The 72089-nt window shown below is 38.8% G+C and overlaps 2 protein-coding genes and 1 long non-coding RNA gene across 7 annotated transcripts in view; 2 read left to right on the top strand and 1 right to left on the bottom strand.

Moving 5' to 3' along the window:
• LOC123038106 overlaps nt 1–703 on the bottom strand; it is a 1288-nt gene extending 585 nt beyond the window's left edge. The window contains exons 1-2 of one of the 3 annotated variants that reach the window (XR_006417773.1): nt 442–703; nt 1–9 (exon numbers count right to left, since the gene is read on the bottom strand). The exon at nt 1–9 is cut by the window's left edge and continues 111 nt beyond it. This is a non-coding gene — a long non-coding RNA (uncharacterized LOC123038106). The remainder of the gene's footprint in view (nt 10–441) is intronic. The other 2 variants (XR_006417771.1, XR_006417772.1) reach the window with 2 other exon arrangements.
• Nucleotides 704–20807: 20104 nt separating this feature from the next.
• LOC108041705 (serine/threonine-protein kinase GA29083) lies at nt 20808–66888 on the top strand. 3 transcript variants are annotated; one of them, XM_044461801.1, is made up of 6 exons: nt 20808–20960; nt 64053–64710; nt 64770–65793; nt 65861–66006; nt 66076–66225; nt 66290–66888. In XM_044461801.1, the coding sequence occupies exons 2-6, from the start codon at nt 64054–64056 to the stop codon at nt 66569–66571; spliced, it is 2259 nt and encodes a 752-aa protein (XP_044317736.1). In that variant the 5' UTR covers nt 20808–20960; nt 64053; the 3' UTR covers nt 66572–66888. The 3 variants fall into 3 exon arrangements, with proteins under 3 accessions (XP_044317736.1, XP_044317737.1, XP_016975191.1); XM_044461802.1 differs by having other exon boundaries at nt 20808–20991; XM_017119702.2 differs by lacking the exon at nt 20808–20960 and adding an exon at nt 41314–41385.
• A 2712-nt stretch (nt 66889–69600) lies between these two features.
• On the top strand, nt 69601–70483 carry LOC123038112 (serine/threonine-protein kinase GA29083-like). Its single transcript, XM_044461804.1, has 4 exons — nt 69601–69620; nt 69688–69833; nt 69903–70052; nt 70117–70483. The coding sequence occupies exons 2-4, from the start codon at nt 69750–69752 to the stop codon at nt 70396–70398; spliced, it is 516 nt and encodes a 171-aa protein (XP_044317739.1). The 5' UTR covers nt 69601–69620; nt 69688–69749; the 3' UTR covers nt 70399–70483.
• The last annotated feature ends 1606 nt before the right edge of the window (nt 70484–72089 follow it).

Below are 72089 nucleotides of genomic sequence, written 5' to 3'. Positions count from 1 at the left end.
ATGAACCCCCTAAGTTTGTTGAAGATTTTTTAAATTAAGTCAAATTATTTAAAAATATGGGCTTAATTGCACGGCATGCATAAATGTATGCAGAGTTTTACGTGTATTAATGTATTTATGGAACCCCCTTGTACATATTTCGGCGCGCAAAAATTCAGTATGTAGAAACTTTTGACTATATATTGTTCATTTGTATATGCTGTATTCATACGGCATTTTTGCGCGCCAAATACACTTTTTTCTTAAGATGAACATGAGGAAATGTGTATTTCGCGCGCAAAAATTCCGTACATATGTAGAAACTTTTGACTATACATGCATGTTAACGTACATACGGCCTTGTTGAGCGCCAAATGCACTTGGGTTTCATAAATAAATTGATGTGGTGATACGTACATACATTAGTGCACAATATAATATACAATAAAACTGCGATTTTACCCTTAGTCATATTTTCTTTCTCAAATATGTACATGTCTTACACATAAAAACAGCGCATAAGCTCACCTAAAGGTGTTTGTGCAGATTTATCATCGAATTTGATTGTCCGGCTTAAAAAATGTGCCATTTAATATTACTTTATACATTTATATATTCTTTTTCGGCCATGTCTGTCGCGCGGAGTCAAATTGTTTTGTGCATATTGCAATGCAAAGGTTACTTCACAAATGGCTTAGTTCCACTGACTTTTAATTCTGCGTTCCGACTATTACAATTTCGAAACGAAACGTACGTGTACCATGACGTGTAGATGTGGTGGACTTAGCTAATTCTGTGTCGCAGTCAGATTTGGCTATTTTAAATCAGAGCATTGTTCAATACCTATGTAAGTACATTAATAATTCTGAAGGTGTATAAAAATCTGGTTAGGTAAAAAATACCCAATTATTTTTATACCTAGGTAAGGTGAAAGGTACCACTAAACTAAGCCATTCTCATGTCTGTTTTGGGAAGTAACCTTTGCATTGCAATATGCACAAAATAATTTGACTCCGCGCGACAGACATGGCCGAAAAAGAAAATATAAATTTATAAAGTGTTGCCAGTAATATTAAATGGCACATTTTTTAAGCCGGACTGCAAGTGCGTGTTGTGTCTCAATAAAACAATCAAATTCGATGATAAATCTGCACAAACACCTTAAGGTAAGCCTATGCGCTTATTTTATGTTTAAGATATGTACAAGTTAACAAGTCAACATAAACCAGCAAAAGTCAATGGACCAGCCGCTGACTTTTGTTGTTATTTGGCTTCGGCCGAAACTGCTGATCCAGCATTTAGCCCGGATGCTCGTGCACAGACGGCAAGCACTGCATATTTGCGTGGCCGCTGTGAGTCTTTTGTTAGCTTTAAGTTTCTTTTCAATTCAGTTTATATCAAAGCCTTGAATAAAGAGCACCAGCTCTAATAATATTTAACTCCAGCAACCGCCGTTAAAGATCTTATTATTTCACACTGACTGAGTCTCTAGGCCAGCAGGTAAAGAAGGGCAGTCACCCTTCCACCCTATTCTTCCTAATTTATCGACGGATGACAACAGCCAACCGGCTACCTTCACGGAGACGGCTGCGAGGGAACCTCTACGGAGTAAAATACTAATTGGCGCCCAGCTCGCGGAAAACCCACCCGCATAAATTCGGACCTAAGAGGGAAACTAGGATAGGAAAACCATTTCACAAAAAATGTAAGTGGACTCCTCCGGCTATTTAACTTTTAGTCTGCAAAAATTCCCAGTCTTTTACGTGTCCCAAGTTTTTATCTGCAAATATTTTATGCGACAAATACGAAAAATATTAATCGCCGTGTTTAAAAAATAAAAAGTAATAAATAAAAAATACACTGCAAGTATAACGTACTAACCAACAAATAGAAAATCAAACACAATTAGTGGAAATCAGCCTTTTAACTTTAAATTTGATTTATTGTGGTTGTTTTTTTTTTCTGTGTCTTTCTGTTCGGGCCACGCAGTAATACGAAACGGCCGCCTGACTTTGTCTTTGTTTTTGCTGCATTCTTTTCTTTTGGGAACTGCTTATGCAAACGTTTAGTTGTAAGAGTGCTCTCAGTCGCTCTCATGAACGACGCCTTCCGTCAGTATAGGAACAAAAAAGTTTTTTCTAGCGACTCCGAATCCGAGAGCGAAGAGAGCGGTCACAGTCACAGCCTTACAGTAAAACGCAAGCCCCTCTACCCCCAGTACAAATGGATCCCGACCAGCTTAGGGGCTTGATTGACGCTGCCGTCGGCAGAGCGCTGGCAGAGCAGGCCTCGCAAAATCACCAAAGAGAGCTGGAGCTGCGGCAGATGATCGAGCTGCTCGCTGCTCAAGTGGCTGAAGTTAGGGTACAACCGAAGCCAGCCCAAACATATTACAACATATGAAGCTATAGAGATTAATGACAATGTTCGATGTGACGAGCCATTGGATGCCGTCAAGTGCCTGCCAGAATTTTCAGGGGCACAAGATTCATACGTTTCATGGAGACAAGCGGCCGTCGCCGCTTATCATATTTTTAGACGATATAATGGTAGCTCACGCCACTACCAGGCAGTTATCATTATCAGAAGCAAGGTCAGGGGCCCTGCCGATGCGGTGTTGTCCTCGTTTGGCACAGTTCTGAATTTTGACGCGATAATAAGTCGCCTTGATTTCACGTACAGTGACTAACGACCGATGCACGTCATCGAACAGGAGTTAGGAACTTTAAGGCAAGGGGGCCTAACTCTGCTAAACTATTATGACGAAGTAGAGAAAAAACTCACTTTGTTAACAAATAAGGTGCATTATGTCACATGATTCGGGTATGGCAAAAGCTCTGAGAGTATTCATATCAGGACTTAGGCGAAATCTCACAGACGTGCTCTTTGCGGCAAAACCTAAAGATTTGCCGACGGCCCTGGCCCTAGCACAGGAGGTTGAGTCCAACCATGAAAGGTACAACTTCGCGGCAACCTTTGCAAAAAGCCAAGAAGATCGCAAAATAAGCGAAAAAACACAAAATCGGCAACAGGTAAAAAACCATCAGCCGGCGGACTCTCAAATAGATGGCGGCAAAAACCCGCACTTTTCTAGACAGACTAAGGCGCAAATCCATTCCGATCAGCGCAATAATAACTTCCAAAACAGAAGTTACAGTTCAGAACCTATGGACATTGATCCTTCACTTTCAAAAATAATTCCACCCGTTCAAACGCAAGCCTACCAAAAGCGGAGACCTGCCACGTCCGACCGAACCAAAGCAAAGCAACAGCAAAGGTTAAATCACGTCACCCAGGGTGTAGGAAATAAACGCCAGCACAGCTTCTGATGTCATTAATTTTTTAGGGGAAGATCCCTGCTGCCCGTCATCAGACGAAGAGTAGCGGGGACCGATATGAGGTTTCTTATCGACACGGGCGCGTCAAAAAATTTCATCCGACCTCACAAAGGGTTGAAAGGCGTTCGCCCCGTAGAATCCCCATTCCCAATACATTCAATCCATGGCACTACCAAAGTTATGAAGAAATGCTTCGTATCAATGTTTAATTTAAAGGCTACGTTCTTTATACTACCCGACTTGTCTTCCTTCGACGGAATAATCGGCCTTGACCTGTTAAAACAGGCGGGGGCATCACTCTGCCTATCCTCCGGTCACCTAAAATGGGGCACCGAGGTAGAGCAGATCGATTTCCACAAGTGCACTGACGTCAATTTCACCAGCGTGGATTGTTCAGATGCACCGCCTTTGGCAAAGAATGCGTTTTTAGAGATGCTAAGGACCCGGAGAAAGGCCTTTGCAGACCCTAACGAGGCTTTACCTTACAACACTTCGGTGGTAGCTACCATCAGAACAGTTAACGAGGAGCCCATATACGCAAAATTGTACCCGTACCCCATGGGAGCAGCGGATTTTGTCAACAACGAAATTCAGGATCTGCTAAGAAATGGAATAATTCAAAAGTCGGCATCCCCCTACAACAACCCAATATGGGTGATAGACAAAAAAGGGACCGACGAAACCGGAAATAAGAAAATGCGGCTAGTCATCGACTTTCGCAAATTAAATGAAAGGACCGTGTCCGATAAGTACCCCATGCCAAATATTTCAATGATATTGGGAAATCTCGGCAAAGCGAGGTATTTCTCAACGCTGGACCTTAAGTCTGGCTATCACCAGATTACGCTCGCGGAACGAGACAGAGAAAAAACCTCGTTCTCAGTAAATGGGGGTAAATATGAGTTTAAAAGGTCCGTTTGGTCTCAAAAATGCAGCCAGCATTTTTCAGAGGACCTTAGATGACATCCTACGAGAGCAAATAGGTAAATTTTGCTATGCTTACGTTGACGACGTAATAATATTCTCGGAGGACGAAAACTCTCACGTTAAACACGTAGATTGGGTTCTAAAGAGCCTGTACGAGTCAAACATGAGAGTGTCGGTAGAAAAGTCGAGCTTTTTTAAGAAAAGTGTCAGTTTTCTTGGGTTTATAGTCCATTGTAATGGTGCTACCACTGACCCAGAGAAAGTAAAGGCCATCAAGGAATTTCCGGAGTCCAAGAATGTATTCGAGGTACGGTTATTTCTGGGCCTGGCTAGCTACTACCGATTTAGGGATTTTGCGGCAATAGCAAGACCTATCTCGGAAATCTTAAAAGGGGAAAACGGAACAGTTAGTAGACACAGGTCACGAAACATTCCGGTACAGTTCTCTGAAGCGCAAAAACAATCGTTTCAGAAGCTTCGAAATATCTTGGCGTCTGACGATTTCATGCTGAGATACCCCGATTATAAAAAGGCATTCGATCTAACGACAGATGCCTCGGCCTATGGCATTGGTGCAGTGCTGTCCCAAGAGGGACGTCCGATTACAATGATCTCAAGGACATTGAAGGACAGAGAGGTTAACTATGCTACCAACGAAAGGGAGCTATTAGCCATAATTTGGGCACTGGCCAAACTAAGGCACTATTTATACGCGGTCAAAGATATAAACATCTTCACCGACCATCAGCCATTAACCTTTGCAGTATCGGAATCCAATCCGAATGCAAAGATTAAAAGATGGAAAGCGCGCATTGACGAATCCGGAGCGCGAATATTTTACAAACCCGGTAAGGAAAATCTAGTTGCCGACGCACTCTCGCGACAACAACTTAATGTCATGGAGGAGCAAGAAGCTGAATCGTGCGCGGCCACTATACACAGCGAACTCTCCCTGAACCACACAATCGAGACGACGGAAAAGCCATTAAATTGCTTCCAAAACCAAATAATCTTGGAGGAGGCACGCTTCCCGTCAAAACGCAGCTTCGTCCTTTTTGGTAACAAGAGACGGCATGCGATTAATTTTTCCTGCATAGAGAGTTTACTTGATGAGCTCGCAGATGTAATCGTTCCTAAACGCTATCTATTGCGACTTGCACACGTTGGCAATGGTACAGGACGAACTGGTTCGGCAGTTTCCGGCCACAAAATTTTCGTGTAACAGACATTTTTGCAGTCAGCGAAAGACGGGAAATCCTCACCGTCGAACGCAACAGGGCCCACAGGTCATCCCAGCAGGTACTCTCCGAGTACTACTTTCCAAAAATGGCCAAATTAGCTACCGAAATCGTAGCGAATTGCAGGACTTGCGAGAGAGCCAAGTACGACAGGCACCCAAAGAAACAGGAGCTCGGCGAGACACGTATCCCCTCTCATGTAGGAGAAATGTTAGATATTGACATTTTCTCTACAGATAAAAAATACTTCCTTACTTGCATCGACAAGTTTTCGAAGTTTGCCGTCGTGCAACATGTCCACTCAAGGACAATTAAAGACCTCAAACCGGCTCTACTACAAATTATGAATTTCTTCCCAAGAGCTAGGGTAGTCCACTGTGATAATGAACCATCATTAAATTCACACACTATCTCAGCCATGCTCGACAGCCATTTTGGCGTTAGCATTGCAAATGCACCGCCCCTCCACAGCGTCTCAAACGGGCAAGTAGAGCGCTTTCATAGTACCCTTGTGGAACTTGCGCGATGCCTCAAAATCGACAAGGGAATGACGGACACTGTGGAGATAATTTTATTGGCCACCGCCAAATACAATAAGTCGATACACTCGGTTGTTAACAAACGACCAGCCGACATTGTGCAAACACACCCAGACGACCCGCAGATGGAAGTCCAAAATAAAATAATACAAGCCCAAAACACTCTCAGGACTAGGAAAAATGCCTCCCGGCAAAACAGAGTATTCGAGGTCGGCGAAAAAGTCTTGGTCAAAACAAACCGAAGACTTGGCAATAAACTCACACCGCTGTGTGAGGAGAAAGCCGTTGAAGCGGACCTGGGGACCACGGTCCTCATTAAGGGGAGGGTGGTCCACAAAGATAATCTAAAATAGGATTAATTTTTTACATCTTTAGCCACTTGGCAACCGTTTACTTATTTTTTTTTGTTAAGTTAGAATAACATTCCTGGAAAAAATTATTACATCAAGGATCATTCCACAGGTGCGGACTTATCATCCTACTATCCCTGTCTATGGTGTCGGCACACATTGTCGACTATTCGCGAGCTAAATACATTCCCATCATTGATGGTGAGGTATTAGTATGGGAAGAATTTGCATACGCGACTCACACTGCAAACCTTTCGGAGTACACACGAATACTAGACGAAACAACAAACATGTGTGACAAGTTTCCCCAATCGCACATGAGAAAGTTGCTGGAAGTAGATACCGCGCATATGCGAGACCTACTGGAATCGTTAGGCGTGCACCATAGGGTCGCCAGGAGCTTCGATTTTTTGGGATCAATATTAAAGGTAGTAGCAGGAAAGTCTCGACTTATGTGTCAGGCTAACCGGTTGTGTTTATTTCAGAGCTCCCGTATTAAAAAAAAAAAAAAAAAGTAAAGTTTTATACAAAATTCTGTTTTCCTCTGTCTTTACGATTTTTCTTTTGACTTTCTTAACAAAACATTTGCCGGCCTTGCCTTCGGTTGGCAGGCCGGCTGCTGCGGTTTACTTTCTTTTTCTTTGTTTTCTTAGTTCATTACGCAAGTACAATGTCAGATGCTGGTGCAGTTCCCAAAAAAGATGTCTTCTAATTTCAAGCCATCTCGACGAAAGTTTGTCGGGAAACCAATTTTGACTCTCATGTGGCTAAGCACTCGGTCTTTGCTAAGGACCAAGTTACGCGACCACCAGTCAATACAGATGAAGTTGCTAAAGTAGCTGTTATGAATGCCTCTAGGAATGCCAAGGCGACTGCCTTTGATGCCAATAGGTGCCTCTCTGATACTTCTGATGAATTTGATGACTCCAATTATTCAGACACCTCATCTGTCCCGACTATGACCATTTTTACCCCCAAGTGTATTAGTAAAAATGCTGCCGATGATGAACGCTTTACTCAGGTAAATAACCTAAGGAAAAGACGAAATCTTGACATACTCGGAGGTAGTAATATCAACAAATCATCGCTGCCAAACCCTGTTGGCGACCATAGCTGCAGTCTCTGGCATGACCATACAATCACATTCTTCAAGTCAAGAAGGCTCTACCTACTTAGGAAAGAACAAAAGCTTTGCTATTTTGTCTGACGATGATGATGATGATACAATGACTTCCACTCATAATAATGAATCAATCAGCACCTCTAAACTTGGTCATGGATTGTCTGAGCCTGTTGAAGCTAACTTGCATTCGGTGTCCCCACGCAATGCCTCTTCTCAAGCTAAAACCAAGAAACGTGATCCCCGTCCGCCACCCTTCCTTTTGAGGGGAATCACTGATTTTAGGCAACTAATTTCATTACTATCTTCTGTGACCAATGGTTTTCGCCTCAAGACAACTGGTAAATCTTCCTGTAGGGTTACTGTGGATGACGGCAATGTTTACCGTGTAGTCCAGAAGCTTTTCAAGGATAATGGAATTCCTGTCAGCACTTTTCAGTTTAAAAATGAACGAGCCTTTCGAGTCGTCATCAAGGGACTTCACGCTTGCACTGAAATAGCCGAAATCACTGCAAAACTGAAAGCTCTGGGACACAACCCTCGGAATGTATTCAACCCCCCTGGTGAAAATGGGAAGGCGAACCGGGATATATTCTTTGTGGAGCTGGAACCAGCTAGAAACAACAAAAATGTCTATGATATCCAGACAATTTACTACCAGGTGGTTAAAGTAGAACCGCAGCTTCAGAGAAAGGGTCCTTTGAGGTGTTTCAGATGTCAAGAATTTGGACATTCTAAAAATTTTTGTTCACTCTTGCCAAAGTGTGCCAGATGCGCTGGTGACCATGAAACAAAAGACAAGGAGCGGTGCTTGGCCATAAATGAGGAACAACTCAAGTGCATTAACTGTGGTTCTAATCATAGTGCGTCTTCCCGTCGATGTCCTGCCTATTTAGAGGCTATTGAAAGACGTAAGCCCACTGGTTCTGTAGGGCGTAGACCCACTGAAAAACGTACTTTTAAGCCTGCCATGCCCCCGGCTCAAAATGCTTGGTTTTCTACGCGTCTTCCTGCATCCTTAAGTCGGACTTCGCCAACGGCAAATTCACATCCAAGTGAAAAGACCTTCTTGATTGAACAACCTTCTCAGGACAGGCTTCTGGAATTTATTAATGGATTAAGGAAGCAACAAGAGGCTGCTGCGATAGCCCAAGCGGCTGCAATTGATAAGTTGTTGTTACGCTTTGATCAAATGATGTCAGTAATGACGACCACTCTACAAATGTTACAGAGCGTGATTTCTAAGCACGCCAATCTATCAGGGTCAACGCAATGCGATGACTAATTACGGTATAAATATCGTTATTTGGAACGCCAACAACTTAGTTGGCAAATCACTCGAGATTGAGCATCTCCTCCAGGAACGCAACATTGACATTTTATTGATCTCAGAGACACATTTTACCAGCCGTTCATTCTTCCACATTAATGGATATGCTGTTCACTCTGCCAACCACCCTGATGATCGACATCGTGGTGGTGCTGCTGTCATCATCAAATCCTGTTTAGATTATCACCTAAGTGCCACAATATCGGAGCCTCACCTGCAAGCAGTTGCCATAAGTTTGGTCACTGGGTTTGGCAGAATTTCATTTGGTGCTGTCTACTGTCCACCTGGTCACCGCCTTTCTTGGACGACTGAGGAATATCTGCGTCTGTTTGGCTCTGTAGGTAGCCGCTTTCTCATTGGAGGGGATTGGAATGCGCACCACAGTTTCTGGGGGTGCAGGCGATCATGCCCTCGGGGAAACACCCTGATGTCAGTTATTGCTGACTCAAATATGCAGATTTTGGCTACTGGCGGACCCACTCATTTTCCTTGGATCAATGACCACCTCCCGACGGCCATTGATTTTGCTGTGTACAAAGGCATCCCGTGCAACCACCTTACAATCTCAGAGTGCCCGGGACTTTCCTCTGATCATATTCCGCTCCTGATATATTTTTGCGTGGCTGCCTATACGATCGTCACCAAATCCAGGCTTCTTCCCCGGTGCTCGGATCTTAAAAGATTCAGTGCGCAACTTACTGCTCTGACTCAGGAGCAACCTTCTCTTCTTTCTGTGGACGACGTAGATTCCTTTGCTGAGGTCTTAGTTGAACAGATCCATCAAGCTGCCCCTCCTCCTAGAAGTATACCTATTCCTCCTCCATCTTGGGCTTATTCAAAGCCAGAAATTGCTGCCTTGGCCAGAAAAGGTCATGCACTTCGCCGTGTCTGGATGAGGACGAGGCATACCATCGATATGGCAAGGTGGAAGGCTACTGTATCAGAGCTAAGGAAAGTCCTCCGTTCGGCCAAGTCAGAATTTTTTATAGACAAGCTCAGTGCAATTGATCCTAACCAGAATCACGGATTTGCGCTCTGGAAATGCACCCGCAACCTTAAAAGACAGCCGCTTCAGAGGTTTTCCCTTAAACGTGGTGATGGGACTTGGGCCCACAGTGATTCCGAGATTGCTGAAGTATTTGCTGATGATCTTGAAAATCGCTTTACTCCATTTGAATTTGCAACAAGCGATGAAGTCCAGACAACAATCTCTAGGCTAGGACTTTCATTTGGTCCTCCTGTTACTGTCCGTCCAAAAAGACGTAGATGAAGTACGTGGTCATATAAAGCGACTGGTTACTACTAAAGCTCCTGGCATGGACGCGATTGATGGAAAAGTAGCAAAGGCTCTGCCTAGCTCTGTCATTGCACAGCTCTGTCTCCTCTTTAATGCTTGCCTGGACCTTGGTTATTTTCCATCACCTTGGAAACGAGCATTAGTTACAATGGTGGCAAAAAAAGGAAAAGACCCATGTTGCCAAGAATCTTATAGGCCGATTAGTTTGCTGTCCACTTTCTCCAAGATTTTTGAGCGGATCATGCTTGGTAGACTTCTAGCTATTGACGCCTTTGAAGACGCACTTCCGAACCACCAGTTTGGTTTCCGTAGTCGCCATAGTGCTATCGAACAAGTGCACAGAGTAATTAACCATGTCCTGGGGGCTTTCGAAGACCACAAATACTGCTCAGCCGTTTTTCTCGATGTTCGACAGGCCTTTGACAGGGTTTGGCACGAAGGACTGTTCTACAAGCTAATGCCGCTTTTGCCTGAAAGGCTCTGGAATCTCGTTGTATCGTTTTTAGATAAAAGGGAGTTTGCTGTAGACATTCGTGGACACCGTTCTGGACTTCGCCCAATTCGTGCTGGTGTCCCGCAGGGAAGCGTCCTTGGCCCGGTCCTGTATACAATTTACACTTCGGATCTTCCAAACCCAGTTGCTCGTGGTACACTCCCGGCCACATATGCAGATGACACTGCATTTCTTGCAGCTGGTAGCACCACTACGTCTGCGTCCCGACGTGTCCAGACATTCTTAGACGAATTTGAGTGCTGGGCCTCTCGATGGAACATTGCGCTTAATGTTGACAAAACGCAACATGCCACTTTTGCTCTCCGCCCTGGCCGATCGCGTAGCCTTTACATTGATGGGAATAGGCTCAAGCACGAAGATAAGGTGACGTACCTCGGAGTTACCTTAGACCGTTGCCTTTGTTGGAAGGGACAAATTGATCGAGTTTGTGGATCAGCAAGAACAAAACTTGACAAAATGGACTGGCTCCTTCGTCCAGGCAGCGGCCTATCCCTTGAAGCTAAGGTGGGGCTTTTTAAGGCCATTGTCCTCCCAACCTTAAACTGGGGAATCACTTGCTGGGGCACGGCCTGTGATTCGTCACTAAAAAGGGTGCAAACATGCATTACAAAGGCTCTCAGGAGGAAAGCTAGGGGTGAAGTGGCACCATTATGTAGAAAACCGAGTTATGTTCCAGGACACGGGAGTGCCGACGGTAACAGAGACGATTTGCAAATCCTCAAGTCGATACCGGGAGCGTTTGCTCACACATGCAAACTGTCTGGCAAGACATCTTGCAACACCACTGGGTCGACGGCGTCTCCGCAGACGACACCCGGCAGACTTATGGATTCTCGGCCGTGACAGACACGGTCGCCTTCTGTAATAACACATCTTGATTAACTTTTGACCGGCTATGACCACACCTGATTTGCTCAAGAATGGAGCACCCGTTACCCGCTTTTTTTTGGGATCTTTAGAAATAATTCGTCAATACACGAAAACAAGGTCCATCCTTGTGTGGCGTGTTCAATAAACCATAAAAAAAAAAAAAAAGTAGCAGGAACACCGGATGCCGGTGATATGGAAAAGACAAGATTTACGGAAATGCAGCTAATAAACGCAAACAAAAGACAGGTGGAAATTAACACTAAAGTTAAAAGTAAAATCAATCAATTGACCGCCACAGTAAATCAAATCCTCACGGTTACAAAAAATAAACAAATTGACACAGGCCATTTATATGAAACCTCCTTGCTAGAAATAGAATGCTAATGATGGAACTACAGAACCTTATGCTTGCAATTACATTAGCTAAAATTAATATTGTCAGCCCAAATATATTTGACCACGCAGACCTAAAGTCAATTTGGCTTGAGGAACCCACTAATACCCCCATAAGGGATCTCTTGTCCGTAGCGTCCGTTAAAATATTACAATCTGCCAATTCCTTGCATTTCATAGTTAAGTTTGCAAAGGTAAAGTTCGCCTGTAAGAAAGTCACAATATTACCCGTCACTCACCATAATATCATGCTGCGGATACCAAACAATGTTGTGGCAACATGTGGTGGAGAAGTCCACACCGTTAAGGATTATACCGTGTCGCCAGGAGCTACGTTCTGCCAAATATCATCAGGCAGCTCTTGCGCTAGAGAACTCTATGCAGGTGTTTTGGCGCACTGCGAGACCCAACCAACCGACTTACAACCCATAACTCGAGTCGATGAAGGAATAATCATTGTCAACGACCAAACAGCTAAAGTCCGGGTAGACAATGGTACTGAGGTCTGGCTGCACGGTACTCACCTTGTCGCATTTGAAGATTGCGTCTCCATCAACGAAACCCTCTACGTAAATCATGACAAGATCCAAAGAAGAACTCCAAAAGTTGCAAGCTCACCATTGCTTAACATTACCATCAATCACGACGTATTGAGCCTCCCTTACCTTCATCGATTAAACGAACGTAATGTGGAGCTCATTCGAGAGTTCGACAAGGATATTGGGACTAATCTAAAATATCGCGCAATGCTCATAGTAGGAATTCTATGTTGTGCGATGATTGCCATTGTCATGATCTATCTCCATTTCTTCAAGGCAAGAAGATCTGCGGCACAGCTGAAGGAAGTCATCACCGAGATAGCGGCGGCCGAGGGCGGCCTTAATTCAAAGGGGGGAGTTGTTAACAAGTCAACATAAACCAGCAAAAGTCAATGGACCAGCCGCTGACTTTTGTTGTTATTTAGCTTCGGCCTAAACTGCTGATCCAGCATTTAGCCCGGATGCTCGTGCACAGACGGCAGCACTGCATATTTGCGTGGCCGCTGTGAGTCTTTTGTTAGCTTTAAGTTTCTTTTCAATTCAGTTTATATCAAAGCCTTGAATAAAGAGCACCAGCTCTGATAATATTTAACTCCGGCAACCGCCGTTAAAGATCTTATTATTTCACACTGACTGAGTCTCTCGGCCAGCAGGTAAAGAAGGGCAGTCACCCTTCCACCCTATTCTTCCTAATTTATCGACGGATGACAACAGCCAACCGGCTACCTTCACGGAGACGGCTGCGAGGGAACCTCTACGAAGTAAAATACTAATTTACATATTTGAGAAAGAAAATATGACTAAGGGTAAAATCGCAGTTTTATTGTATATTATATTGTGCACTAATGTATGTACGTATCACCACATCAATTTATTTATGAAACCCAAGTGCATTTGGCGCTCAACAAGGCCGTATGTACGTTAACATGCATGTATAGTCAAAAGTTTCTACATATGTACGGAATTTTGTGCGCGCCAAATACACATTTCCTCATGTTCATCTTAAGAAAAAAGTGTATTTGGCGCGCAAAAATGCCGTATGAATACAGCATATACAAATGAACAATGTATAGTCAAAAGTTTCTACATACTGAATTTTTGCGCGCCGAAATATGTACAAGGGGGTTCCATAAATACATTAATGCGCGTAAAACTCTGCATACATTTATGCATGCCGTGTGTTTTAAAAATGTATACACACAATTAAGCCCATATTTTTAAATAATTTGACTTAATTTAAAAAATCTTCAACAAACTTAGGGGGTTCATCCAAGCAGTTACACGGAGTAAGAGGCCATGAAAGCTAAGAAAACTAAAACTAATATGGAACTTTCTAAGGAAAATTCAAAATCGTTTTTCGGTTCCCTGGGAATAGGGGAATAGGCTCAAGCACGAAGATAAGGTGACGTACCTCGGAGTTACCTTAGACCGTTGCCTTTGTTGGAAGGGACAAATTGATCGAGTTTGTGGATCAGCAAGAACAAAACTTGACAAAATGGACTGGCTCCTTCGTCCAGGCAGCGGCCTATCCCTTGAAGCTAAGGTGGGGCTTTTTAAGGCCATTGTCCTCCCAACCTTAAACTGGGGAATCACTTGCTGGGGCACGGCCTGTGATTCGTCACTAAAAAGGGTGCAAACATGCATTACAAAGGCTCTCAGGAGGAAAGCTAGGGGTGAAGTGGCACCATTATGTAGAAAACCGAGTTATGTTCCAGGACACGGGAGTGCCGACGGTAACAGAGACGATTTGCAAATCCTCAAGTCGATACCGGGAGCGTTTGCTCACACATGCAAACTGTCTGGCAAGACATCTTGCAACACCACTGGGTCGACGGCGTCTCCGCAGACGACACCCGGCAGACTTATGGATTCTCGGCCGTGACAGACACGGTCGCCTTCTGTAATAACACATCTTGATTAACTTTTGACCGGCTATGACCACACCTGATTTGCTCAAGAATGGAGCACCCGTTACCCGCTTTTTTTTGGGATCTTTAGAAATAATTCGTCAATACACGAAAACAAGGTCCATCCTTGTGTGGCGTGTTCAATAAACCATAAAAAAAAAAAAAAAGTAGCAGGAACACCGGATGCCGGTGATATGGAAAAGACAAGATTTACGGAAATGCAGCTAATAAACGCAAACAAAAGACAGGTGGAAATTAACACTAAAGTTAAAAGTAAAATCAATCAATTGACCGCCACAGTAAATCAAATCCTCACGGTTACAAAAAATAAACAAATTGACACAGGCCATTTATATGAAACCTCCTTGCTAGAAATAGAATGCTAATGATGGAACTACAGAACCTTATGCTTGCAATTACATTAGCTAAAATTAATATTGTCAGCCCAAATATATTTGACCACGCAGACCTAAAGTCAATTTGGCTTGAGGAACCCACTAATACCCCCATAAGGGATCTCTTGTCCGTAGCGTCCGTTAAAATATTACAATCTGCCAATTCCTTGCATTTCATAGTTAAGTTTGCAAAGGTAAAGTTCGCCTGTAAGAAAGTCACAATATTACCCGTCACTCACCATAATATCATGCTGCGGATACCAAACAATGTTGTGGCAACATGTGGTGGAGAAGTCCACACCGTTAAGGATTATACCGTGTCGCCAGGAGCTACGTTCTGCCAAATATCATCAGGCAGCTCTTGCGCTAGAGAACTCTATGCAGGTGTTTTGGCGCACTGCGAGACCCAACCAACCGACTTACAACCCATAACTCGAGTCGATGAAGGAATAATCATTGTCAACGACCAAACAGCTAAAGTCCGGGTAGACAATGGTACTGAGGTCTGGCTGCACGGTACTCACCTTGTCGCATTTGAAGATTGCGTCTCCATCAACGAAACCCTCTACGTAAATCATGACAAGATCCAAAGAAGAACTCCAAAAGTTGCAAGCTCACCATTGCTTAACATTACCATCAATCACGACGTATTGAGCCTCCCTTACCTTCATCGATTAAACGAACGTAATGTGGAGCTCATTCGAGAGTTCGACAAGGATATTGGGACTAATCTAAAATATCGCGCAATGCTCATAGTAGGAATTCTATGTTGTGCGATGATTGCCATTGTCATGATCTATCTCCATTTCTTCAAGGCAAGAAGATCTGCGGCACAGCTGAAGGAAGTCATCACCGAGATAGCGGCGGCCGAGGGCGGCCTTAATTCAAAGGGGGAGTTGTTAACAAGTCAACATAAACCAGCAAAAGTCAATGGACCAGCCGCTGACTTTTGTTGTTATTTAGCTTCGGCCTAAACTGCTGATCCAGCATTTAGCCCGGATGCTCGTGCACAGACGGCAGCACTGCATATTTGCGTGGCCGCTGTGAGTCTTTTGTTAGCTTTAAGTTTCTTTTCAATTCAGTTTATATCAAAGCCTTGAATAAAGAGCACCAGCTCTGATAATATTTAACTCCGGCAACCGCCGTTAAAGATCTTATTATTTCACACTGACTGAGTCTCTCGGCCAGCAGGTAAAGAAGGGCAGTCACCCTTCCACCCTATTCTTCCTAATTTATCGACGGATGACAACAGCCAACCGGCTACCTTCACGGAGACGGCTGCGAGGGAACCTCTACGAAGTAAAATACTAATTTACATATTTGAGAAAGAAAATATGACTAAGGGTAAAATCGCAGTTTTATTGTATATTATATTGTGCACTAATGTATGTACGTATCACCACATCAATTTATTTATGAAACCCAAGTGCATTTGGCGCTCAACAAGGCCGTATGTACGTTAACATGCATGTATAGTCAAAAGTTTCTACATATGTACGGAATTTTTGCGCGCCAAATACACATTTCCTCATGTTCATCTTAAGAAAAAAGTGTATTTGGCGCGCAAAAATGCCGTATGAATACAGCATATACAAATGAACAATGTATAGTCAAAAGTTTCTACATACTGAATTTTTGCGCGCCGAAATATGTACAAGGGGGTTCCATAAATACATTAATGCGCGTAAAACTCTGCATACATTTATGCATGCCGTGTGTTTTAAAAATGTATACACACAATTAAGCCCATATTTTTAAATAATTTGACTTAATTTAAAAAATCTTCAACAAACTTAGGGGGTTCATCCAAGCAGTTACACGGAGTAAGAGGCCATGAAAGCTAAGAAAACTAAAACTAATATGGAACTTTCTAAGGAAAATTCAAAATCGTTTTTCGGTTCCCTGAGTTCAGCCCAGGTATTTACATTAATGACAAAATTTAATAACTCAATATATAATATAATAATGTGTGTTTATTTAAATATTTGCAGATCAATCAGAAAGTGTGCCACTACATCGTGGGGGAGATTTTACCAAAATCTCACGTTGAGCATTACACAAATTTAACAGCTTAACATAAATATAAACGCATTAAATAAAGTTCTGCCCAGCTCTGCGCCAGTTGAAATATTTTTTAGTTGTGAACCCCAATACGAAACAAGCTCGTCCCCCAGCTTTTTCGAAAAATTAGTTATGTTAAAAAATGAAAACATTTAAATTTTGATTGTTATATGAAAATGAAAAGATAATGTTATTTTTAAGAGGACTAAAACCTGAAACCTAGTCTTATTTTAAGTTGAATTGATTTGCCAATGTAATAAATCAAACAAACAAATAAATAAAACAAAAAAATCATAAAAATTAAAAAAAAACAATATTTGTATCATTTACATTTACCTAGGTACTGGGAAAATGAAGTACCTTTACCGTACCAAGGTATTTATTTTTGCCAAAGAGCTTTTACCTTACCTAGGTAAAAACAAGAGAGAACGCTATAGTCGGGTGCCCCGACTATCAGATACCCGTTACTCAGGTAAAGGGAGTGCGAGGGAGATGGAGATATAAACTTTGATCACGCATAACTTTTTAACGAATGGTCCGATTTGAAAAATTTCTTCAACATTTCGATAGGTATTGATAAACACAATAAAACTGCATTTTTACTTTTCCGAAATATTTAAATTTTTAAAATCGTATATAAGCGATTGTGGGCGTTAAAGGGGGCGTGGCACCTTTTTGAAACAAACTTGCGCTGCGTAGGAACTCCTAGAATCTGCATGCAAAATGCCAATCTTCTAGCTTTTATAGTTTCCGAGATCTCAGCGTTCATACGGACGGACAGACGGACAGACAGACAGACGGACAGACGGACATGGCTATATCGACTCGGCTAGTGACCCTGATCAAGAATATATATACTTTATAGGGTCGGAAACGCTTCCTTCTAGCTGTTACATACTTTTGCATGAATACAATATACCCTTTTACTCTACGAGTAACGGGTATAAAAACAGTACCTTTCCCAACACTGGTTATACGTAGCCTGTTCGCGAGTGGGAAAGCCGTCATCATTATTTATTTTTGCACCGGATAACAAAAAAAACAAGAGAGAACGCTATAGTCGAGTGCCCCGACTATCAGATACCCGTTACTCAGGTAAAGGGAGTGCGAGGGAGATGGAGATAGAAACTTTGATCACGCATAACTTTTTAACGAATGGTCCGATTTGAAAAATTTCTTTTACATTTCGATAGGTATTGATAAACACAATAAAACTGCATTTTTACTTTTCCGAAATATTTAAATTTTTAAAATCGTATATAAGCGATTGTGGGCGTTAAAGGGGGCGTGGCACCATTTTAAACAAACTTGCGCTGCGTAGGAACTTCTAAAATCTACATGCAAAATGCCAATCGTCTAGCTTTTATAGTTTCCGAGATTTCGGCGTTCATACGGACAGACAGACAGACAGACAGACAGACGGACATGGCTATATCGACTCGGCTAGTGATCCTGATCAAGAAAATATATACTTTATAGGGTCGGAAACGCTTCCTTCTAGCTGTTACATACTTTTGCACGAATACAATATACCCTTTTACTCTACGAGTAACGGGTATAAAAATATTGTTTATCACATCGCTCTCCACTGATTTCGAGTCATATAAATTTTTTTTGAAATTTGAATTACCAGTGTTTTATTATTACTCCGGGGATATATGAAGTCGTGAAATTGGGGCGAGACAAAGTTCGCCGGGTGCTCTAGAATACATATATTTTTTAGGGAAGTATGGTTGTTTCATTGTTTGATTCTAATAAGTTTAATTTTTCCTAATAATGTAATTCTTCAGTTTCCCGTTATATTTTATTATACATTGCTTATGTCAATAACTGCTCCTATCTTTCTTAGTAAAGAAAGTATTAAGAAATACTCTGGAGCCTGACGAAAAGCCTCTACCAAAATTTACCCGCAACTATTTTTTAAATTTTCGTAGTGATTTTCACTGTTAAAAAGAAGAACTGAGTTGGACCGAAAAAACATCGCCTAACTATCGCATAAAAAGTCCGTCAAATTTGGATGGGGAACTAACTGGGAATTTTCGGAACGGCAAAACCTTATGGACCATCCGTTCAACGAAATTAAGTTAAGGCCGCCAGTTTTCAAAAATAATAATAAACGTTTAAATTATACATCTTATCATTGCCGAGGTTACAAGCCGTACAGAGTTGCCAGGTAAGGATACATATACGAATGTAAATGCATTAGTATTGAGTTCTTAAAAAAAACTCCTTTGCCGTGAGGTTTGATTCCACGTCAAATAAGACTCCACCTCCCCGTCTGGAGGGACAGTCAAACTTATACATATGTATATTGTCTATTTACCTGGAATAACTTGTAGTTTTTAGTATAGACAGTATAGATTATTTTCGAAAACTGGCGGCCTTAACTTTATAAAATATACGGACCTTCTTTTTTTCTATGGAAAAAGTCACTGACTGGCCTAAGCTTAGTAAAACTTTCTGGCATAAATCTTGAATACCTGTGTACCGTGCATATTGGTAACATCTCTGTATAATAAAACATTCACATTCCACCATTTCAAATTCATTTTGTACCAATTCAGCTGCTTAAAAGACATTTGGTTGAATTTGAATAAAAAAGGAAATAATGGATCAGTTGACAAGCAGTTAAAATCCAAAAATCTTATTTGCGGGAAAGAGCCCTTAAACGATATTCTCAACCTTGTCAAAACAAGTCTTAAATTTAACAGATGATTGCTTTGCAAAACCTCAAAAGATTACATTTTTTAAGCCTAGTACTCAACTCAGATCGACGAAAACTGTCAGTCATGAGAGAGAGCGAGAGGCGAACAGCGGGCGTACACTTTTCGCAAGCTTTTTTCACCTCGGTATTCAGATCGACGAAAAAAATACCTGAAAATTACATCGCGTTGCTCACCACCTGAAATGAACTTCTGGTAAAGCCTAGCGACAAAATTGAATCTTATGTCGTGCGTTTCTCACTGAAAATTTTAAAAAATTAATCTTTTCGCTAGGGCCTTGAGAACGTACCTTTTATTATTTTCGTCGATCTGAGTACCTCGCTCTCTCTCTTATCTGACGAACAGATTTTGTCGATCTGAATACTAGGCTTTACCAAGCACTAGATTCCTATGTTAAAGCTATAGCCTAGTATCCAGATCGACGAAAACCGTACGCAAGTCATGAGAGAGAGCGAGAGGCAAACAGCTGGCGTTCACTTTTCGTCGGGCCTTTTTTTCACGTCGGTCTCCTGATCGACGAAACAAATACCAGAAAATTCCATAGCGTTGCCAGTCTGCGGAAATGAACTTTGGCTGAACCCTAGCGAAAAGATTAAAAAATTTAATCTTTTGGCGTGCGCTTCTCACTGAACATTATAAGAAATGGAGGGAAAAACTCAAAAAACTCACAAAAGTCGATTGCAGGTGTTTACATGTGAGGACAAAATAACATTAACACTATCTGGGGTGCATCTTGTCAGAGCAAAATGTTTTTTAGGTCCAGAATTTACGAAAAAACACAATAAAAGTGCAGCTATGAACTTTAAATTAGCAAATAATTATCAGTAAATTAAAAAAAAACAACTGTTAAATTTAAATTGTATTTTAATTTCTTTGTACAGCGGCAGACTTGTCTTGCCAAGGTATTTGATAATATCTTTTAAAGGCTCTTTCCCGCAAATACGATATTTGAATTTTAACTGCTTGTCAACAAACCCAGCTGATTGACAGTACGACCGTAGCACGCTTAAATCTGATGAACTCTCAAACTTTTGGTCACACTGGAAAGATTAAAGTTTTTACGCTAGCGTAATCGTTTGTCGATCTGGATACTAGGCTTATACAAAAAAAGTAACTTAACTACCACCCTGCCTTAGAAATATTACAATTTCGAAAATTTTGTGCGTGCTTCTCTAATACATACCTTAATTTTTGAGCGACTGTCTGAAAAGGGTATTAAGACTGTGCTCGAGTACCCCTAGTCGATATAGCGCCGCCAGCCCTTAAAAAAGTATGTCGGCTTTTTAATGTTTTGGGCATTAAGCGATGAGCGGTCACATAGTTTGGTGTTTTACTATATTGTTTGCTTTATGCAAAAATATTCACAATCTATTTTAAATAAATAAAGTGAAATTTGTTGACCGAACGCTTTCCAAACTGTGACTTGATACTTTGTGATCTGTGAGTAGCGCAAGCAGCGTGGTGCACCGAGGTAGCCAAAATTAATTAATATGTACATATGTGCAAAAGCATTGTAAGAGGGGAGAGATCGGAATTTCAATAGTTCAAGAGTAATACTTACCCATAGGTATATACATATATAGTCATATTTTAAGCTTAGGAGCTCTGATTGAATTAATATATGTTTTCAAGCTAAAAGGTTCAAGTTTAGTTCTGAATGCAGCTCAAGAAAAAATTAAATAAAAAACAAGGGAAATTATTTTGAAAGGGGGAATGTATAAAAACTGCTGTGCTGGCCTAATGGACTGCCTGTTTTCAAATTATGTTGCAAATAAAGTTTGTAGAACCAGGCGGTTAATATAAACCAGAAAGAAAGTACTTCGCCAATTTTAAGTACCATCGCAGAATATTTGTCAATAACAAAAATTACAAAAAAAAAAACACTCGAGCATGCATCGAAACCACCTATTGACGCTACGATAAACAATTGGTTTTATAATACAAAAAAATAATTAAAATTTTTAAAATTAAGTTTACGATTGTTTTTCAATTTTTATACCCTTGCATAGGGTATTATAATTTTAGTCAAAAGTTTGCAACGCAGTGAAGGAGAGATTTCCGACCGTATAAAGTATATATATTCTTGATCAGCATCACCAGGAGAGTAGATCTAGATATGTCCGTCTGTCCGTCCGTCCGTTTCTACGCAAACTAGTCCCTCAGTTTTAAAGCTATCTGCTTGAAACTCTCCCAAAAGTTGTATTTCTATTGCAGGTAGTATATAAGTCGGAACGAGCCGGATCGGGCGACTATATCATATAGTTACCATATAACTGAACGTTCGGAAAAGCCATAACTTTGGTGTTTGTAAAGTTAGGAAGTTGGGATTTTCTATGGGTTTTATTTTTGGGCAATCAATCCGACCTACCAAATTTCATAAATATCGGCCGACTATATCTTATAGCTGACATATAACTGAAAGATTGGAAATGTCATAACTTTTGTGTTTTTAAAGTTAGGAAGCTGGGACTTTTTATGAGTACTAAGAATGCATCATATGAATAATTTTGGAGAATATAATTTACAGAGTATTCTGCAAGGGTATATCAACTTCGGCTCCGCCCGAAGTTAGCTTTCCTTTCTTGTTTTTTATACGTCCGATTAACAAATGGGAAAAGTGCCCTAAAACAGACAGTTGTTGCTTCGGAAAATAAAAGACAAATCAATGTATTTTAAACTTAGGTTTAGGAATAATGTTTTAATTCATAGAAATTGATCCCACTAAGTTTCTAGTATTCTCTGATTTACTAAAGGTTGTGTGGTGCGCTCTGATGTATCGCTCCGACAAGTGTTCTGTTGGAAGAAATTGCAATTGTTTTTTGACGTTTCATAAAAGCCAATGATTGACATTATGGTCAGTATGTTTTTAATTATACATTTATTGAAGTTATAAGTCCCTTTCCAGTCCCAACCGTTGTCCAATGTTTCATAATAAATCCTACTGTCAGATTCTCTACGCCGTTGGCTGCCATACACTCCCAGTCATTAAAAGGCCCTGCTCCACGTTTAAGTGTACACATATAATTTTGCTTTTCCAAAGCTGTTGCTCTTCAGTCAAACCTTTTTTTTGCAAAAGTACAGAATTGGATCATCCGAAGAAATGATTTGCTTTAAAGAGTTTCAAAATTGACTTATTACTGAAATCCAGATTTTTTCAAATTAGTTTTGGAACTTCATGGTTTTCTCCGGCCCCAAGGTTTTTGCATTTACCTATTATTTTTATTACCTTTCGTACACTCAGAGTCATATCTTCAGGCCCGATGAGAGGGGTGGGCAGTCGGGACATTTCCCAAGGCCCCGTAATTTCTGATTTTTTAAGAACATCAACTATAAAATTTCATGTCCCTGGACCCGGTGTGGCTCTCGACGGCCCAGCATATCTTAGGTTTCGCATATCGTTTTAAAAATACGTATTATATAAATTACCAATAAATGCAATAATTTCCCCATGTACGCACACTTAAGAAAGGTTTTCGGGGAAAGTATGCGTACAAAAAAAGAAATCAAAAAGGACGGTATTAAAAGCGTTTAAATTGCAGTTTTGGCATTGATAACTGTAAATCAAAGTTTGTTTACTTGTTTGTAATCAAATCTCGCATATTTATGTTGTAATCAGACAATATTTTTATGATGGCGAAAAATATAATGAAATTGACCTTGATTTGAGGAAAGTCATAGTAAAACTAAGTGATGAAGGGAAAACTGTTCGGGAACACTGCTCTGTACAAAGAGTCCTTGAACATTTCAATTTATCGGGTTCCTGTGGGTCAAAACCCCGCTCTGGTAGACCACCAAACTTTCTGAGCGTGGGAGTAGAAGCGTTTTGAAGACAATAAAAATAAATCCAAGCACAACATCTTCCCAAATGGCAAAGGATATTACGGACAAGTATAATAACGATCATCATGCAAAAAAAAAGTTCGCAAAATTTTGAAGAATGAAGACTATAACAGCCGTACTGCCCGGAAGAACGACGTTTGGTTCCAACAGGACAACGACCCAAAGCATTGTGCCATGAATACGAAGCCTTGGGTGCTCTATAATGTTAAATTCGCCACCTCAGTCCCCAGATCTCAATCCCATTGATCATTTGTGGGAGCTCCAGGAGCGCAGGATCCGCCAGCTAGGAATGGAATAAAATATCGGTGGAGGACACAACGAAATTGGTCCAGTCAATGCCAAATAGGTAGGCTGAATTCCTAAAACGAAAAGGGTAACTGACTTCGTATAAAATTAAAGTCCTTTTGCCAAAAATATGGAGTTTCCTTTTGATTTTTGTCTTTGTACGCATACTTACTTTTTCTGATGCAAAATCAGGCCATTTTGTACATTTTTGTTAATATTAGGAAAATTATAAAGTGTTAGAAGGGTTAAGATACATCAAACGAAAGGTGAATAAATGTACTATCTGTTAAAATAAAAATTATTAATTTGTAAGATTTTTTCAACATGTTTTTTAACTCTAAAGTTGTGGGACATGTTTGTAACGACTCCGCTTATAATGTCCGTCCGGTTATTGCGACGGAAACTCGATGGCTTGGTTGGTCGCCAAACAAACTTATATGATACAAACTTATAACCGGATTCTACTGTACTTAAAAACTATGGAATTACGGCTTTAATTAAATTCAAATCGGACATCTATATCATATACCTCACAAAGGAAATCCAAAAATAAAAAAAAAAATTTTAGGAACAAAAAAAAAATTAGAAACAAAGCTTATCCTCTTTATTTTATTTTATTTTTCTGAGATATTGTAATTTTTTACCTCATTACAATTACGCTTTTAGTTTTGTCAAAATAGGACAACAATATCATATAAAACAAGAAAGGAAATATAACTTCGGGCGGAGCCTATGTTTATATACCCTTCCAGAATACTCTGTAAGTTATGGTATCTCCAATCGTTCAGTTATATGGAAGCTATAGGATATAGTCGGCCGATCCTTGAAAGAAAATCCCAACTTCCTAACTTTACAAACACAAAAGTTGTGGTATTTCCGATCAATCAGTTATATGGCGGCTATAGGATATAGTCAGCCGATCCCAGCCGTTCCTACTTATATACTGCGAGCAAAGGATCGAAGGGTGCGTGCAAAGTTTCAATTCGATATCTTTAAAACTGAGAGACTAGTTCGCGTAGAAACAGACATGCTTATACCAACTCAGGACGCAATCCTGATCAAGAATATATATACTTTATAGCATCGGAGATGTTTCGTTTACTTCGTTGCACACTTTTGACCAAAATTATAATACCCTCTGCAAGGGTATAACAAGAAAGGAAAGCTAACTTCGGGCGGAGCCGAAGTTGACATACCCTTGCAGAATATTCTGTAAATTTTATTCTCCATAATTATTCATATGATACATTCTTAATACTCATACAAAATCCCAACTTCCTAACTTTAAAAACACCAAAGTTGTGGCATTTCTGATCGTTCAGTTATATGGCAGCTATAGGGTATAGTCGACCGGTCCCGGCCGTTCCGACTTATATACTGCGGGCAATGAATGAAGGGTGTGTGCAAAGTTTTAATTCGATATCTTTAAAACTGAGAGACTAGTTCGCGTAAAAACAGACAGACGGACAGACGGACATGGTTATATCAACTTAGGACGCGATCCTGATAAAGAATATATATATTTCAAAGGGTCGGAGATGTCTCCTTCACTGCGTTGCACACTTTTGACCAAAAATTTTAATACCCTCTGCAAGGGTATAATAAAAACGATATAACGGCAAAATCGACAAAGCTTCATTGTTTTTAGTAATATAGGCATAGAAATCGAAATGTAGTCTTTTTGTAATAACTGCAAGCGTATATAAACTTCGGCTTGCGAAGTGTTCTTTCTTTCTTATTTCGACATGAATTAGATAAACTATACTTTGTCGATGTGGTGCTCGATGTGCATAGTGTGAGGCAGTTGGTCGCCTTTTTTTAGGCAATTTAGGAACACTATGCTTTCTAATTTCTTTCTGTGAATAAAACAAGAAACACAATTGGAAATTACTCGCATTACCTTATCCTCGAGGGTGCGCAATATATAACTTCTGTCTTAATTGGTGTCCTGTCTTCATGAGTATTTATGATTTCTTCCCGTTCCATCAGCTTTGGGACCTTAGTAATTTTTAATTTTTATACCCTTGCAGAGGGTATTATAATTTTGGTCAGAAGTTTGTAACGCAGTGAAGGAGACGTTTGCGACCCCATAAAGTATATATATTCTTGATCAGGATCAATAGGGGAGTCGATATAGCCATGTCCGTCTGTCCGTCCGTCCGTCTGTCCGTCTGTTTCAATACCGTTTGCGAGCTCAGTTTAAAAGCTAGCGATCTAAAACTTTCACACTCGACCTAAAACATGTGTACGCAGATCAAGTTTGAAAATCGGCCCGATCGGATGTCTATATCCTATAGCTCCCATAGGAACAATCGGATATATCTTGCAAGAATTGATGATATTTCGCGCAGTGTAAAAGCTTTTGACATGAATCTTTCCAAATCGTATTTTTTTATGCATACCTTGATCAGGGTAAAAGCGCGTGACGATCGGACGTCTATATCCTATAGCTCCCATAGGAACAAAAGGGTAAAATCGTTTAAAATTTAATGATTTTTAGGATATTTCGCGCAGTATACAAGCTATTGACATGAATCTTTCAAAATCGTATTTTTTTTATGCATACATTGATCAAGGTAAAAGCGCGTGCCGATCGGACGTCTATATCCTATAGCTCCCATAGGAACAATAGGGTGAAATCGGTCCAAATTTGATGATTATCAGAATATTTCGCGCAGTGTGTAAGCTACTAAGATAAATTTTTCCAATTCTATTTATTTACGCATATCTTGATTAGGGTAAAAGCGCTTGCCGCTCGGAAGTCTATATCTTAAAGAAGATAGGAAAAATTGTTAAAGGCTGCGAAAGTATCCCTTTTTTTCTATTTGTATATGACATTTTTGCAGTATAAAAGCAATTGTCTTGAAACGATGCAAATCTAGTTAACTTATGTATACCTTATTCCTTTCGCTACTTTTTCACTTTTAGCAATTTCGGCAAAGTCTGCAAGGGTATTAAAACTTCGTCTTGCCGAAGTTAGCTTCCGTCCTCGTTTTTTTATATCTAAGAAAAAAATTTATGAGAATTTAATACATATTTAGAAAGTATACAAGATTATATAAAGAAATACTTTTTATTCGAGTTAAAGTAGTGAGCGGAAGTTGATGAAAACTGCTGGCCTTCAGAAAGCACTTTCTAGGGATACCTAGATAGGTGACTTCGTTCACTTGTGGAATTGGTGCATTGCTTAGGGTTAAGGGGTAGCAAATGTTTTAAAGCTATTTAAATGAAATTTTGAAAAAATTCTTTCTGTTGCTGGTAATAAAACGGAACGGACCGGATCGGCCTACTATTTCAAATATTTTGTGGAAAAAATGAATTCAATACTTGTCCTTGGGAAAATATAACACTGCTTTTTTCCCAAAACATCCTTTTACTTGGATTTAAAAGTACCAATTTATTTTTTAATGAATTCTTCATATGTTGTAAATAGAACTTGGATCTGAAGTTTTAGCAGCAGTGCGCTTTCATTCGTTTATACTAGGATTTCTTTTAATAAGGGCTTTTTTGCTTTTAGGGTCATTACCCTTTCTAAATTCCTATTTTTAATCACTTTCTTACGTATCATGTGATGTCAATAAACTTTCTAGTATACTAGTGTAATCTGGAAGTTACATACAGTGACAAACTTAATTATTGGCACAGCAAGCATGTTTAACTTTAAGGCTATTTTTCTTCTTCTAGTATGCTGACATTAAAATATAACAAAATATTTTTAGATAGAATCATTAATTTGTTGTTAAATACAAGTGACTTCATTAATTTATCTCTTAAAAATAATTTATTAGAAATAAAAAACCAAAGAATGGACCAAATTTCCCTGAACAAAATTATTGGCACACTTGGGTTTTAATTAACTATTTTGTTAAAACTTTATCGATTTGGCCCTTTTTTTTTAATGATCATAAAAAAAAAAAAAAAAAAAAAAAAAAAATGTCTAAACCGTCGTCGCATGCAGACGTGTATTTATTGTGCTCCGGGAAAAAATATTCAATAAAATCACAAAAGTGCAGTGACCGTTTTAATAAATCTACTATAACGCGAAAAGACGCTTTCTGCGATGAAATCGCAAATGTTTATGTTGATTGGTCATTTAATTAATATAAAACTTAACACTTAAAACTCTAATTAACTTTACCACGAATACAATGAGTCTGAACGACGTTCGCACACAACGTCAACGTGAGCAAGACGAGAGACGGCTCTCAGTACAAAGAAATAACGCGTACTTCTCTTTTAAAGCAACCGAAAATAATGCAAGCTCTGATCAAGCGCGGGCAATTACCCCCAACTTGACCGAGTTCTTAAACGTATCGAGCGAGAGAGCGCGTTCTTGCTCCCCCTCGCTACCATCGACGTCTCTGCGGCCAAAGAGCGCTGAATGTGCTCCAATGCAGGTATGCAATAACCTAAGCTCATCAGCAGTAACTAGCACCGCAATTTCTTTAACAACGTCAACTGTAACTACAACAACAACTGCAACCGTATCGACTGCTCGTTTAATGACATCATCAGCTAGCAGCGCAAATATTAATACGTCTGCCACTGCGCTGCCCGAAAAACAGAACAAAACCAATGAATGTACAAAACCGGCTGTGCAGACTGGTATGGATCGCTACATCCAAATCAAAAGGAAGCTGAGTCCTCTAAATTCTCAACGCAAAATAACCCGTAACAATGCTAGCCTAGCTGGAATAGAAACGCCCACGAACTCAAACCGATTTAAAATCTTGGAAGACGCCTATGACGTTGAGGCGGCCGAATCCACTGAAGTCGAGAAAAGGAAGCCAAAACCTCCGCCTATTTATATTCGAGAAAAAAGTTCCAATGTTCTTGTCAACAAAATTATCGAGCTTATTGGAAAGGATAACTTCCACATAATACCTCTAGTAAAGGGCAACATCCAGGAAACAAAGGTTCAAATGAAGTCTGAAGATAATTACAGAGTATTATCGAAATATCTTTCCGAGAATAAAAAGAACTTTTACACGTATCAGCTAAAAAGTAGCAAGGGCCTGCAAGTCGTACTTAAGGGCATAGAGTCCGACGTAACGCCTGCAGAGATAACAAAGGCGCTTCAAGAGAAGGGATTTAACGCTAAGACAGTCTTCAACATCCTTAACAGGGATAGAAAGCCGCAGCCACTCTTTAAGGTTGAGCTCGAACCAGAAAATAAGCCCCTAAAGAAATACGAAGTGCACCCCATTTACAATCTTCAGTTCCTGCTGCACCGCAGAATTACAGTTGAGGAACCGCACAAACGCAATGGCCCGGTACAATGTGCGAACTGCCAAGAATATGGCCATACAAGGTCATACTGTAAACTGCGCCCGGTGTGTGTAGTTTGTGGAGATCTTCATGACTCCGCACACTGCCCAACGAGCAAAGATGACTGCAACTCGAAAAAGTGCGGCAACTGCGGTGGCAATCACACTGCTAACTACAGAGGCTGCCCTGTTTACAAGGAGCTGAAAAGTCGCATCCACCAGAGAGGAACTGCCGCCCGCACCCAAAATAAACAGATGACAGCTTCCAGAACAAACCCTGAAGTCTTCTTCTCGACTGCAGCCAGATCCTCACTAGGACCCTTAAACTCTGATAAAAATGTGACTTACGCAAGCGCTTTAAAATCAGGACTGGCTAACCCTGTCTCAAAAAGTTCATTTCTGCAATCAGCTTACCAAGAACCGAACACGGCTCAGCAGCAACAATTCCCGGAGCAGTCAAAAAGCAACTTCGAAGATATGATATACAGCCTGCAGCAAAGCCTTACGGAGTTTATGTCGTTTATGCGCACAACTATGCAAGATTTAATGCGAAACCAAAATCTACTGATTCAAATGCTGGTTTCACAACAATCCAAATAATGACTTCCCTAAGGATATCTACGTGGAACGCTAACGGCGTCTCACAGCATAAACTTGAGTTAGCTCAATTCCTACTCGACAACCATATCGACGTAATGCTGCTCTCAGAAACACACCTTACAAATAAATACAATTTTCAACTACGAGGTTACTCATTTTACGGAACAAATCATCCAGATGGTAAAGCACATGGTGGGACTGGAATTCTAATCAGAAGCCGTATTAAGCACCACTATCATAACAAATTTGCTAAAAATTATCTACAGGCCACATCTATAAATATACAAACAAATACTGGCAACCAACTTACACTAGCCGCCATATACTGCCCCCCTCGCTTCACCATAGCTGAAGATGAGTTTATGCAGTTTTTCAACTCACTAGGAGACCACTTCATAGCAGCAGGGGACTACAACGCCAAGCACACACACTGGGGATCACGTCTCGTGACTCCAAAAGGAAAACAGCTCTATAATGCAGTTATAAAAGCCAAGAACAAGCTGGACTATGTTTCTCCTGGCAGACCAACATACTGGCCGGCAGACCCAAGGAAACTACCCGATTTAATAGACTTTGCAATTACCAAAAACATTTCTAAAAATCTGATAAGCGCCGAATGCCTCTCGGATCTTTCATCGGATCACTCGCCTGTCCTGTTTATTCTTCTCCGACATCCAGGCGCATTGGAGCAATCGTTTAAATTGACATCTCAGAAAACCGATTGGGTTAAGTACAAGAAATACATTAGCTCACACATTGAGCTAAGTCCTCATCTCAACGATGAAGCCAACGTAGACAGATTTGTTAATACACTGGAGTCTGTACTCGTCTCTGCAGCTCGAGTTTCAACACCCCAAACTACAAGTACACAAAGGAACCAAAAGAAGACAAATCTACAAATAGAACAGCTCGTCCTCGAAAAGCGACGCTTACGTCGAGAGTGGCAACTCCACAGATCACCATCTGCTAGGCAAAGCTTCAAATATGCCTCACGTCAACTCACAAAAGCTTTACAGCAAGAAGAAGCACATGTCCACCGACGCTACATAGAGCAATTGTCAACATCTAGCACAAAACACTCACTATGGAGAGCTCACCCTACTCTAAGCTCACCGAAAGTAACCGTGATGCCTATTAGAAACCCCACAGGCGGCTGGGCGCGCAGCGATGCAGACAGAGCCAGCACGTTTGCCAACCACCTTAAAAATGTCTTCCAACCAAATCCTGCCACTAGTGCGTTCACCTTGCCGACTTTACCACATGAGCCTCAGCTTCAACATGAACCAATTGAGTTTCGCCCAAACGAAATCGTTAACATCATCAAAAATCAGCTGAATCCGAAAAAATCCCCGGGCTGCGACCTCATAACTCCCAAAATGATCATTGAGCTCCCATATTGCGCCGTTTGCACTATCACCCAGCTTTTTAATGCCATCGCAAAACTTGGCCACTTTCCAGTGAGATGGAAAAAGTCGATTATAATAATGATAGCAAAGCCAGGAAAAGACCACACAATTCCCACGTCGTATAGACCTATAAGCCTACTCTCATGCTTATCTAAACTCTTTGAAAAATGCGTATTGATTCGGATAAACACATACCTAAGAATCCAGGAAGGAATTCCGTCACATCAATTTGGGTTTCGTGAAAAGCACGGAACAATTGAGCAGGTCAACCGGATAACATCAGAAATTCGGAACGCGTTCGAAAAACGAGAGTACTGTACTGCCATATTTTTAGACGTCTCTCAAGCATTTGATAGAGTTTGGCTAGAAGGTCTAATGTTCAAGATCAAGACAATGCTCCCCTACAACACCCATAAGCTTCTAGAGTCTTACCTCCACGACAGAAAATTTGCTGTTCGATGCAACACTGCTATAACTGACGATTTCACTATTGGAGCTGGAGTTCCTCAAGGAAGCGTGCTTGGGCCAACATTATATGTCCTCTACACAGCAGACATCCCAACAAGCACACGACTAACAACATCTACGTTTGCTGATGATACAGCCATTCTCAGCCGCTCAAAATGCCCGATGCAAGCAACTGCGCAGCTCGCTCTTCATCTGGTCGATGTAGAAAAGTGGCTATCAGATTGGCGAATTAAAGTGAACGAACAAAAATGCAAGCACGTTACGTTCACCCTGAACAGGCAAAACTGCCCGCCGCTCATGTTAAACCATACTCTACTCCCGCAAGCAAACGAAGTGACATATCTAGGAGTACACCTCGACAGAAGACTCACATGGCGCCGGCACATTGAAGCCAAAAGAACACACCTAAAGCTAAAAGCCAGTAGCCTTCATTGGCTTATCAACGCTCGGTCTCCCCTTAGTCTTGAATATAAAGTCCTGCTGTATAACTCGGTACTAAAACCTATATGGATGTACGGCTCTCAGTTATGGGGGAATGCCAGCAATAGCAATATTGACATAGTCCAGCGAGCTCAGTCGAAGATCTTGAGAACAATCACCGGGGCACCGTGGTACGTTCGCAACGAAACCATACATCGCGACTTAAACATTCTACCAGTCAAAGAAGTGATCGCAGAACAGAAGGAAAAGTACTTTACCAAGCTATCGTTGCACCCTAACCACCTGGCGAGAGGTCTTACAAGGTTGATCAACCAATCACGCCTTCGTCGCAATGACTTACCCACCCAGCGACCGACTTGAGGCACGCGCAACCAGAATGCAGTCTTATTATACTGTTAGTTAAATTTTAATGTTAAGATTCGTAAACTTATTGTTAGTCTCAAAATTAAGAGAAGATTCAATAAATAAAAGCAAAGTTAAAATAAAAAAAAAAAAAAAAAAAAAAAAATATTTGCCTCTATAATCTTAATGGTATACAGATATACCCTTGCAGAGGATATTATAATTTTGGTCAAAAGTGTGCAACGCAGTGAAGGAGGCACCTCCGACCCCATAAAGTATATATATTCTTGATCAGGATCACCTCCTGAGTTGATATAGCCATGTCCGTCTGTCCGTCTGTCTGTCCGTCTGTCTGTTTCTACGCAAACTAGTCTCTCAGTTTTAAGCTATCGAATTGAAACTTTGCACACACCCTTCTTTCCTTTGCGCGCAGTATATAAGTCGGAACGGACGGGATCGGCCGACTATATCCTATAGCTGCCATATAACTGATTGATCGGAAATGCCATAACTTTCGTGTTTGTAAAGTTAGGAAGTTGGGACATCCTTTTTCAGGCCCTGCATGATAGTTTCTACAAACGAATTGAACCTAGAAAAAATCAATAGATTTAAAAAGTCAAAATCAACCTTTTAGTGCAGCGAAATACATATATATCTGAGTAGGCCAACCGACTTTTGGGTCTTTTCAACCTTCTCGTATCATTTTATAATCCTTTCCCTAAGCAAAGAGCTTATGTTAGTACCCTTTTCAACGCAGTGAAGGAGACATCTCCGACCCTATAAAGTATATATATTCTTGATCAGGATCACCTCCTGAGTTGATATAGCCATGTCCGTCTGTCTGTTTCTACGCAAACTAGTCTCTCAGTTTTAAAGATATCGAATTGAAACTTTGCACACACACTTCTTTCCTTTGCACGCAGTATATAAGACGGAACGGCCGGGATCGGCCGACTATATCCTATAGCTGTCATACAACTGATTGATCGGAAATGCCATAACTTTGGTGTTTGTAAAGTTAGGAAGTTGAGATTTTCTTTAGGTTTTATTTTTGGCCAATCAATCCGACTTAAGGACTTAAGCATCGGCCGACTATATCTTATAGCTGCCATATAATTGAACGATTGGAAATGCCACAACTTTGGTGTTTTTAAAGTTAGGAAGTTGGGATTTTTTATGAGTATTAAGAATGCATCATATGAATAATTTTGAAGAATATAATTTACAGAGTATTCTGCAAGGGTACCAGGCTTGTTTACATTGATCCTGCTTATTAAATTTTGATTTGGACACATACGGTTGATTTTATTTTTACCTTGTAAAGTCAAACAACTTTTCCTTTATTTTAAGGCACTAAAACAATTTTAGTAACAAAATATATCTGTATACCATTAAGATTATAGAGGCAAATATGATCATTTGAAAAAAAGTGGCCAAATCGCTAAAGTTTTAACAAAATAGTTAATTAAAAACCAAGTGTGCCAATAATTTTGTTCAGGGAAATTTGGTCCGTTTTTTGGTTATTTATTTTTAATAAATTATTTATAAAAGATAAATTAATGAAGTCACTTGTATTAAACTACAAATTAATGATTTTATCTAAAAATATTTAGTTATTTTTTTAATATCAGCATATTAGAAGAAGAAAAATAGCCTTAAAGTTTAACATGCCTGCTGTGCCAATAATTAAGGTTGTCACTGTATGTTTTCATATCCAGAACATCAGACTGATTTTCAATACTTAAAGCCAGTTGTCTAGCATGGTTTTGCCCCTTAAGGGGGGTATAGATTCGCCGCAAAATCGGTCATTTTTTACGAATTTATTGGCGATACGCATAGTTTCGTTTTCCCATACAACAATTAAACAATATGTGTGAAAATTTGCATTCAAAAAAATGGAAAAGTGAGTGAGATATAGGAAATCTGCGGTGTACATCGTAACTGGTTACAAAATTATCTGAATTGAATAAATCAAATTGAATTATTTTCCCGCTGTCGACTTTTTACTTAAACATTTTTTTTTTCGATTTTTAAAGTCACTTGAAAATTAAATACCTCGATTTTCGCCCAAAAATCAGAGTTATTTGTTGTTGTAAAAAAATAAACTTTCCCAAAAACAAAAAAAACTCGACAGCGTTACCTGAGTAATTAGTGTACTATGTAAAATTAGAAAAACGATTCGTCTAGTGGATTTTGCATGATCGTTTACACCAGCTTTGAAAAAATCAAATATAAAACGCGCTTACTTATCTACGTTGAACAACCCATAACTTAAGAAGTTTAACTAGGATCAATCTTAAATTTTGAGACAATATTCTTGAAATATTGTGCATACAGAAAACAAACCAAACAAATCATTTTTAGTTTTGTTAGATCAGAAAACATTATTCCTATTTCGGAAATATTTATTTTGCCTATAAATTTAACTTTTTTAATCTATGGTTCCCAGAAAACTTTTTTAAGCAATGTTTTCCCCTTTTATCAAAAGAATGGACCTGCTTTGCTCTTATTAAACGGTCGTAGAACCCTTTTAATATTGATTGCGTTGGCTCTCGTTTCTTTGCTGCCTTGTTAAAATTAACGGCATAGCTCGCAACCGTCTTTCGTTTTGCGGTCTGCACTCTAACACAACCGAAAAAGACGATGCGAGTGTGCTCTCGCTCTGAACAGAACTTTTTTTTCTCTTTGTTTTGGTTTTCGGTTAACTGTTCTCAGTTGCGTGGTTTTTGTTATGCTCCAACTATACGCTCGCTCATTGAGGGTCAGCAGAAGAGCGAAAAAACGAAAGACTCATCGTAAACGGTCTTTTGTCTTCAGTGCCTTTTTAACAACGCTTAGCAACAACATTAACATATTTATTAGATCTAAACATTAGATTTATTACTTATTCAGTATTAAGCTTTACAACAAGTAACGAATTTTGAGTTTCTTTGTTGCCCGCTTAAGAAGTAATGAAGCGCTGAAAAGGCCCTTTCAACAGACACCTGAGTCGCCGGTGTAGCCAGTCCAACGTGAGCGAGCGCATTCAGGTGTGGCGACTGCAGCAAGGGTATAACAAGAAAGGAAAGCTAACTTCGGGCGGAGCCGAAGTTGACATACCCTTGCAGAATATTCTGTAAATTTTATTCTCCATAATTATTCATATGATACATTCTTAATACTCATACAAAATCCCAACTTCCTAACTTTAAAAACACCAAAGTTGTGGCTTTTCTGATCGTTCAGTTATATGGCAGCTATAGGGTATAGTCGACCGGTCCCGGCCGTTCCGACTTATATACTGCGGGCAATGAATGAAGGGTGTGTGCAAAGTTTTAATTCGATATCTTTAAAACTGAGAGACTAGTTCGCGTAAAAACAGACAGACGGACAGACGGACATGGTTATATCAACTTAGGACGCGATCCTGATAAAGAATATATATATTTCAAAGGGTCGGAGATGTCTCCTTCACTGCGTTGCACACTTTTGACCAAAAATTTTAATACCCTCTGCAAGGGTATAATAAAAACGATATAACGGCAAAATCGACAAAGCTTCATTGTTTTTAGTAATATAGGCATAGAAATCGAAATGTAGTCTTTTTGTAATAACTGCAAGCGTATATAAACTTCGGCTTGCGAAGTGTTCTTTCTTTCTTATTTCGACATGAATTAGATAAACTATACTTTGTCGATGTGGTGCTCGATGTGCATAGTGTGAGGCAGTTGGTCGCCTTTTTTTAGGCAATTTAGGAACACTATGCTTTCTAATTTCTTTCTGTGAATAAAACAAGAAACACAATTGGAAATTACTCGCATTACCTTATCCTCGAGGGTGCGCAATATATAACTTCTGTCTTAATTGGTGTCCTGTCTTCATGAGTATTTATGATTTCTTCCCGTTCCATCAGCTTTGGGACCTTAGTAATTTTTAATTTTTATACCCTTGCAGAGGGTATTATAATTTTGGTCAGAAGTTTGTAACGCAGTGAAGGAGACGTTTGCGACCCCATAAAGTATATATATTCTTGATCAGGATCAATAGGGGAGTCGATATAGCCATGTCCGTCTGTCCGTCCGTCTGTCCGTCTGTTTCAATACCGTTTGCGAGCTCAGTTTAAAAGCTAGCGATCTAAAACTTTCACACTCGACCTAAAACATGTGTACGCAGATCAAGTTTGAAAATCGGCCCGATCGGATGTCTATATCCTATAGCTCCCATAGGAACAATCGGATATATCTTGCAAGAATTGATGATATTTCGCGCAGTGTAAAAGCTTTTGACATGAATCTTTCCAAATCGTATTTTTTTATGCATACCTTGATCAGGGTAAAAGCGCGTGACGATCGGACGTCTATATCCTATAGCTCCCATAGGAACAAAAGGGTAAAATCGTTTAAAATTTAATGATTTTTAGGATATTTCGCGCAGTATACAAGCTATTGACATGAATCTTTCAAAATCGTATTTTTTTATGCATACATTGATCAAGGTAAAAGCGCGTGCCGATCGGACGTCTATATCCTATAGCTCCCATAGGAACAATAGGGTGAAATCGGTCCAAATTTGATGATTATCAGAATATTTCGCGCAGTGTGTAAGCTACTAAGATAAATTTTTCCAATTCTATTTATTTACGCATATCTTGATTAGGGTAAAAGCGCTTGCCGCTCGGAAGTCTATATCTTAAAGAAGATAGGAAAAATTGTTAAAGGCTGCGAAAGTATCCCTTTTTTTCTATTTGTATATGACATTTTTGCAGTATAAAAGCAATTGTCTTGAAACGATGCAAATCTAGTTAACTTATGTATACCTTATTCCTTTCGCTACTTTTTCACTTTTAGCAATTTCGGCAAAGTCTGCAAGGGTATTAAAACTTCGTCTTGCCGAAGTTAGCTTCCGTCCTCGTTTTTTTATATCTAAGAAAAAAATTTATGAGAATTTAATACATATTTAGAAAGTATACAAGATTATATAAAGAAATACTTTTTATTCGAGTTAAAGTAGTGAGCGGAAGTTGATGAAAACTGCTGGCCTTCAGATAAGCACTTTCTAGGGATACCTAGATAGGTGACTTCGTTCACTTGTGGAATTGGTGCATTGCTTAGGGTTAAGGGGTAGCAAATGTTTTAAAGCTATTTAAATGAAATTTTGAAAAAATTCTTTCTGTTGCTGGTAATAAAACGGAACGGACCGGATCGGCCTACTATTTCAAATATTTTGTGGAAAAAATGAATTCAATACTTGTCCTTGGGAAAATATAACACTGCTTTTTTCCCAAAACATCCTTTTACTTGGATTTAAAAGTACCAATTTATTTTTTAATGAATTCTTCATATGTTGTAAATAGAACTTGGATCTGAAGTTTTAGCAGCAGTGCGCTTTCATTCGTTTATACTAGGATTTCTTTTAATAAGGGCTTTTTTTGCTTTTAGGGTCATTACCCTTTCTAAATTCCTATTTTTAATCACTTTCTTACGTATCATGTGATGTCAATAAACTTTCTAGTATACTAGTGTAATCTGGAAGTTACATACAGTGACAAACTTAATTATTGGCACAGCAAGCATGTTTAACTTTAAGGCTATTTTTCTTCTTCTAGTATGCTGACATTAAAATATAACAAAATATTTTTAGATAGAATCATTAATTTGTTGTTAAATACAAGTGACTTCATTAATTTATCTCTTAAAAATAATTTATTAGAAATAAAAAACCAAAGAATGGACCAAATTTCCCTGAACAAAATTATTGGCACACTTGGGTTTTAATTAACTATTTTGTTAAAACTTTATCGATTTGGCCCTTTTTTTTTAATGATCATATTTGCCTCTATAATCTTAATGGTATACAGATATACCCTTGCAGAGGATATTATAATTTTGGTCAAAAGTGTGCAACGCAGTGAAGGAGGCACCTCCGACCCCATAAAGTATATATATTCTTGATCAGGATCACCTCCTGAGTTGATATAGCCATGTCCGTCTGTCCGTCTGTCTGTTTCTACGCAAACTAGTCTCTCAGTTTTAAGCTATCGAATTGAAACTTTGCACACACCCTTCTTTCCTTTGCGCGCAGTATATAAGTCGGAACGGACGGGATCGGCCGACTATATCCTATAGCTGCCATATAACTGATTGATCGGAAATGCCATAACTTTCGTGTTTGTAAAGTTAGGAAGTTGGGACATCCTTTTTTCAGGCCCTGCATGATAGTTTCTACAAACGAATTGAACCTAGAAAAAATCAATAGATTTAAAAAGTCAAAATCAACCTTTTAGTGCAGCGAAATACATATATATCTGAGTAGGCCAACCGACTTTTGGGTCTTTTCAACCTTCTCGTATCATTTTATAATCCTTTCCCTAAGCAAAGAGCTTATGTTAGTACCCTTTTCAACGCAGTGAAGGAGACATCTCCGACCCTATAAAGTATATATATTCTTGATCAGGATCACCTCCTGAGTTGATATAGCCATGTCCGTCTGTCTGTTTCTACGCAAACTAGTCTCTCAGTTTTAAAGATATCGAATTGAAACTTTGCACACACACTTCTTTCCTTTGCACGCAGTATATAAGACGGAACGGCCGGGATCGGCCGACTATATCCTATAGCTGTCATACAACTGATTGATCGGAAATGCCATAACTTTGGTGTTTGTAAAGTTAGGAAGTTGAGATTTTCTATAGGTTTTATTTTTGGCCAATCAATCCGACTTAAGGACTTAAGCATCGGCCGACTATATCTTATAGCTGCCATATAATTGAACGATTGGAAATGCCACAACTTTGGTGTTTTTAAAGTTAGGAAGTTGGGATTTTTTATGAGTATTAAGAATGCATCATATGAATAATTTTGAAGAATATAATTTACAGAGTATTCTGCAAGGGTACCAGGCTTGTTTACATTGATCCTGCTTATTAAATTTTGATTTGGACACATACGGTTGATTTTATTTTTACCTTGTAAAGTCAAACAACTTTTCCTTTATTTTAAGGCACTAAAACAATTTTAGTAACAAAATATATCTGTATACCATTAAGATTATAGAGGCAAATATGATCATTTGAAAAAAAGTGGCCAAATCGCTAAAGTTTTAACAAAATAGTTAATTAAAAACCAAGTGTGCCAATAATTTTGTTCAGGGAAATTTGGTCCGTTTTTTGGTTATTTATTTTTAATAAATTATTTATAAAAGATAAATTAATGAAGTCACTTGTATTAAACTACAAATTAATGATTTTATCTAAAAATATTTAATTATTTTTTTAATATCAGCATATTAGAAGAAGAAAAATAGCCTTAAAGTTTAACATGCCTGCTGTGCCAATAATTAAGGTTGTCACTGTATGTTTTCATATCCAGAACATCAGACTGATTTTCAATACTTAAAGCCAGTTGTCTAGCATGGTTTTGCCCCTTAAGGGGGGTATAGATTCGCCGCAAAATCGGTCATTTTTTACGAATTTATTGGCGATACGCATAGTTTCGTTTTCCCATACAACAATTAAACAATATGTGTGAAAATTTGCATTCAAAAAAATGGAAAAGTGAGTGAGATATAGGAAATCTGCGGTGTACATCGTAACTGGTTACAAAATTATCTGAATTGAATAAATCAAATTGAATTATTTTCCCGCTGTCGACTTTTTACTTAAACATTTTTTTTTTCGATTTTTAAAGTCACTTGAAAATTAAATACCTCGATTTTCGCCCAAAAATCAGAGTTATTTGTTGTTGTAAAAAAATAAACTTTCCCAAAAAAAAAAAAACTCGACAGCGTTACCTGAGTAATTAGTGTACTATGTAAAATTAGAAAAACGATTCGTCTAGTGGATTTTGCATGATCGTTTACACCAGCTTTGAAAAAATCAAATATAAAACGCGCTTACTTATCTACGTTGAACAACCCATAACTTAAGAAGTTTAACTAGGATCAATCTTAAATTTTGAGACAATATTCTTGAAATATTGTGCATACAGAAAACAAACCAAACAAATCATTTTTAGTTTTGTTAGATCAGAAAACATTATTCCTATTTCGGAAATATTTATTTTGCCTATAAATTTAACTTTTTTAATCTATGGTTCCCAGAAAACTTTTTTAAGCAATGTTTTCCCCTTTTATCAAAAGAATGGACCTGCTTTGCTCTTATTAAACGGTCGTAGAACCCTTTTAATATTGATTGCGTTGGCTCTCGTTTCTTTGCTGCCTTGTTAAAATTAACGGCATAGCTCGCAACCGTCTTTCGTTTTGCGGTCTGCACTCTAACACAACCGAAAAAGACGATGCGAGTGTGCTCTCGCTCTGAACAGAACTTTTTTTTCTCTTTGTTTTGGTTTTCGGTTAACTGTTCTCAGTTGCGTGGTTTTTGTTATGCTCCAACTATACGCTCGCTCATTGAGGGTCAGCAGAAGAGCGAAAAAACGAAAGACTCATCGTAAACGGTCTTTTGTCTTCAGTGCCTTTTTAACAACGCTTAGCAACAACATTAACATATTTATTAGATCTAAACATTAGATTTATTACTTATTCAGTATTAAGCTTTACAACAAGTAACGAATTTTGAGTTTCTTTGTTGCCCGCTTAAGAAGTAATGAAGCGCTGAAAAGGCCCTTTCAACAGACACCTGAGTCGCCGGTGTAGCCAGTCCAACGTGAGCGAGCGCATTCAGGTGTGGCGACTGCAGCTTTATATCGGTAAAAAATGCAAAATGTTCGCATTTAGTGGCAAACGTCCAAGCATAAGGTCGATGTGTCAGCATAGATTTGGTCTAGTTTTTTAGATGAAGGCTCTTCTTTAATTTCGGAAATTGTCTGTACGCCATCCAACTAGGCGGAAAACAAAGACTCTTCTTTGTCATCACATTTATCACCGTCGGATGTGAGCTCCTTCTTCTGGTCTTGGATATATACCTAGCATGATGGCGCACTTTGTGTTGGGGAATGCACATTAAATTAAAACTAGATTAGAACATATTTTTTGCAATGTTAGTTTAGAACAAGTGTGATTTTTTGATATGGACAATTTACTTTGTTAAAACATATAATAGCCATTAACAACAATAAAACAGGACCTAAACTTCAAACACGCTTAGCCTTCTTTTCTTTAGCTCGAATTAATGGTATGCTATTTTTTTTAGATTTTGCTTTGCTAAGCATTTTTGCTGGTCATTTAAGATGGAATTAACGCGTGGATCAATATAGATTGCAGCTAACATCGCATCATTTTCAAGTAACTTACATTCTCGAATTTTAATCTATCCTAGTAATTTTTATACCCTTGCAGAGGGTATTATAATTTTGGTCAAAAGTGTGCAACGCAGTGAAGGAGACATCTCCGACCCTATAAAGTATATATATTCTTGATCAGGATCACCTTCTGAGTTGATATAGCCATGTCCGTCTGTCCGTCTGTCTGTCCGTCTGTCTGTTTCTACGCAAACTAGTCTCTCACTTTTAAAGATATCGAATTGAAACTTTGCACACACCCTTCTTTCCTTTGCACGCAGTATATAAGTCGGAACGGCCGGGATCGGCCGACTATATCCTATAGCTGCCATATAACTGATTGATCGGAAATGCCAATACTTTGTTGTTTGTAAAGTTAGGAAGTTGGGATTTTCTATGGGTCTTATATTTGGCCAATCAATCTGACCTACCAAATTTCATAAGGATCGGCCGACTATATCCTATAGCCGCCATATAACTGATTAATCGGAAATGCCATAACTTTGGTGTTTGTTAAGTTAGGAAGTTGGGATTTTCTATGGGTTTTATTTTTGGCCAATCAATCCGACCTACCAAATTTCATAAGGATCGGCCGACTATATCCTATAGCTGCTATATAACTGAACGATTGGAAATGCCATAACTTTGGTGTTTTTAAAGTTAGGAAGTTGGGATTTTTTATGAGTATTAAGAATGCATCATATGAATAATTTTGGAGAATATAATTTACAGAGTATTCTGCAAGGGTATATCAACTTTGGCTCCGCCCGAAGTTAGCTTTCCTTTCTTGTTTGTATATAATTTTGGCTGTTCTCGCACTTTAGTTTAAGCTCCATCTATATTATGTAAAATTCGCTCTATACTAATTTTTTATTCTGCAACTTTAAGGTCGCTTCGTATGTGTCCTTGAACGCGTAAATATATATATCCATCCAATCCCAGTCCGCATCAATACTAATGCTAGGGTGTACAGCAAGGAACTCTTTTAAATCTAACAATTTTAATATCATTAAGTATGTAGAGTTCCATCTCGTAACAACATCTTGACATGTTACGTTTTTTTACCCTTGTTCAACCAACGTCTGCTCAGGTTGAATATTTTTAAACATTTAAAATAATATTAAAAAATGTTATGTTTTCACTTAAATATTCCTTTCTGAACGCAATAACTTACAAATTTTGCGACATGATGAAACTGTTACGCTGATCTCATCTACCTTGTTGATGTCGAATACGCAAAGTCTGCGAATCATAATTTAAAATTTGAATGGCTTTTATCTTGTTTTTTTCCATTATCCGATGTAATTCTTATAGTTTTGGGTTTCCAATAACCGTCATTTAAAACATATTTTGCAATTAAGATTTGATCAAGGGTTATTCCGTAGTCATTTATGATCTCCATAACTTTTTCCTTGATGTCTTGATGACTAGATTGTATCATTTGTAAAATCACGTCCAAAATAGCCTAATCCTTTCTTGTGGCAACATCTATTTTCAGTGATACAAGCTTTCCCTTTACAACCGCTTTTATATTTTCTTTAATGGTCAGCTCTTTGACAAACTCATATTCCATAACATTTCGAGAAGTTATGGGATTCATCGAAAGCGCTATATAAATTGGGTTTAATATCTGTCAAAACCCTTCGCTATCTAGAAATAAAAAAGGCAGGCTTTCCATCGGATTTTCCATCACAATCTTTATAATCGAAGAGACGATTGGTTTCATATGAAATTTTTATTTTTTTCAAATTTGTTTGAACTTTGTCGTCGTCTACCTCGCATTCATAAAATACTTGCAATTAAATGCCGTTTTAAATTTGTTGCGTGAGAGCCTGCATTTAAACTTATTGTCTTCTGCATAAAAGTGAAAAAAGCACACTTTTTTGTTGTGATAGCGAGCCATTTTTGACACAAAAATTTAAACACAAAGCAAGTGTGGATTACAATAAGACTGATCATTCGCATATAAACTCATACAAATTCAAAAGACTTTTATTTTCTTCGCTCGTTGCAAAACGGTCAGCAAATAAGCAGAGCAAAAAGGAAACAGGAAAACCGTTCGTTCAAGAGACATTGGCCGTTTTTTGATTAACGGCAAACCACTTCTTTGTCCTTAGCAGTCAATTGATTTTGAAATGTAGTATGTTGTTTAACCTTTTGTTCTCAGTGTTTTTTTTTTATAATATTTGTTTAGGTAGCAGTGCTGTGCACTTTGCAACTTATTCTGAATATAAAAATTGTATTCAAAAACGGGGTTTTACCAAAATTTTAACTTTTTGCTAATCTTGTCTTATAGAGTTTAAACTAAACCTTTATTATCGAAATAAATCGATTCTAGCACGAAATTTTGGTGTAAGTCAGTCGCGTTTTTATATTTTTTTTCCAGCCAAAACAAAAATTAAAAAGTCACAAGTCATTCATAATTAAAGAGTAAGCCACTTATAACCATCATTGTTTCTATCGATAGTTCTCCTTACTTCATTATACGGTCTCCACCAATGTTAGCTTCAAGTCTGATACCCTCTTTCCATAGAGTTCATCCGTTCGAAACGGTAGGGATTTTTGACAAATGTGAAACTTCGATACCCACAGCGCACATCCACAATCCGATAACAGCTGATCTGAACAGCTGTGGCTAATTATTCTAGCATGATGCATTTTGAACAACTTTAATAAGTTCAATCAATTCTGTATTTAATATTTATTTTGTTGAATTTAATACGGCACTAATAAATGTGCATTCGGTTCGGTTCTCATTTCATGAATGTTGCCGCTTGACTTAAGAATAAGTTGGCTTGGCTTAAAATTCACATAGCTGCGCGAGCAGCGCCGCGGCCAACGCTTATGTATCTAAATATCTATATTAATGTATATGTGCCGCTGCAGAGCAGCGGTCAATGCTTATGCGTAAGTGTATATAAGCGGCACAAGTAGCGGCCGCTCATGAGAGGGTGTTATGCTCACATGGTAACCGAATGATCGGCCGCGCATGCAGACATGCCGGCTCAGCATTTAGGATGCTCATAACGTTATTGTGTGGGTCGAATTACTCCGCTCTTGAAGTGCTGGGAATATTAGGACATAAACAAATGCCACAATGTTGCAGTGATATAAGTGGTATAGTGTGTACCCGATATGTGAGCATACTACACAACATTTAAAATGAACAATACAGCGCTAAAAATGATACTTGGTAGCAGACTGAAAGGGACCTACGCGAACAACCAAATCGGACTAATATGTCTATATTTTAACACTTCAGCTTGATGATCGGTATGTATGGAAGTTGCTCGAGTTGGGCATTTCGACCGGCTTAGAGTCGCAGAGTGATCGCCGAACGTGGATGTCTCGGTTGCCATGACATAAGTAACTTATGAGTGTGTTTAGGCGTTTTGATTTTATGTATGAGACCATCATGCAAGACTTAATCGAATACTTGAGACTTTTGGGAATATCACAGTATATTATTCCCTAAGTTTGCAGCTCTGTATTCTTTGATGCAGACCCGATTAGTTTCTTCAAGGGTTAACTGTTTCTGCATAGATTTAAACATTGGTGAGCCTGGGGGTAACTTTAACTTGTCAAGTCTCCGCCGTCGTTTTTATAGCCTTGAGAGGGTATTATAATTTTGGTGAAAACTTTGTAACGCAGTAAAGGAGACGTTTCCGACCCTATAAAGTATATATATTCTTGATCAGGGTCAATAGGGGGTCAATATAGCCATGTCCGTCTGTCTGCTGTCCGTCTGTCTGCTGTCCGTCTGTCTGCTGTCCGTCTGTCTGCTGTCCGTCTGTCTGCTGTCCGTTTGTTTCAATACCGTTTGCGAGCTCAGTTTAAAAGCTCACAGTCGTCCTAAAACATGTGAACGCAGATCAAGTTTGAAAATCGCCCCGATCGCACATCTACATCCTATATCTCCCATAGGAACAATCGGATATATCTTGCAAGAATTTATGATATTTCGCGCAGTGTAAAAGCTATTGACATGAATCTTTCCAATCGTATTTTTTTATGCATACCTTGATCAGGGTAAAAGCGCGTGCCGATCGGACGTCTATATCCTATAGCTCCCATAGGAACAATCGGTCCAAATTTGATGATTTTCAGAATATTTCGCGCAGTGTATAGCTTTTTTGACATACATTTTTCAAAGTCTTATTTATTTACGCATACCTTGATCAGGAGAAAATCGCATGCCAATCGGACGTCTATATCTAATAGCTTCCATAGGAAAAATTGTTAAAGGCTGCGAAAAAATCCCTTTTTTTCTATTTTTATAAACTACGCAAATCTAATTTATTTATGTATAACTTATTCCTTTCTCTACTTTTCAATTTTAGCTATTTCGGCAAGCTCTGCAAGGGTATTAAAACTTCGGCTTGTCGAAGTTATTTTCCGTCCTCGTTTTTTCTCTTTTTGTATTGGTTGGTCTGGACATTTTGTGGTGTTGAGATTTTGGCTGCTGCCATAATTTTCCTATAATATTCCTTCTGATATAAAAAGGCGGGGACATACATTAGACAGGGCAGTAGACAGAACGATTTCAATTTTGCATTTGCTTGAATGTAATTTGATAGATGTAGCTTGCAAATAAATTGTTAAAAAACCTTTGGTGTAATTAGTACTTCTAATCGGTTCTTCCGTGTAGTCATTTCAAGTTTATGCCGTGAATCGTCGTTGGCATAGAAAGTCGTAGACAAGCAAAAATTATTAAGACGCATCTATTCATCTGTATCATGATTGCATGGTTGTTTTCATGTATGACATAAGTTCATCATGCTTTATTAAAGGGTCACCATCATAGTTTTAATGTTGCATGTGGTTATCTCATTTTCTGCTCCAAGTTTCCCTGGTTGGCTCATGCTTATCAAATCCTGTTTTTAGAGCACTGGTGTAGGAAATGCTCCTTACGAAGGAGCGAATGAAGACCTGGCTGCTAAGGAAACGAAGACATGAGGCGTAGTTTGTTAACTTATTTTTATACCCGTTACTCGTAGAGTAAAAGGGTATATTGTATTCGTGCAAAAGTATGTAACAGCTAGAAGGAAGCGTTTCCGACCCTATAAAGTATATATATTCTTGATCAGGGTCACTAGCCGAGTCGATATAGCCATGTCCGTCTGTCCGTCTGTCCGTCTGTCTGTCTGTCCGTCTGTCCGTCCGTATGAACGCTGAGATCTCGGAAACTATAAAAGCTAGAAGATTGGCATTTTGCATGCAGATTCTAGGAGTTCCTACGCAGCGCAAGTTTGTTTCAAAAAGGTGCCACGCCCCCTTTAACGCCCACAATCGCTTATATACGATTTTAAAAATTTAAATATTTCGGAAAAGTAAAAATGCAGTTTTGTTGTGTTTATCAATACCTATCGAAATGTAGAAGAAATTTTTCAAATCTGACCATTCGTTAAAAAGTTTTGCGTGATCAAAGTTTCTATCTCCATCTCCCTCGCACTCCCTTTACCTGAGTAACGGGTATCTGATAGTCGGGGCACCCGACTATAGCGTTCTCTCTTGTTATATTATTATTATAGTAGCATTCGATTCTTTAGTTCCTCGTATACATATGGTTTTCTCATCAGTTTCCGAATTTTTTTTTGTTTCTGGTTTTTTGATCTGAGGGCAGATTTCATAGTGTGCCCATTCTTGATTCTGCGGTACATCTGTTATGCTTGTCTGGTTCTAGCTCGTGCCGTGAAACTTGGTTTCCCTTTAATTACCGAAACAACATTTAAGTTACCTTTTCCGACCAGGTCAACAATTTTTTTTGACTAGGACGTGGAGGCTCTTCTCCCTAATATATAAATGTGGAAGCTTTGATTTCTTTTGAGCCTCTTCTCCAAGTTTAGGTTGTTTACTTTTATCAGCCCATCTGTTAGTGTTCGATTCGTTCCTTTATAAAAACGGTTTATCTTTGCTTCAACCATTTTATTTTATGGGCAAAGCGTGCCTTCTATGCAGCTCGTGAAACACGTAAGCCCAATACTGAGTGTGACTGTGTTATGTGTTACATAATGTGTAATTTATTCCCTTAAAATACCCAATGAAACATTTTAAAATATGATTGTTATACGGCTTTCTTATACTGTAACGTATTTTTCAGACCTGTTCCAGTTTTCATTTATAAAAAATCCCTACGCAATCTTTGTTCCCTCTTGTAAAACTGATCTGTTACCTCCTGTAAAACCTCACGGAAACTTTCTGCAAGCATTGGGCTGGGTTATTAGACTCGCCAGCAAAGCTATTAAATTTAAAATACTTAGTGATAACTTTACTTGAAAATTATACTTTTTGCATTATTAAGTAGCCAGATTTGTTGGATGGAAAACTCTGACTCAGTTTAGACTAAGCTTTTGTTTAAAGCACAATTCACTTCCGAGTAAAAACAACAATTCAGACCTGGCCAAATTAAAGGAAACCAGTAAGTCTACAGCATTACAATTTTTCGTCATATATCCTATCCACAATGCATTTAAATAAGTTGTTAATCTTTTTTTGGTTTTTTTTAAAGGGTACCAACCCACCCCATCCTTATACCGTTTATCATCTTTTCAAAAATAATTTATATTTAGCATCTAACATAAATTCAGACCTTATAAAACTGAAAGAAACTCAAGAAAGCCAGTAAGCCTACTGCATTAATTTATTTTGGTTAAGTGTTGCATAGTTTTCGGAGCATTTTAATTTAAAGTATGTTTTATAGTCAACTTAAACAGCGTTGTCCTGGTGACACACTACACATTTCCTGTTGGCCAATTCTGGTCGCTTCTGGTCGATCGCCAGCTTCGAGCGGTCCAGTTGTCCGCAGTAGATGGTAGAATTAAGTGTCTGGACATATGGGAGCAGCTCATAGTGTATGATTCCCTTCCAATCCCACCAAACACAGAGCAAAACTTTCCTGGGCGTCAATCCCGGCTTGGCCACAGTTTTGGACGATTCACCGGCCTTCAAACAGGACCGTTTTTGCTTGATATTGTCGTATGTGATCCATTTTTCGTCGCCACTATCCGCTTCAAAAATGGGTCGAGTTCATTCCGTTTCAGCAGCATATCGCAGGCGTTGATTCTGTCGAACAGGTTTATTGCGTCAAATCATGCGGCACCCAAACATCAACGCTTTCGGCGTTAGCGAACTTGTATAACTTTTTAACGCAATAACCAAACATGTTATGAAGACCTTTCAATCGATATATAGCATTGCCCGATTCCGATATGTAGCGCTTTGCACAAAGCTTCCAAATTCAAAAACCAAAAAAAGCGGAAGGGAGATATTTGACAACCTTATATAATAAATTAAATTTCAAAAATAATAATTTTTTTAATTAATGTATGTACATAAATAATCGTTTAGTCATAATTACACCCTTGCAGTGAAGGAGACATTTCCGACCCTATAAGGAATATATATTCTTGATCACCGTCACCAGAAAAGTCGATCTAGGCCATTCTAGCACTGTCAGTCCGTCTTTCCCTTTATACGCAAACTAGTCCCTCAGTTTTAAAGCTATCTTCTTGAAACTTTTCCAAAAGTTGTCTTTCTATTGCAGGTAGTTTATAAATTCAAACTAGCCAGATCGGGCGACTATATCATTAGCTCCCATAGGAACAATCGAAAAAAAATTTGAAAAGTAACTTTGTTGTTTTAAAATTTGTTTTCTTCTTTGGTATTTGGTAATATTTAAATACTGTGGAATAACGGTTTCAATTAAAATAAAATCGGAGATCTATAACATAAAACACCTATAAGAAAATCAAAAAATTTTGAAAATAAAAATGAAAAAAAAATTTAATTTCTTTGGTATAAAGTAGTTATGTACTATATCAGAATTACCTTTTTAGAAACTCTTCCATAGAAACGATGGCAAAATGCAGCTCAAAATCGACATAGAAATCGAAATAAAGCTTTTAAAGTTATAATCTGCAAAATTTTTTTTAAGTTTTGGGACAAATCAATTACACGAAACAGCTAAGAATCGCGGCCGGCGGATCATATGTACGAATGCCAGGCCGTATACCGCTCAGCGCATTTACTTTTACTTTTGAACCATTCGACATTTAAAAAACTTACCAAAGGGGGTATATACCTTTTTCATTTTAAAAATCGAAAAAATTTTTTTTGCTTTATCTTAATGAACAACTCAAGCACGAAGATAAGGTGACGTACCTCGGAGTTACCTTAGACCGTCGCCTTTGTTGAAAGGGACAAATTGATCGAGTTTGTGGATCAGCAAGAACAAAACTTGACAAAATGGGCTGGGTCCTTCGTCCAGGCAGCGGCCAATCCCTTGAAGCTATGGTGCGGCTTTTTAAGGCCATTGTCCTTCCAACTTTAAACTGTAGCGTGTTCAACAAACTATAAAAAAAACAAGAGAGAACGCTATAGTCGAGTGCCTCGACTATTAGATACCCGTTACTCAGCTAAACAACTTTAGATTTTGCATTAACATAATGTGAATTAGAGTGACCACAGAAAAAAAGGACAAAAAGTTCAAATTATCAATTTGAATTCGGCGATCTCAGCTTTACAGCACGAGCATCAGCACCAGCGCTGCTTTAGCGCAGGCAGCTTTTGTCCTGCACCAGCATACACTCATACGCCATTGTTTGACTCAGACCTCCAATTTGAATAACTTGATTTGATTTGGGATCTTGGGATATAGTTCGGTATTGACAAATGAAAACCATCGCAATTTCCTTTAATAGAAATCCTTATCGAGAATTAACATTGACTCTGTTGAGCACCTTGGCCAGCTGTTCCAAAGTCATCCGTTAGATGGCGCCATGTAGGCGCTAGCCAGGCATAAGCGTTTAATGGGTTTTTGGGCGTTAGAGTGGGCGTGGCAAACTTTTATTAGGCAAATCGATAGGTATTGACGAAACAAATACATATCAATTAAAATTTTCATAATAGTATCAAAACTGTGGCCACAGCTTGTGGCTTGTGGGCGTCAGAGGGGGCGTGGCATCATTTTGAAACAAACTTGCGCTGCGTAGGAACTCCTAAAATCTACATGAAAAATGCCAATCTTCTAGCTTTTATAGTTTCCGAGATCTCAGCGTTCATACGGACAGACGGACATGGCTGGATCGACTCGGCTAGTGATCCTGAACAAGAATATATGTATATACTTTATAGGGCCGGTAACGCTTCCTTCTACCTGTTACATACTTTTGCACGAATACAATATACCCTTTTACTCTACGAGTAACGGGTATAATAAAAAAAAACAACTTCTTGAAAACATTTCCCCAAATTTTTATAGAGATTTGAGCAGTAGAAAGAAAGTTACAGCGGTTTTGTGAGAATTTTAGCGTCCAAAAACGTAATTTTTTGCATAAACCGTTCCCGTATTCACAAAAAAAAATTTTTTTTAACGTTGGTTCAAGTACAGGATACTACTTTAAACTAATGAAATATTTGTATTTTTTCGGTATCAGTTCACCCGTTCGTCCTGGGGAATTATCACCGCAAGGCTCTTTAAAAAAAGGCGTTTAAGGGAAACAGCCGTTTCTTAAAAACTATTAAACATTTTTTCAAATTTTTTTGCATAAACATTGTCAACAATCTAAACTTTCAGAAAATATAATCATGTATTTAATAAAAACAATATTTACATACATAAAAAAATCCAAATTTTCCTATTTTTTTCGACAAAAAAAGGCGTGGTTACTGTATGTTGGTTTAACCTAGACATGTGCAGTCGAGTTTACGCACTTGTTTCGAACGGTCGTGACTAGCTATTATCTTCAACCGGAGTGATCTCCAACTTCTTTTGTTTGTGCTCTTACCAATCTATTTTTAGACACCGACCGCCGCGCCGGTGTCTCCACCAAGCTTGCAAAACACTAGATCAAAAGTGTCAACGTTGTGTTCGACTCTGCCCTTTGGGCTAGTGTCTTGTCTCTCGCTCGCGCACGCTCTGCCCGGTGAGAGATAAGAAATTATTATTTCTACTATTTTCCTAAGCGAAAATATAGTTACTTAATAAATGGATTATAACAACCCTTCCAACAACCCTTTTGAGAAGATGAAGGAAATCTCTGGTCAATCTCCAGCGGAGTTACGAGCTAAGCTTGTCAAAGACTTGGCCTTACGACAGATGGAATCTACTGAACTATTACTGCAAAGGTCTGCTAAAACTACTTCTGCCACACTAGTTACCAACACAGTAACAGTTACTCGTGTCTGTCTGGAACAACATACACCGTTGGGGCCTCCACTAGTACCATTTCAGTTTTTTCTGCTGCCATGTTTACGTGCCCAAAATCTAATATTTTGCCAGCGATACCTGCAATGGGGTGCTTATTTCAGACACCAAGTTCTTCTCTTCGCAGAAAACGGATATTAGTAGAGAACCGTCAAACTTGAAAAAGAGTAAAGGTAACTTAAAAAAGATACTGAATGGTAAGGGAAGTCAAGCATCGACGTCAAATGGTTTGGGCAATAACCGCTTTGCACCACTAGCTGAGGGGAATAACTCCTTCGAAGAGATGGAGACTAATAAGGAGACCTCTGAACCCAATTCTCTAGTGGGTCAGAGATCAACTAAGTTGGTTAATCCGAAACCTCCACCAATTTGTGTACCCAAGTTGAATAACATGGCAACGCTTGAAGGTACACTTAATCAGGTTATCTCCGCAGAGGATTACGATATACGTACTTCTAGGCATGGAATTTCTCGCATATACACTGCTGGTGCAGAAGCGTTCAGAAAAGTAGTCCATAGTTTGACCGCTTTAAACTGCGAGTTTTGGCATCATCAGCTCCGAGAAGATAAACCTTTCAGGCTAGTGATAAAGAACATACATTCTACTGTAATTTCCTAGATAGGAAATTGAACGTTGCTTCACCGATAAGGGATTTGTCGTTTCCAATATATATTGCCCAAGGAAGCCTGGTTGGCGAGAAAATGCTGCAGAGGAAAATGACAGCGAAGAAATTTTGAATGCAAAAACAAGACAAAATTTATTTTATGTCAACCTTCAGCAGTCTCGTAATGTTTCCGAATCACTAAAAATAAAACAAATAGGTAGACACAGGGAGTGTGCAGGAGTGCACCCTACTAAATCGTGTGAATTAAATCTCAGCAACCAATGCGTTTGTGCTAATTGTGGAGAAAATCACCCCGCCAGTTTCAAAGGCCGCAAAGTCAGAATGAAACTGAGCAAAAAGCTGAAACCAGTTGCAAGATCAACAACAATAAATCAAATGAAAGCCGAAACGCACGTTCAACATCAATTTCTGCTGTTAGAGATGGCGTCTCCTACGCAGACATGACAAGAATTAATTCTCGTAACACTGCTAGCGTTACAGCTGGTCGAATTCTCACACATAGTTCTGGAGAAGACTACAACTCCAACAGGAAATTGTCTACCCTTGAGAAGGCAATATTTGATATTAACGCTAGATGGGATCAACTGTTCAAACTAGTCACGGAGACGATAGAATCAAACAAGGCCTTTCGTGAGCTAGTGCAAGTTCTTATTGCCGAAAAATGACAGTATCGCCCCTGAAAATCGGATTGTGGAACGCAAGAGGATTAGTACATAAGAATGAAGAGCTTCGACTTTTCCTTATTGCCCACACAGTCGACATTATGTTAATTACTGAGACTCGGCCTGGTTTTAAAGCATACATGCCTGGCTACGATCTATATTGTGCTAACCATCCAAGTGATACTGCTAAGGGCGGTTCTGCAGTCCTTATCACAGCGAACATTCAACACTTTCAGAACGAGCCTATAACGCGCGTTGACTTACAACTAGCAAGTCTGGATGTTCCGACCAGTGGTGGGGTCATCAGATTAGCTTCGTTATATCTTCCTCCCAACCAGACCTGGTTAAAAAACGACTTGACCAACTTCTGAGCACTTTGGGTCCGAGGTTTTTAGCTGGAGGTGACTACAATGCGAAACATCGATGTTTGGGCAACTTAAGGGCATGTTGTCGAGGAAAACGTCTACAAGAAGCAATAGCAACCAGCTCTTGCCAAGTTCTTGCTACTGGTGAACCTACCTTTTTCTCATCTAATACAAGGCTTACTCCAACGGCTCTGGACTTTTTCATTACAAAGGGGGTCTCAATCAACAAACTGTCAATCGAAACAAAATATGAACTGTTCTCTGATCACCTGCCGGTTATTGCAACACTAAGCCACACAGTGCAATATAAGCCCGGAAGAAAAACCATTCTTCCGCCCGGCTCTTCCATCGACAAATTTCAGGATGCTTTAGACAGAAGCATTAATCTAAACATTGAAATATGTAATCCAGAGGATATCGAAGATGTGGTCCAGATATTCATGGATAAAATATACACGGCTGCGTCTATGACGTCTTCCAAACAGAAAAATCTTCCTAGCCAGATTAGACGAAGTCCTCTTCCACAAAATACTATAGCTCTCATTGAACAAAAAAGACGAGCTAGGAGGGAATATTCAAGAACAGGAGATGTCCGTGTATACAACATCTACAAGAGGCTATCTAATCGGCTAAGCAAAGTCTTGGCGAAAAACAAGCAAGACCAGTTTGACAATATGCTGTAAAATGCTGGTCCAGATGCATCTTCAAACTATTCTTTGTGGAAGCTCACGAATCGATATAAACGACAGGTCATTCCGAAGGCTCCCATTAGAAATCCGGCTGGTGGATGGTGCAGCTCCAGTCAACAGAAAGCTGATATCTTTGCAAACAGCTTAGAGGAAAGATTCAAGCCTTTACACCTCACTCCGGTAGAAAATCTAACTATAGTTCAAATACACCTAGACTGGCCTTTTCAAATGGCTTTACACACAAACCCAGTTACACTAGAAGAGGTCCAAACTCAGATAAGAAATCTAAAAGCCAAAAAAACTCCAGGCGAGGATCTTCTTGACAATAGGACTATAAAGCTTTTACCCCTAAAGGCTGTGCTCTTTATAGTACTGCTGTTCAACTGTATTCTGAGGCTGGGACATTATCCTACCTTATGGAAATCGGCGATTATCACGATGATCCCCAAACCTGGAAAGCAGTCCCCTGAAGTCGATGCATACAGGCCAATTAGTCTTTTACCTACACTGGGGAAAATGATGGAAAGGGTGATACTGGATAAAGTTCTTAAACTTGAAAACGTGTGTAGAGCAATTCCAAAGTGTCAGATTGGTTTCCGTAAAAGCTATGGTACCCCCGAACAGCTTCACCGTGTGGTAAACTCTGCCTTGGAAGCTAAGGAGGACTGTATACATTTACAGTTGCTGTATTCATGGATATACAACAAGCCTTTGACAGGGTATGGCATGATGGTCTTCTGAGCAAGCTAAAGACTCTATTAACGCCCCAGCTTTTTATTCTTATCCAGGGCTTTTTATCAAATAGAAAATTCAGTGTGGTTGTCGACGGTGAAAAATCGTCAAAACGTCCTATCTCTGCAGGCGTACTCCAAGGCAGTGTACTGGGCCCGACTCTCTACTCGCTGTACACTTCAGATATGCCTGATTCCTGGGAATGTTCAGAAGTTGACGAGGATAACATGCTCATAGCTACGTATGCCGACGACACTGCTGTAATGGTCAGGAGTACTAGCATAGACATTACAACAGCAGGACTTCAAGAGTATGTGACGCGATTCGAAAAGTGGACCACTGAATGGAACATAGGCATTAATTGCAGCAAATGTGCTTGTGTCACAGTCGCGAAAAGACCTTTGGATTGTTCAGGAATCACTATGCTTGGCACTACTCTTCGTCACGAGACTTACATTACAGAGGACTTACATTTCAGAGACACACAACAATGATCAAGCAGTCAGTGCTTTCAAAGGCAAATCCATCTTGAGCCCAATCTGGAAGTACGCGCTACAAGTCTACGGTATAACGGCTAAATCGAACCTCAACAAAATTCGAGTTGCACAAAGTAAAATCGTTAGATTACTTTGCAATGTTCCCTGGTACATGAGAACTAGAGACATCGAAAGAGATCTTAAAATTCCAAAGACAGGCAACCTGGTCAAGCTGCCACATAGGTAGTAGAAAACTTGTTAAACTTTAAATAAAAATATACTTTTTAATATTAAAAAAAAAAAAACCTAGACATGTGATAGGTACCGGTAATATTTGGATAGTTTGCTCCCTATCTCAAGAAGAACACTGAAAGTAACGCTTCGGTGGTTGCTTATATTGAAAATAGATTACAGGTTTAAATAAATATATGATTGGAACGGAAGACCTCGTTTGCTAAGTCTCGAGAATCTCTGGAGATGCAGAGCTTGGTGCTGTCAAATATATTCTCGCGGATATTAAACCTATCTCGCACTAGTGTGATTAGATCACCCTGCTAAACAGGGTGGTTGTACTTTCGGGGAACAATATTGATGAAGTAAGTGTTAATCGTTTTATAGGATCATAGGAAAAAGTGTATTATAGACAGAACAATACTCTGAAAGGCTTATGCAAATCATAGTTAGACCTATAAAGATTTAATATTAGGGGATTAATTTCTAGTTAATCTACTTGGCAAAGAAATGTTAAGGCGACCAAGAAATGGAAATAAGAGGGTATGATTTGCATCTCAGTTCACGCTACGTAATACCACTAACCATACAACATATAGACTGGTCATTTCATACAACGAATTTGGTCACAAAATTTTTCACTCGGGGAGCCCCAGTGCTGGGATCGGCAGGCCCCGACTCTTCGTGTGCCTTCGGGTTTTTTCGCTCTCGTTCTAATTCTTATTTTGACGCTCGCGCTCGAGTTCGGTCGTTCAGTCGCAGAGTCGCGCATTTTGAAGAAGGTTGGCCTGCGCTTGAATTGGGCTTTATATGTATGCGTGTTCATGCATTCTCATACAGGGGTGCATGTGTGCGATCATTTCATTTCGATGCAGCAAGAATATTTTGTCTTTTGCTACTTTTCAGACTTGGTACCCTAACAATATGGGCGTATTCACTATTGGGTTAATGATAAAAATAAGAATATTATATGTTATAGTATATTTTTAATATTTCAGCATATATTTCATCTTGGTTTACAAATTCAAATCAGTGGTAGCAAAAAAATATTTTGCATATATGTATGTATTCCAATTAATAGAAATCAATCTACTGAGATAGGAACAGGGCACATCGCAGTCGGTGTCTGCGCTTAGTGGTTCAGAAAACTTCAAACCAAATCAGCTTTGGTTGTTGTTCTGCGAGCGGATGGTGCCTGCATAGCCTACCGACGATTGAATTTTAGGGGTGGGTACAGAAACAAGAACGGCTGTTTGGCTTTTGTTTTGTTTACATTTTTTAGGACACTTGTTTTGAATGATATGTTTAATGAGTTTTGGTTGATTTTTTTTTGATTCGCAGTGTAATTTTGTTTAATGTTGTTATTTAATGATCTAGTTATATATATTTTTATGTTTGCTTATTCTTGAAAGTCGCCGCTCGAATTAGTTACCGATAAATATACATACATATATGTACACCTGTGTTAAATAGTAGTTTTTAAACTTTTTCACAACTTAAAAAAATGAATTTAGGTTAAACTTCTAAAATTCTTCTAAAATGGAACAAATATACAAATCTGATTTTTTGTTTTAAATAATATTTAAATTTTTCAATTGTATAATATTAATCTCGGAAAATAACAAATTGTTTAATCACTATAAAGTACATCCAAAAAATATTCAAAGTGATTTTCTTAAATGTATACTACTATTTTAAATCAAGAAGTAAACTTTTAATGATTTTTAATATATTTAAATTTCGATCGAATAATGTAAAAGTTTATTTATCCAATTTTTCCCACTGTAAGCACAGGTGTATGTAAGTAATATATGTATTTAAATCGGTATCCAGGGAACACCACGAGGAGGCCATTGCAATTGCGATGGAGTCTTCAATGAAGACTTACGAGTCGACTTCAGATATCAAAATGCTTTGAACATCTCCTTGTTCCCCACCTAACAATACCTCCTATACCTACAAAAAAAATTAAACATTTTATAAGAAACTAATTACTGTTTGAGTATTTTTAGTTTTCTTGCACCAGCTGTTGATACAGCTTTTCCTTTTGTATACATTTTTTCTGTAAGCCATTTACTGTTTTTCCGCAGTAAAATTAAAATAAATCCATCTAGCATTTTTATCCTGTGTTCATAACAGGAATGGGTAACCGAAAACCAATTTGAATAAATGCTGGACTTTTCAGCTTTTTCAAGCTGTATCAACAGCTGGTGCAAGAAAACTAAAAATACTCAAACAGTAATTAGTTTCTTATAAAATGTTTAATTTTTTTTGTAGGTATAGGAGGTATTGTTAGGTGGGGAACAAGGAGATGTTCAAAGCATTTTGATATCTCAAGTCGACTCGTAAGTCTTCATTGAAGACTCCATCGCAATTGCAATGGCCTCCTCGTGGTGTTCCCTGGATACCGATTTAAATACATATATTACTTACATACACCTGTGCTTACAGTGGGAAAAATTGGATAAATAAACTTTTACATTATTCGATCGAAATTTAAATATATTAAAAATCATTAAAAGTTTACTTCTTGATTTAAAATAGTAGTATACATTTAAGAAAATCACTTTGAATATTTTTTGGATGTACTTTATAGTGATTAAACAATTTGTTATTTTCCGAGATTAATATTATACAATTGAAAAATTTAAATATTATTTTAAAAAAAAAATCAGATTTGTATATTTGTTCCATTTTAGAAGAATTTTAGAAGTTTAACCTAAATTCATTTTTTTAAGTTGTGAAAAAGTTTAAAAACTACTATTTAACACAGGTGTACATATATGTATATATATTTATCGGTAACTAATTCGAGCGGCGACTTTCAAGAATAAGCAAACATAAAAATATATATAACTAGATCATTAAATAACAACATTAAACAAAATTACACTGCGAATCAAAAAAAAAATCAACCAAAACTCATTAAACATATCATTCAAAACAAGTGTCCTAAAAAATGTAAACAAAACAAAAGCCAAACAGCCGTTCTTGTTTCTGTACCCACCCCTAAAATTCAATCGTCGGTAGGCTATGCAGGCACCATCCGCTCGCAGAACAACAACCAAAGCTGATTTGGTTTGAAGTTTTCTGAACCACTAAGCGCAGACACCGACTGCGATGTGCCCTGTTCCTATCTCAGTAGATTGATTTCTATTAATTGGAATACATACATATATGCAAAATATTTTTTTGCTACCACTGATTTGAATTTGTAAACCAAGATGAAATATATGCTGAAATATTAAAAATATACTATAACATATAATATTCTTATTTTTATACCCTTGCAGAGGGTATTATAATTTTGGTCAAAAGTGTGCAACGCAGTGAAGGAGACATCTCCGACCCTATAAAGTATATATATTCTTGATCAGGATCACCTCCTGAGTTGATATAGCCATGTCCGTCTGTCCGTCTGTCTGTTTCTACGCAAACTAGTCTCTCAGTTTTAAAGCTATCGAGTTGAAACTTTGCACACACCCTTCTTTCCTTTGCACGCAGTATATAAGTCGGAACGGCCGAGATCGGCCGACTATATCCTATAGCTGCCATATAACTGATTGATCGGAAATGCCATAACTCTGCTGTTTGTTAAGTTAGGAAGTTGGGACTTTCTGTGGGTTCTATATTTGGCCAATCAATCCGACGTACCAAATTTCATAAGGATCGGCCGACTATATCTTATAGCTGCCAAATAACTGATTGATCGGAAATGCCATAACTTTGGTGTTTGTGAAGTTAGAAAGTTGGAATTTTCTATGGGTTTTATATTTGGCCAATCAATCCGACCTACCAAATTTCATAAGGATCGGCCGACTATATCTTATAGCTGCCAAATAACTGATTGATCGGAAATGCCATAACTTTGGTGTTTGTAAAGTTAGAAAGTTGGAATTTTCTATGGGTTTTATATTTGGCCAATCAATCCGACGTACCAATTTTCATAAGGATCGGCCGACTATATCTTATAGCTGCCAAATAACTGATTGATCGGAAATGCCATAACTTTGGTGTTTGTAAAGTTAGAAAGTTGGAATTTTCTATGGGTTTTATATTTGGCCAATCAATCCGACCTACCAAATTTCATAAGGATCGGCCGACTATATCTTATAGCTGCCATATAACTGATTGATCGGAAATGCCATAACTTTGGTGTTTGTAAAGTTAGGAAGTTGGGATTTTCTATGGGTTTTATTTTTGCCCAATCAATTCGACATATTAAATTTCATAAGGATCGGCCGACTATATCCTATAGCTGCCATATAACTGATTGATCGGAAATGAAATAACTTTGGTGATTTTAAAGTTAGGAAGGTGGGATTTTTTATGAGTATTAAAAATGCATCATATGAATAATTTTGGAGAATATAATTTGCAGAATATTCTGCAAGGGTATTTCAACTTCGGCTCCGCCCGAAGTTAGCTTTCCTTTCTTGTTATCATTAACCCAATAGTGAATACGCCCATATTGTTAGGGTACCAAGTCTGAAAAGTAGCAAAAGACAAAATATTCTTACTGCATCGAAATGAAATGATCGCACACATGCACCCCTGTATGAGAATGCATGAACACGCATACATATAAAGCCCAATTCAAGCGCAGGCCAACCTTCTTCAAAATGCGCGACTCTGCGACTGAACGACCGAACTCGAGCGCGAGCGTCAAAATAAGAATTAGAACGAGAGCGAAAAAACCCGAAGGCACACGAAGTGTCGGGGCCTGCCGATTCCAGCACTGGGGCTCCCCGAGTGAAAAATTTTGTGACCAAATTCGTTGTATGAAATGACCAGTCTATATGTTGTATGGTTAGTGGTAATACATGGACTGAAAAGTTCCGGGCTCAGTTCAGTTAAGGGGTTATATCCTTTTTCATTTTCAAAAAATCGAAAATATATTTATTGCTTTATCTTGAAGAACAACTTCTTGAGAACATTTCCTCAAATTTTCATAGAGATTCGAGCAGTAGAAAGAAAGTTACAGCGCTCCTAGCCGCGCGCTTCGTCCCCGCCCAAACCAAAACTTGAAACTTTAAACGCGAATATCTCGAAATAGTGTTTTTTTGAATAATGACTTTGCGGTGATACGGATTGGCGAAAAACGACTGAAACTGTGTACTTGAACGATCGATTAAAAACTCTAGCGACATAAAAAAATTATAAAAACGATCGTTCAGATTACTCTAAACCAAGAAAATTTTTTATTTTTACGGTTTCAGTTGACCAATTTGTCATGAGGAATTATCACCGCAAGGCTCTTCCAAAAAAAGGCGATTAAGAGAAAACAGCCACCCATAAAAAACTATTCAATGCTTTTTTTTTTTTACAAAGTTTTGCACAAATATTGTCAACAAACTGAACTTTCAGAAAATATAATCATTCATGGAATACCAAAAATTGCTACATACATGAAAAAATCAAAACTTTCCTATTTTTCTCGGCAAAAAAAGGTATATAACCCCTGAATACTAACCTTTAAAATACATCTGTTAAAATTTCATTATATTCTATTCATTAGTTTTGTGCTATTTCAGAAAGTAAAACATTCTTTCGATTAACTTATGATCAGAAAACTTATATAATCAGAAAACTTATATTTTCTGACTTTTCGGTCTAAAAAGACGTCAAGTTCGGTTTCTCGCAGCTGGGTGCTTATTTGGTTCGTGTGACAAGAGTCATTTTCTATGTTTATTGTCCCTAGTCGCCAAATGGTCGTTTTTGCTTGCTGAACATCTAACTAACACTAGATACAAAAGTATGAAATAGAATAACTGTTTCCGTGCCAAACGATAGTGGACAGGAGCGACTCATCTCCTTGAGGCGAATCATGGCATTATAATAATCTACACGTACGCTTGTACGTGTAGAATCTGCTGCTCCCATCGCATGAACAAGTTTTACGATATTCTTAAGTTTTTTCGAAGTTTTCTTAGCTTTAAAAACGGTAGCCATATTATCCGATTTTTCGGGTAGCGATAAATGTGTGAGGTGCTTGACTAAAAGCTTACTACTTTTTAAAAGTATTTTATACTCTTGATTAAAAGCAGGAATTTAAACCAAATCAAAAATCGGTTTCGTTTACTGTTAAGGTTACTATTTCGATTACAGTTTAAAGCTTAAAAGCGTTTACACCAGTTAAACTGCCACCATTTTAAAATTTCTGACTACGTAGTTACTCGTTCAACAAGAAAATCATTAAGAGCATTTTCGCTTTGTTTTATTATATATTCAATGATTCTTTTCAACTTATCCTTCAGTTTGAAGTTACGTATTAGACTTCTGCATGAATGTACTCATTTGTAGCATAACAGATCTGTACAGTACTATGGTGTTCTTAAAAATACTGCACTCATTCTTTACTGTACACTATACTCTATAGGCCAGAAGAAGATTGAACAACATTTTCAGTGTACTCACTTCGAGTGAGTACAGATATGGTTGTAGACTTCGTGAGTGAGTACAGCATTTGTCCGATTTTAAACACGCTGTACAGCTTGTGTGTTGACTGTGTACAACTGTCCAGATGAGTGCAGTCACTGAAGACATGGTAAATAAAATAATGTTCCTTCATTCCAATATTAATAACTTAAATATAGATTCTTTAATAATATAAAATAATTGTTATAATTAGTTTTAATTAAAATATTAATAATTTCTAAATTCTTTATTTTATAATAAATACATTTGAAACGTAAATACAAATAAATTTTTTAACCGTATTCTTTCTATGACATACATACACACGAGATCTATATATGTATGTGTGTATGTACCAGTCGACTGCAGTCATGAAATTTTACTCACTGTACAGTACACACCAAAACACTGTACAGTGCGTTGACTACTGCACACCAATTTTGCTGTACTTATCAACAGCTGTACAACTATGGAATTAGTGAGAACACTGTCAATCAAAACAGACAATACTACCCTACTCACTTACACCCAAATATACTGTGCAGAAAAAAAATGTGCCTACTTCTAGACTAAGTGATTTATTTGTCGTTTTGGATGCATTCATGCTGAAGTCTATTACGTATGGGTAATTCAAGCTCAACAATATTTTTGGATAAGCTACTATCTGCACCCACATTATCGGATATAAAGAAATCGTTTTATATAGACAGCATTAGATAATACAATTTTGTAAGTAGGTCAATGAAAAGTGTTTTTGCTTAGCCGTAAGATTTTGATTTCCAAAAGATGCCATGCAATAAGCCTTTATTTTCATATAGTCAAGTTTAACGTTTGTTTCATTTCTAAGTGCAAAAGTTCAGCTATTTGCAAGTTTGTTTTTATACCCTTGCAGAGGGTATTATTATTTTGGTCAAATGTTTGTCACGCAGTGAAGGAGCCATCTCCGACCCTATAAAGTATATATATTCTTGATCACGATCGCGACCTGAGTTGATATAAGCATGTCCGTCTGTCTTTCTGTTTCTACGCGAACTCAGTTTTAAAGATATCGAAAAAAAAGTATTATTTTTGATTAAATTTCTACACCTGCCGATTTTTTTATAATAAATAAACATTTGCAGTGAGATATGTATTAATTTTTTTACATTGAAATATATCAATTTTACAATATTTTCTTTGGCGGCAAATGGAAATAGGAAGCTTTTCTAACATGATCAGCGTACACATTGAAAAAAAATCTTAGTATGCTAATAGCTTTTACTCTTCGCGAATAATCGTCATCTGTATGGTCAGATATATAACAGCAATAAATCGATTGTGATCAAACTCAAGGTATAGGTTTATAATACTATAAAAACATAATTTACGGCATAAAAACGAGATTTATTTTTGGAATTTCCAGTCCGTTTTTCAAAAACGATGATTTCATGTAATTTCTGGCAAATAGTGGGGTTTTTACTTCAGTCCACGAACCCCATGACCATGGAACCTGAATTATCTGCATTGGTGATATGGGTAGACGCATGAGTTGCTACTTTTTTCTATCCGCTTCAGCGTTTAATAGCAGAGGGTGTATTGTGGACATGGACTAAGTGATTGTTCGATTTTTGAATTTCGAGACTTATACAGATGTGTCTAGATCGACTCGGGAGATTTTTCTGATCATTATAATTTACAACGAATATTCAATAAATTTCTTGATATTTGTTTATAAAATTGTTATTTTAAAGATTTTAAAACAGTATATTTTAAATTATATATATAATTAATTTTAATTAAGTTCGGAATTACTGTTTAAAAAAAATAAAATCGCATATCTATGTTATACAGCTTTTAGTTTTGTCAAAATCGGACAACAATATCAAATAGCTGCGATGGAAATAATTGCAAAATGCACCGCAAAATCGACATAGCTTCATTGTTTTTAGTAATATAGGCATAGAAATCTAAATGTATATAAACTTAGACTTGCCGAAGTTTGCTTCCTTTCTTGTTTATTATGCAATTGTTAAGAGCGGCGTTGTGTGGCCTCTGTTCAACAACTGGACTCGTGACTTCTAGTCCAGCAAGCCGAGATTTAATTGAATTACATTCTCTTTTAAACTTCGTAGTTTGACAGCTTGTGTAAAAGAAAAAGTATTAAAAAAACACATAACACAGAAGCAAAAAAACTAATAGTAAAACAATAATAAATAAGGGAATTCAGTCAAATATATCCACAATCCTGCATAAAAAGATTTTCTAATCTAGCATACCCATTTTCTTCTAGTATGGAAGTACAGACAGTAGAGGTGAATAGCCTGCATTGCACCACATCCGTGCTCTGCTCCCTCCAAGCATCTGTTTCTGCAACAGCCTCTCCCAACGTTACGCCAAAGAAGAGAGTGGCTAAGGATGCCGTCGCCGAGACCACTTTCTTCGAGGAGCTGAATCAACAGCAAAAGCGGCAGGAGGACTTCAATAGCCACAATAGGGATTGCGACAGTATTGGGAGTTCCGCCTCGGAGTTCGATAAGGAGTTGAATGAGGATAAGATCTTGCTTGGCTCTCTAACAGGCAGCGGGAGTATGGGAAAATCAAACGGGTCGCTAAGTGGTGCTTCCTCAAACACCTCGGCCACGCTCGAAGCGAACACCATCGAAGCTAGCACCACTATTGGCTCTGTTTCAACGGCATGCTTGGGTGTTGTACGCAACGTCGCCCATATTAAGAAGCGCATCTCGAGCAGCCGAACTCCGACACGCAAGGCGCATCGGATTAAATTCTACCGCAACGGTGATCGCTTTTATCCGGGCATAACAATTCCTGTCTCCAACGAACGATATCGATCCTTCGAGAGTCTTTACGAAGACCTTACCCGGTTGCTAGAGGAGAATGTGAAGATACCAGGGGCAGTTCGCACCATATATAGCATGTGTGGGAAGAAGGTGTGTACTCCTCGGTGTTATCACTACTGGCATCTAATTTTATGATTTTGCCTCTGCAGATTACCGCCCTCGATGAGTTGGAAGACGGTCAGAGCTACGTTTGTTCCTGCAATAACGAGAATTTTAAGAAGGTGGAATATATCACTAGTTCCCAGCCTTTGTCTAATCTGACGCTGGCCAACACTAGTCGCTCAAACAATCAGCGGTTGCCTAAATTTTATCGACCAGCATCTCCCCTTAAAAATGGATCACTCGCAAGCAATGGGCCAGTTTCAGTCTATGTTGGAGGAGTGACCAACGGGAGTCCGTTGAACACGTCCCGTTTCAGCGAGCTTGACACTGTGGTTCATCCACGTATCGTAACGCTAATACGCAATGGAACTAAACCACGACGCATTATGCGTTTGTTACTAAACAAGCGCAACAGTCCAAGCTTTGAACACGTCCTGACCGCCATCACGCAAGTGGTTCACCTAGATACAGGCTATGTGAGAAAGGTATTTACCCTTTCAGGAACTTCAGTGGTTCAACTCGCTGATTTTTTTGGGCCGGATGACGTTTTCTTTGCATATGGTACAGAGCGTATCAACACAGCGGAGGATTTTAAGCTTGAGGCGGATGAGCAACGTGCTATCAATATCATACGCAAGACCCTACGGACTGTCGGGACCACCTGCGTGGGACCAAAGCCTAAGATGCCTGTCAAGAGCAAAAAAGTTTATATTCCGATGGTGGATTCTGAGGCGTTTAAAGTGGCTCCCACGCTTAAAGACGATGAACAGGCCTTACTTAAGATCTCTGGCGTAGAGGTCGATGATTTGCCAGCCAATATTCGGGACCATTACACACTGGGAGAAATTATCGGCGACGGCAACTTCGCCGTTGTGCTTAAGATCAAAGACCGCCAAACAGGTGATCCCTATGCACTGAAAATTATAGATAAAAGCAAGTGCAAGGGCAAGGAGCACTATATTGACGCCGAAGTTCGAGTCATGAAAAAGCTGGATCATCCGCATATAATATCACTTATAATGGATGTGGGCCAACATACAAATATGTATCTGGTACTGGAGTATGTAAGTGGTATGTTGATAGAAAGAAATTTTGTGCAGCATCTGCCAACCAAATTATGTTAACATAATTGTTTCAGGTGGCGATCTATTTGATGCAATTACCCAGGTGACGCGGTTCTCAGAAAGTCAGTCGCGAATTATGATTAGGCATTTGGGATCCGCCATGTCGTACCTACATTCCATGAGCATTGTGCACAGAGACATTAAGCCGGAGAACCTCTTAGTAAGACATTTGTAATTACGAATAATCATATATGTTGCATATCATTAATGGAACAATTTACATTTACAGGTTGAACTAGACGAACATGGAAACGTTCTTGAACTAAAGCTAGCTGATTTTGGATTAGCCTGTGAGGTAACCGAACCTCTATATGCTGTCTGTGGAACGCCCACTTATGTGGCACCAGAGATTTTATTAGAAGTTGGATATGGGTTAAAGGTGCGAAATAAACTGTTATGAATTGGATTTAGTTTACTAAATTTTTCCTTTTCGGTTCTCAAAGATCGACGTTTGGGCCGCTGGTATCATTTTGTACATATTACTGTGCGGCTTCCCACCGTTTGTGGCGCTTGACAACCAACAAGAACCTCTCTTTGACTCGATTATATCTGGAATTTATGAGTTTCCTGATCCATACTGGTCGGATATAGGCGACGGTGTGCGCGATTTAATCACCAATATGTTGCAGTCGGATCCGGACGTTCGGTTTACAAGCGAAGACATCCTTGATCACTATTGGACGATGGGAAGTGAAAAGAACGAATGCAATGATAATAACAGATGAATCGTAGTCGTGTGTGGTGTTTAAATAAACTCACTTCGATTTTTTAGACGCGAGTACTTTTTGTATTATGTGTCCTAGAAAGCTATTCTATAGGCCTTAATTTATTTATACGTATATCCACAAACATTACAGAATGATAATAGTGTAGCAATAACCACAAACTAAACACGACTATCAACCAATACTGACGAAAGTTAAAAAAAAAAAACATTTTTAAAATTCCAATATTCACACTGTTTGCGGTGGTTTCCATTATATTATATTATTTTAAACTATTTATACGTGTACATGCAAAAATACATTTATTTTTTATTTCGTATTTTTTTTAGTTCATGCTTTTATTAATAAATAAAGAAAAGATAAAGTGTACATATTTTTAAAATCTAATAAAATTGTCGTATCGGGGTTTGAAAAATATCACGTCCTGCTTGCTTATGCCCAAAAAAATTCAAGCCAGTACTGTTCATAACACATACGGCATCGAAAGTAGCTCTTATTTTCGTAATCAAAATGTTAGGGGCCTCGATCCAGTTCTTCCCAAAAACCATCACCGAATTGATGGTCTGTCGGTGCCCTCCTGTGTTATATTTCACGTCGCAGTCGGATACCTGTGATACAAAGGTTTTCACAGACAATTAACTTCGCTGGCCGATTTTCCGCGACTTTTCATGGCAATTTATATAAATAACGCAAAGCTAACGCTAGTCAAACAGTGGTTTCATATTATAGACAAAATGCATAACGACGCGATTGTAATAATTTCTAATTCACCAATCACGATGAATTCCGCTCAGTTTGGGATAACATATCTGAGCGTTTCGAAAACAAGCAATTGCTTGTTGTCAGCGAACACAAGATTCTATTTAATGTGCAGTAATTTTCAAGACTTAGGGTTAACGTTAAAGGATCGTTAGAAATGTCCGGGTAAATATGTACTCGTCCAAACTCTAAGCTCACGCTTTCCTCGTGTACAATAAAGAAAAAATTCCGACATGGATTGAGTTAAACACTTTTCACATCATAACCATCGAACGTTAGAGGTCAGCGATGACGTACCACTTGTCAATCACAAGCCAACGGATCATCGCGAAGAACAAATTCCTACGATACTAAGGTACTTAAGAAGCAAATAATCCAGTACACATATGTACTCGAAAAATCTCAATTAACTCGCCTTGAACGATCAGGTTATATCCGGAGTAAGCACCCGCCATCGAAGGGTGTGGCAGGTGAAACAGCTGTGAGTACTTGTGCAATCTTGAAGCTAATGCTCAGTACAATCACTATAGCATACTTCGGATATGACCTGATCGTTCATCCAAAGTTATGCTTAATCCAATCACTAATGCTCTCTGTCGCACCATTGCAACCATTCTGTCAGTACTTCAAGCTCTTCCCAGGTCAAGAGCAGCCATTTCTGTTGCAGCAGCTGCCATTGCCTGTGATCCAGCTGAGGTGCAGATATATTTTTATATATTATACACAATTGTATAATCTGAATAATTGACAGGAACTTTCGACCGTTGTTCGACCGTGTATTCTTCTTTTCTCTTTTCTCCTCCGTTATCGTGCTCTCGCTCTCCTACGAGTCCAGATGAGCGAGCGAACAGCTGATCGCGACGTATACAAATATTGGGACAAGCAGCAACTGAACATGCCCGCCAATGCTAGACTCAGCATGAGACATCGTCGCTTGTCTTGGTCTTCCTGGCTGTGGTAGTGATGAGCTAGCTCGGTTGTGGGTTTTCGGTATCCTGTGCGTCCGTCCCTGAGTGTAACTCCAAAATACGTCCTAGTAACCATTGTGACGAAAGTAAGAAAGTCCACTGCGTTGAGCACTTCTAGATCTTGCGCGTCAGCTGTAAGAAGGCAAAGCGGCCTTGAGTTAAGACACGCTTCTATGCTCAAGAGCACCGTGTCTAACTCTTTGTAAGAAAGCCGTCGATCTGCAATGACTCTCTTAGATAGTGTTTAAAAGACTTTACATTGGCCTTTGTCCTCCGAAGTTAGGTGACTAAGGGGGATTGAAGTTACACGTTGTCCGCTGCGACGCAAGTTTGTAGTCCTCTTAAAGCTGTTCGTACTCCGTCCTCATCTCATTGTCTGCACCCAAAAAGTTGGTTCCGTTGTTACTGTAAAGGTGCTGAATCATTCCACGTCGTCCGGTGAACCTGTCCAGAGCCAGTAAAAAATGCTCGGTGGTGATACCTGTCACCGCCTCCAAGTGCACCGCCTTTGTTGCGAGACAAATAAAAGGGCGATACACCTTTGTAAAAGCTAGCACCTGTGTAGTCGACTTCAGCTGCGATTAATAGTCGACTAGGAAGGTTGATTAGATGAACGGGCAAGTCTCCCATAAGCTGAGATGTAGTAGTTGATCGCGGCCTGAAGCGGCGAACGCATACGGAAGTATAACCCTTTGAACTGCTTGTTTTCATGTCAGATTCCAAAATCGTTAGCGCGTGTGTGCCACAGTCAACTGCGCACCTAGCGTTTGATAGTGTGAGTGACGTATTACTAATTCTGTAAAATGATAAGAACTTGGCAGGATTATTGGATGACGACGTTCGGGTGACAAGCTAGAATGGCGAAGTCGTCCCCTCACTCGCAAGATGCCTTCCGCTAAGATCGGCGACAAATTCAACTTCGTGCTTCGGCAGGGCAACCATTTGAAGTTTCTGACAGCAGCCAAATCGGTTGTGAACGCTTCACGCTGTACGATCCGCACGACAGATAATAGTCGAACTCCTCAATACCTAGGGGCCAAAGGCGTCTCTCTCCCTTGCCGACAGTGTTGATGCAGCATGATGTAGCATGTGACACGCAAAGCCTGGCTGAACGTTGAAAATCTCTCAACTTCGCCGTTGTGCTGAAGATCAAAGACCGCCAAACAGGTGATCCCTATGCACTGAAAATTATAGATAAAAGCAAGTGCAAGGGCAAGGAGCACTATATTGACGCCGAAGTTCGAGTCATGCAAAAGCTGGATCATCCGCATATAATATCACTTATAATGGTATCACGTATCTGGTACTGGAGTATGTAAGTGGTATGTTGATAGAGAGAAATTTGGTTGCGCAGATGCCACCCAAATTATGTTAACATAATTGTTTCAGGTGGCGATCTATTTGATGCAATTACCCAGGTGACGCGGTTCTCAGAAAGTCAGTCGCGAATTATGATTAGGCATTTGGGATCCGCCATGTCGTACCTACATTCCATGAGCATTGTGCACAGAGACATTAAGCCGGAGAACCTCTTAGTAAGACATTTGTAATTACGAATAATCATATATGTTGCATATCATTATTGGAACAATTTACATTTACAGGTTGAACTAGACGAACATGGAAAAGTTCTTGAACTAAAGCTAGCTGATTTTGGATTAGCCTGTGAGGTAACCGAACCTCTATATGCTGTCTGTGGAACGCCCACTTATGTGGCACCAGAGATTTTATTAGAAGTTGGATATGGGTTAAAGGTGGGAAATAAACTGTTATGAATTGGATTCAGTTTACTAAATTTTTCCTTTTCGGTTCTCAAAGATCGACGTTTGGGCCACTGGTATCATTTTGTACATATTACTGTGCGGCTTCCCACCGTTTGTGGCGCTTGACAACCAACAAGAACCTCTCTTTGACTCGATTATATCTGGAATTTATGAGTTTCCTGATCCATACTGGTCGGATATAGGCGACGGTGTGCGCGATTTAATCACCAATATGTTGCAGTCGGATCCGGACGTTCGGTTTACAAGCGAAGACATCCTTGATCACTATTGGACGAAGGGAAGTGAAAAGAACGAATGCAATGATAATAACAGATGAATCGTAGTCGTGTGTGGTGTTTAAATAAACTCACTTCGATTTTTTAGACGCGAGTACTTTTTGTATTATGTGTCCTAGAAAGCTATTCTATAGGCCTTAATTTATTTATACGTATAACCACAAACATTACAGAATGATAATAGTGTAGCGATAACCACAAACTAAACACGACTATCAACCAATACTGACGAAAGTTAAAAAAAAAACATTTTTAAAATTCCAATATTCACACTGCTTGCGGTGGTTTCCATTATATTATATTATTTTAAACTATTTATACGTGTACATGCAAAAATACATTTATTTTTTATTTCGTATTTTTTTTAGTTCATGCTTTTATTAATAAATAAAGAAAAGATAAAGTGTACATATTTTTAAAATCTAATAAAATTGTCGTATCGGGGTTTGAAAAATATCACGTCCTGCTTGCTTATGCCCAAAAAAAATCAAGCCAGTACTGTTCATAACACATCGCATCGAAAGTAGCTCTTATTTTCGTAATCAAAATGTTAGGGGCCTCGATCCAGTTCTTCCCAAAAAACATCACCGAATTGATGGTCTGTCGGTGCCCTCCTGTGTTATATTTCACGTCGCAGTCGGATACCTGTGATACAAAGGTTTTCACAGACAATTAACTTCGCTGGCCGATTTTCCGCGACTTTTCACGGCAATTTATATAAATAACGCAAAGCTAACGCTAGTCAAACAGTGGTTTCATATTATAGACAAAATGCATAACGACGCGATTGTAATAATTTCTAATTCACCAATCACGATGAATTCCGCTCAGTTTGGGATAACATATCTGAGCGTTTCGAAAACAAGCAATTGCTTGTTGTCAGCGAACACAAGATTCTATTTAATGTGCAGTAATTTTCAAGACTTAGGGTTAACGTTAAAGGATCGTTAGAAATATCCGGGTAAATATGTACTCGTCCAAACTCTAAGCTCACGCTTTCCTCGTGTACAATAAAGAAAAAATTCCGACATGGATTGAGTTAAACACTTTTCACATCATAACCATCGAACGTTAGAGGTCAGCGATGACGTACCACTTGTCAATCACAAGCCAACGGATCATCGCGAAGAACAAATTCCTACGATACTAAGGTACTTAAGAAGCAAATAATCCAGTACACATATGTACTCGAAAAATCTCAATTAACTCGCCTTGAACGATCAGGTTATATCCGGAGTAAGCACCCGCCATCGAAGGGTGTGGTAGGTGAAACAGCTGTGAGTACTTGTGCAATCTTGAAGCTAATGCTCAGTACAATCACTATAGCATACTTCGGATATGACCTGATCGTTCATCCAAAGTTATGCTTAATCCAATCACTAATGCTCTCTGTCGCACCATTGCAACCATTCTGTCAGTACTTCAAGCTCTTCCCAGGTCAAGAGCAGCCATTTCTGTTGCAGCAGCTGCCATTGCCTGTGATCCAGCTGAGGTGCAGATATATTTTTATATATTATACACAATTGTATAATCTGAATAATTGACAGGAACTTTCGACCGTTGTTCGACCGTGTATTCTTCTTTTCTCTTTTCTCCTCCGTTATCGTGCTCTCGCTCTCCTACGAGTCCAGATGAGCGAGCGAACAGCTGATCGCGACGTATACAAATATTGGGACAAGCAGCAACTGAACATGCCCGCCAATGCTAGACTCAGCATGAGACATCGTCGCTT

The sequence above is a fragment of the Drosophila rhopaloa genome, unplaced genomic scaffold (assembly GCF_018152115.1).
Source record: "Drosophila rhopaloa isolate 14029-0021.01 unplaced genomic scaffold, ASM1815211v1 contig_80, whole genome shotgun sequence".
In the NCBI taxonomy this organism is placed as follows: Eukaryota; Metazoa; Arthropoda; class Insecta; order Diptera; family Drosophilidae; genus Drosophila; species Drosophila rhopaloa.
This window is presented reverse-complemented; position numbering and strand designations above follow the sequence as displayed.

Excerpts from the sequence above, each read along its gene's own strand:
- LOC123038112 (XM_044461804.1), top strand. The coding sequence starts at position 69,750 with ATGATTAGGCATTTGGGATCCGCCATGTCGTACCTACATTCCATGAGC. Across the intron at positions 69,834-69,902 it reads TTAAGCCGGAGAACCTCTTA|GTTGAACTAGACGAACATGG; the intron begins GTAAGACATTTG and ends TTACATTTACAG. Across the intron at positions 70,053-70,116 it reads AAGTTGGATATGGGTTAAAG|ATCGACGTTTGGGCCACTGG; the intron begins GTGGGAAATAAA and ends CGGTTCTCAAAG.
- LOC108041705 (XM_044461801.1), top strand. The coding sequence starts at position 64,054 with ATGGAAGTACAGACAGTAGAGGTGAATAGCCTGCATTGCACCACATCC. Across the intron at positions 64,711-64,769 it reads ATAGCATGTGTGGGAAGAAG|ATTACCGCCCTCGATGAGTT; the intron begins GTGTGTACTCCT and ends TTGCCTCTGCAG. Across the intron at positions 66,226-66,289 it reads AAGTTGGATATGGGTTAAAG|ATCGACGTTTGGGCCGCTGG; the intron begins GTGCGAAATAAA and ends CGGTTCTCAAAG.